At 45.6% G+C, this 60,948-nt stretch overlaps 3 protein-coding genes across 5 annotated transcripts in view; all 3 read left to right on the top strand.

Annotated features, from left to right (window-relative positions):
• The first annotated feature begins 8,370 nt into the window (after positions 1-8,370).
• Positions 8,371-23,876, top strand: LOC130121269 (tubulin alpha chain-like). Of its 2 annotated transcripts, XM_056290150.1 has the most exons (4): positions 8,371-8,590; positions 8,984-8,990; positions 9,450-9,591; positions 22,902-23,876. In XM_056290150.1, exons 1-4 carry the CDS (start codon positions 8,410-8,412, stop codon positions 23,874-23,876), a joined length of 1,305 nt encoding a protein of 434 aa, XP_056146125.1. In that variant the 5' UTR covers positions 8,371-8,409. The 2 variants fall into 2 exon arrangements, with proteins under 2 accessions (XP_056146125.1, XP_056146124.1); XM_056290149.1 differs by lacking the exon at positions 8,984-8,990 and having other exon boundaries at positions 9,404-9,591.
• Positions 23,877-25,993: 2,117 nt separating this feature from the next.
• On the top strand, positions 25,994-29,790 carry LOC130121268 (tubulin alpha chain). Its single transcript, XM_056290148.1, has 4 exons — positions 25,994-26,089; positions 27,473-27,695; positions 28,037-28,185; positions 28,645-29,790. The coding sequence occupies exons 1-4, from the start codon at positions 26,087-26,089 to the stop codon at positions 29,620-29,622; spliced, it is 1,353 nt and encodes a 450-aa protein (XP_056146123.1). The 5' UTR covers positions 25,994-26,086; the 3' UTR covers positions 29,623-29,790.
• A 28,242-nt stretch (positions 29,791-58,032) lies between these two features.
• The window catches only part of dnajb2 (DnaJ heat shock protein family (Hsp40) member B2), a 19,931-nt gene continuing 17,015 nt past the window's right edge, over positions 58,033-60,948 (top strand). For both annotated transcript variants that reach the window (XM_056289712.1, XM_056289711.1), the window contains exons 1-3: positions 58,033-58,309; positions 60,203-60,294; positions 60,908-60,948. The exon at positions 60,908-60,948 is cut by the window's right edge and continues 69 nt beyond it. In XM_056289712.1, the coding sequence (XP_056145687.1) occupies positions 60,230-60,294; positions 60,908-60,948 (106 nt within the window). In that variant the 5' untranslated portion in view covers positions 58,033-58,309; positions 60,203-60,229. The remainder of the gene's footprint in view (positions 58,310-60,202; positions 60,295-60,907) is intronic.

Here is a 60,948-nt window from a genome sequence, read left to right as displayed (position 1 = left end):
TGTACAAAAAGTACATGCATGAGCCTTCCAACTGCATCTGCGTCGCTTGCGTAGACTATGAAACAGCCCTAACAGTACAAAAAGCTGTTTCAGACATACGTTACATGTTGCTACCCTCTGTACTTCCATCGGACCACTAATTTGTAACTCTGTCACAACACAACAGTTCATTTAAACTTCACAACGAACTTGGCGAATTGATATGCAAGTGTAAAACGGTCAAAAAACATATAGTAACTAAACCATTTATGCTCCTGTACAGAACCTCAGTTAATGCTAAAATGGCACATCAACACCGCTGGTATTACTCATAAAACTAGTTTTTCAGTTTAACCTGATAAGAATATGGGGCAGGCCACAGAGTCCTCCACTCTTTGAGAGGCTTGCATGGACCTCAGCCTCTTCCTTATATTTCTCAGCCTCCGAGGAACCCAGTGGCTGGCCGGTGGTTTCGTCCCTTGGCAAACCATGTGTCCTGCAAACACAAACACCTTCATTAGTGTACTCATCATTAATTTAATGAATACAAAGTCATCTGTCATTGATGCCAGCGAATCAACCTTTTAAGGGGGTTGGGGAACAAAATAAGGCTGATCAAGTGAACCTGATATTGCTGATGCTACCTCCGTGTTTGAACTAACAAACTGACAGCTAAGGGAAAGTTGTGCATTCCATGTTAAAAACAAAAACGACCCAGCGGCTGGGTAAAAACAACCCAGCTGCAGGGTGAGCTAAGAAATCACAGTGGCTTAGCACATTTGAAATTACAAGGTGCTAGCTGTTAAAGCTAAACAAAGTTTAACAAAACAGTCATCACAAACAGCATTATTTACTAGTTGCATTTGATAATCAGAGCATTCACAATCACTCAAAATCAGCACGCGTAGAAACAGCTGTTTACGCCATCTCCTCCAGCACTCTCTCTCTCTGACTGGCCCTTACTTCCCTGTCGTTTTCCTAATGTGTGGATGGCTACAGTGGGGGTGGGGGGGGGGGACAGGGAATTCAGGCTGAAATGTTGTATTTAAAAACGAAAAGCAAGCAGTCTGAAACCGACGTGTTCTGTCTGTCTCAAGCTCCTCCGCTTCGTTTCGGTGCCATCACAGCGCCGCACCAACAAACAATGCAGCTGCCCTGCTGCTGCTATTATGGCCACTCTGTTGATCCGCCGAGACCAGTTTGTTTATTTCACTCCGTTTTCCGATGTATTTTGAAAACTACTGGGCAGTATGGTCGGAAGAATGACTATTTTTTAAGTTGTTCAGTTCAATGAAACAACTGAGTTAAAGTAACCCAGTCGCTGGGTAGATTACGCCACATTCAGTGGAGGAACAGAGCGACACTGTCTTCTGGGTTACTGAAAACAACCCAGAATGAGTTAAAATTACCCAAAATATGGTCAAGCAGCCTCAACCCAGCATTTGGGTTGAGAAAACAACCCAGCACCCAGTAAGGAAAGAAGGAAAGGAAACAAAGAAAGGAGCCAACATTGACGATTGGGAAATTAATTCTCAAAGATTTGCGCAAATATACGCTTATAAAAAACATGCTTGTACAAGCATACACAAATGTGCATGCGATGCGAGCAGTGAGAAAAAGTCCCATCAACATCCAACTACCACTATTAGGTTTAAATGACTCATAGGCGCCTTAATGCCTGGGCCCTGGGCTTCGACTGAGGACCAGGGGCCTCACAAGACATGTTTTCCCAGGCGTGATGGCAGAGCATGTTAATACGCTTGATGATACAGATTCATGCGTAAAAATTAATTGAACTGGGCTCGTTTACAAAGCGGGATATTGGAGCATGTTAACACGCTTGCTGATGCACTTTTACGCATAGAACAGGGATTTCTTTATGGTGGGGCGTCTAAAATGCCTGAGCCCCAGGGACTAAAGTAATGTTAAGGCGCCTGTGTTAAGGCGCCTCACTGCAATTGTAAGTAATTTAAACAGAATAGTTACGAGATGTATAATCTCGTAACTATATTCAACATCATGTAAAGAGACTGCGTTGGCAAACAGGTTCCAAAAGTCATTTTCTTTTTTGCAATATGGACGAAAATTCACAAGCTTGGTGCACTACCTTCTATTACCACTAGATGGTAGACTTACAGATCATACAGAGTACAGCGTTGCTTTGGAAGTCAGTGAGTGTTAAATTTCTTAAGGCACCCTAATGTTGCAAGTTGTGATGATAGCCTCTCTTAATAAAATGTAAAGCTACTGAAAAAAAGCTGAGGATGTACAGTGCACCAAGGAAGATTAGTTGTCTGTTTTCCATATGGTGTTTGATCATTGACTTTTCACACACACACACTCACAGCAGAATGCACTTTTGCAATTTATGTGGCCCTTTTAAAAGCAAGAGGTTGTAGGAGTTTTACAATGAGTCCGTTAGTGCACATGAAATACCAAACCAGTCCTTCAAAAAAGGGGGAGAAGGGATTGCATGTGACAACTCCAGCTGTATCTTACCATCAAAGTGGGACTTGCTATACATGTCACGCCATTGTTCTCTCCGTCTTTCTGTGTGTGTGTGTGTGTGTGTGTGTGTGTGTGTGTGTGTGTGTGTGTGTGTGTGTGTGTGTGTGTGTGTGTGTGTGTGACACCACAAATGTAGACTAACCTGAAATCTTTTTTACAACAATTGGTCCCATCTACAATATCTATTAACACAGTTTATAAATGCAATGTGTGACCTGTACACTCTGTACATGCATGTGTAGAGAGAGTTTCTCCGCAAATTTTTGCATATTCTCCCCTTGTTCACATGTTTCTTGGGGTACTATTTGCTTCCCTCCCATGATATGACCTTCTTTCGTCTTGTGTGTACTTTAGATGCTCTGGATTGCCCACAGGTATTACTGGTGTGTGAGCCCCATGATGGATTTGTGGCCCATCCAGCGTGTCTCCCTGCCTTCTGTCTGCTGAGACAGAATCCAGCCCAGCTTCACCCTGATTTGAGGTAAGTTGGTACAGTAACTTGAACAAATGAATGGATATTTGTATGTTCTTAAGGATCTGAAAAATCTCTCTTGCCCCTATTTCTCTATCTCCCTCACACACAGGTACCACTACAAACACCGTCATGTCCACCATTTGCATTATTATGACCTATTAGTAATTTAAAAACCATTAATTTAATAGCTTAGAGATCTGTGCTGTACTGTATAATGAAAGTGGGTCAAAGCTATGCATGTTTGAGGTTGAAGCATTCATGTCAAATTGCAGTACATACTTCAGCACATGTTAAAAGTAAGCAGGGCCTAAAGACTTGCACAGTGTGTATGAGTGACAGAATAACATGGGTGTATGCAGGTGCAGGTCCCTGCAGCTGGTCTGTTGTTACAGACCAGCTGAGGTTTGTGTTTTCACAGGACACACTGTTACTTGGGAGCTGCTTCTTTCAGCTACTATATAGAATATAGAATCATGATTTACCTCTAAGAACTCGGCAAGATTAGCTGAAAGTTTTTGCCTTTCACAAGAGCTGTCGTGTAGTAGTTTATGACTTCTTTCTAATTATTTTGGAAGGGGTCATGTCAGCAATGATTTGACTGAACTGTTCTTTTTGACTGGTGGCTTTATAAAAATATTTTATTTCATGCTACATAACTGATAACACGGAAAATTGTGTAGCCTAGCCCAATTTAATGTACACCGTTTTGTCCTAGCTTAAATCTACCATGTTTTCAGATTCAGAAAACTCCATTAATCCCACGGGAAACTGCCTACGTCACAGTTGCTCAAAATGCTCAGAAGTACATGAGTTAGGAAAGAAAAAACCATCACTAAACCAAGGGAGGAAAAATAAGACTAAAAAAAAAAACAGTAGATCAGCACTCAAAAGAATCAGGTACATAGCTATTAATGCTATCAAGATATTAAAGTGAAAACAACAACAGCATCACAAACAACAAGTTAAATTGCGTTGAACCTGAGGAAGATAATGCCCCAAACACTTTAATATTCTTGTAGCCCAACTCTACGTCTCATATAGCGGTATTAAAAAATGCCTAGTGTTATGTAGATCCACAAAGAATCTCTCAATACACATGCTAGTACTACATCTCTGTCACTTCCATAATGTATTGAATTGAACTGTACTGTTGTAGTACTTGTTGAAGCATTGTATTAATGACATTATGTCACTAATTTGTAATAACCTGCCCAGGGACTACGGATGAAAGTTAGCTCATTAGCTAATTCCAGCACATTTACATTGATGTGGAAACTGAAATGTTGATCACTGTGCACTGTTCCTGGTAAATAAGTAAATACAGGTGCCCCCTCCCACCTACAATGAGGCAATTTATAAATTACTTGAAGGCAACAAAAACTAAATACCATTATCTGCATGACTGTGCAGTATTGGGAGTATGTCTGTGCATGGAAGTCAAGGTCTATTATGTGTCATCGGGGAGTTTCACAGCCAGGGGACAGAAACAGTCTTTGACGTTAGCCGTGGTGTGATCAGAGCTGTGGTATCTTCTCCTCGAGGTCCCTAGCCAATACAAATATGTTTACAAGGAAAACATGTCAGTGTCATTGAAGATGATTTCCAGGATCATCACAAAGAAAAGCAAATCATAAAGAAAATAGCCTATAGTCAATAATAACCCCTTCAAAACAAAACGAGTCCTTCAACTGCATGTAGTAGATTCAAACAGCAGTTGTTTACATGATGAAGGAGCCTACAGTCTGAGTTACAGCATCTCATACTGCTCAGTTTGATCAATGAAAAGAAGCTGCAAATTATTCATTTGGAAGGCTTCATTGACAATTGCACCTTTTTCTCCTTTAGTAATTTTTTTTTAAGTGATCTCCCCTTACTCTACGAAAAAAAGGCTCCCATGTGATTTCCAAAATTCCTTTTGCTGACATCTCTGTATTTTGTATAACATCTTATATGAAATACATGCATTTACAAATATCTGTAGTATACATAGAAGCTTTGAGTCTGATGTGAAATGACTTAAAAGTCACTACATATACAGTCAGTACAGTATAGTCTAGAACAGTATATCACAGAATAGCACAATATAGAACAGCATAAAATGGTATATACAGAAGAGTATAGAATAGTATAGAGCAGTATAGCACAGAATAGAATATTGAACAGTATAGAAGTATAGAACAGTACACTTCATGTCTGCCAATCACTGTGGATGCACTTCAGAAACCTTGAGGGTGGGTTTCAGGTTGTGAAAGTGGCCCAACATGTTGTGAAAGTCATCCAGTTCACATTCTGCATTTGCAACCACACATTGCAAAGGTTTTAACAGGCATCAACTTCTTCCCATTCCCCTTGCTATCCGCTTACACCCCCTTTGGATCGAAACCAGTGTTTGTGAAGTACAATAAAATTTCAAGATTAACAATTTTCAACAAGGCTCAGGAATATGAATGTGGTTGATAAAAACCACTTTGACTGCTATAGCGATGCCTCTGGAGATCTCTGTGCCTTTTTATTAACACAACTTTTCTATCTGTGGTTCAAGTTTTTGTTTTTGTTTTTTAAACAATGTTTATAGGCAAATCATGGTTGCCATTGTATTTAGACCATTTCAGTCAGCTGACAACTGTTGAGGTGATACACCCGGATTCAGTTTTTGAATACTCTCTAAAGGGTTGAGGAGCCAATAGGAAAGCAGAAAAAGGTCCCATATACATTGAAGTGTTTTCTAAAGACTCTTCACTCATTTAACTTTAGGGAAAAGTGGGAAACAAGATATGTTTAATGGTCGGCAAACAATTTCCCCGTAATGGGAGCATTGGTTGGATTATATACTGCCGAGGGCGTCATTTTAAAACGAGTTAGAGACTCAGCACACCTGATACAGGTTTAGAAGATCCTAAAAAAAAATGTTTTTTAAAAACTCCGAGGCATTACCTTGTATTGTCTATCTCATCATTTCTGTGGATAAGCACATGCTTTTGACAGATGGGACTATCAACGACCTACATTTAATTCACCTGAAAATCTAAACGCAAGTCATTTTCATCTATTTACATATGTGCAAGTATGTGATAAAAACGTTCAGATATGCAATTAAAATTTACATTTCACTGTCACATACTGTTAGTTTGTCTTTCTCTTTTATTCTATAGAAAAAACATTCAAAATACAACACACATATACCAAACCAAAAGGGAAATAAAACATTTCCCAAACTCTACAGAATCAAAGACTACAACACAGGTAGACGAAACAGAAAATAGTGAGGTAGTAGACCTTGGCATGGCTTCCAGCCTACAGACCCCCCACCAAATCAAAGAAATCAACAAAAAATACACTTATACCACACACAGTATACTGTTTAACCAAAATCCAGCATTGCCCTCCCTCCTTCCCCAAACACAACAAAAGTGCTCCCCTCTACAAATCCACCAACAAACTCTTCTTCTCTAACATAATCATACAACATATTAACATCTCTTTCCATTATCCTCCTGAAAATATCCCACACCTCAGCTTTCCTCTTTTCATAATGGGCTATATTCCTCCTTAACTTGACAGCAAACCTTTTATGGCTGAAAACATAATTTAATAAATTAACATTACATCCGTTCACTTTGCCTGTCACCCCAAACAACCAAAATTATCTCCATTCCATTCTGTCAACAAACCCACCTCTCCAACATCTACTTATTCATTCCTTCATTTTCAACATGTATCCCTCCAGCTCACAACATTCAACTAACTCATGCATATGTTTCCACTCCCACACCACACATCATATTCTTTCTTCACATTCACATCAAACTTACTACTTATTAAGTTACTGAACATCCTATTGCGCCTTAATAACAAAAAAAAGAAAAAATTCTCACATTCAACACTTCCACTTCACTCTCAGATTTCTCCATATCCTCCCTACATCCTTCTCATTCATAGTCCTCTCCCACACTTCCTCCGCAGCCGATCTTCTCACTTCTTCCCCTCTTAAACATCTATACATCACTTTCGTTTTCACACTCCTCAGACTCACTCTCCTCTCTCCTTCTCCCACATACATTTCTGTCTCTCCTTCCTTATCCAACACAGCCTCTCTCTCTCTCTCTCTCTCTCTCTCTCTCTCTCAATCATACTGACCCATTCTCTCGGCACCCCCCCCTCCCCCGATCTTTCCAAATATCTTCTCCGCCGTTCCCAACCACATTCCATCACCCCTTCCCCTCACTTCATCTCTCTCCAAATCACCCTGTTGTAGATTGTGTTCCCCTCAAATGTGATTTTTGGATTTAAAAACACTGGTTGTTCCCACACCCGCCAAGGCCTCAGTCAAGGACTTTCGACGGTAAGAAGAAAACTAAGCCAGTAAAAGGATAGACTCCACTCTATTCCCCCCAGTCCCCACTCCCCCGAACAGCTGCCCCGACCGACCAGAGGAGGCACTAGTGCAGCGACCAGGACACATACCCACATCCAGCTTCCCACCCAAAGACAAAACCAATTGTGTCTGTAGGGACACCCGACCAAGCCGGAGGTAACACGGGGATTCAAACTGGTGATCCTTATGTTGGTAGACAATGGAGTAGACCGCCATGCCACCCGGACGCCGGATATTTCTATGTGAGCACAATACCGAGTCAGTTTGCAAACCTACTTGAACGTGAAACAGTTTGTGAGGTTTTTAATCCTCAGGTGATGAGCTTCTGGTGAGCAGACTAGATCATACAATCATGTCAAAACATTAAACTCTCCATGGCAGTAATACAATGTTGAGCCTTGTTCTCATCAAGGCCTTGAACCTTGCCCTTCTAAAACGTGAGATGTAAATGCACAGGGAACACGTCCACACACACACACACACACACACACACACACACACACACACACACACACACACACAATAAGCAAGGTGGTGACCTCTTTTCGCATTGTGTGTGGGTTTGTGAAGCGGATGCTGATGTTATCTTGGTGTTATTGATGGGTTCTCTGATTACAGCTCGGATCAGATTGCTTTTCACCCTGAGACTTTATAAAGGCTGAGTCAAACAGTTGTCTCCAACACTCTTCATACCGATACCTGGACGTCGGAAAAGAGAGATACTGGAACAATATGGTAAGCTGTGGATAGACTCAATCTGTGATTTTTGTCGGTATAATACCCCTAACAATTTCCCAAATGGACTGAAGTGGTTTACGACAACCAGTGACACCACATGCTTTTGCAACATTTTACGTCATGAGTAAAAAAAATAACTATTTCATAAATGTAAGTTCTGGCACCCAAATGGCAAACCAAATGCCATGTTTCTGTAGGCGAATGCAGATTAAAAACTAAAATCCGTACGGCCGAAATCTGAGAGGTACAAAAACAGATGTTGCAACGGATGCGTGTCGCTTCATCCCCACAGCGCGAGTGTATTTCCATCCATGTGGGCCAAGCCGGAGCCCAGATGGGCAATGCATGCTGGGAGCTGTACTGTCTGGAACATGGCATACAGCCTGATGGCCAGATGCCAAGTGACAAGGCTCAGGGAGGAGGAGACGATTCCTTCAACACCTTCTTCAGCGAGACGGCGGCTGGAAAACACGTCCCCAGAGCCATCTTTGTCGACCTGGAACCCACCGTCATTGGTCAGAGCACAATTTCATAGTTGAGCAAATATGATTCAGGAATATGTTGATTTATATTTCATCCATTTCTGTTAAATTCCAATATAATGGGGCATCCGGGTGGCGTGGTGGTCTATTCCGTTGCCTACCAACATGGGCACGGCCAGTTCGAATCCCCGTGTTACCTCCGGCTTGGCCCGGCGTCCCTACAGACACAATTGGCTGTGTCTGCGGGTGGGGAGCCAGATGTGGGTATGTGTCCTGGTCGCTGCACTAGCGCCTCCTCTGGTCAGTCGGGGCACCTGTTCAGGGGAGAGGGGGAATAACTTGATCCTTCCACGCGCTACGTCCCCCTGGTGAAACTCCTCACTGTCAGGTGAAAAGTAGCGGCTGGTGACTCCACGCGTATTAGAGAAGGCATGTGGTCGTCTGCAGCCCTCCCCGGATCGGCAGAGGGGGCGGAGCAGGGACCGGGATGGCTCGGAAGAGTGGGGTAATTTGGGAGAAAGGGGGGGGGGGGATTGTAATATATTTTCAAGGGAAAATTCTGGCAGAGAATAAGGGTTTAGTGGTGTGTTGTTTCTGTTCAGTTGTGATGTCCTTAAATCCCAAGATTTCTAATGTAAAAAGCACGCTTAGATATTGTCTAAGGGTATAACACAAGGATTAATTTCCTTGTAGCATGTGCATTTAAAGCTCTAAAAAAACTGGTTTGATAGCGCCATTATTTCCTTCTTTGTATTCCAATAATTTATTATTGTGCTGTAAACCCGAGAACAAATAATACAATGCTGTGGATAGTGATCGAAATTTTGGAAAATTCTTATACACCAGTTATTTATCTACCTGTGTGGAGTGTTGCTGACGTTTCTCTGGCCAGACGAGGTGGAACTTACCGGCAGCTTTTCCACCCTGAGCAGCTGATTACAGGAAAGGAGGATGCAGCCAACAACTATGCCCGTGGACACTACACCATTGGCAAAGAGATCATTGACCTTGTTCTGGACCGAACTCGCAAACTGGTGAGACTTTCAGAGGGTGATCGATGATCACCAATCCCATAATCCTTGTACTACACTTTTGCAGGGGTGGGCAGCCTTATCCAGAAAGGACTGGTCTGGGTGCAGGTTTTTGTTCTAACCAAGCAGTTACACACCTGATCCCACTAATCAACCAGTAGAGTCTTTGCTGAGGAACTTGATTAGGAGACACAGGTGTGCAACTGCTTGGCTGGAACAAATATCTGCACCCACACCGGCCCATTTCTGGATAACACTGCCCAAACCCTGCAAGCATTCACCCAGAATCCCAGTTCAGACAAGATAATGAGTAAACCCATGTCCTATGTCCTGGCCCAATTTACCAACTTTTCTATATCAGAAGACATGAGGCTATGCAGTCATGAATTTAGAGACCCATTTTACAGACAGCATCATTTCATAATCTGTGTAAACCAGCTGCTACAGGACTGACTTTGTGCTGGCATGTCATTAAGGATAGAAGTGTCTTAGTGATGTTTCCATGTTTCATGTTTCCATGACACCTAAAGACAACCAACATTCAAGAAGACCAGGAAACAGCCCTAAAAAACACACAAAAAAATAAAATAAAATAAAACCCGTTTGCGGCAAATTCAGTAAAGTTATGCTTGTGTTACCTAAGACATAAACGTAGTATACCTCAATCCAGTAGCCTGCACCTGTTCCTGCCTCCAGCCAATATGGCGTCAGATGGCTCTGAGTCTATATCAAAACAGGCAATCGTCCAAGGTGGCAAAACCAGGTCCAGAAAGAAAGTCAATATCATGTATTGATTCCACCCATATACTAAACCAGCTGATTCTAATCAACACCACTCTTCAGCTAGGTAGGGGAAGCTAGGCTACTGCATACGACCAACAAGGATGCAGTATGAAACTGTTAAATGGATTTAATTTGCAGTATGCAAGGCCAGGCATAGCTGGTTTCCAGGTTTGAAAAGGAAAAGTAAACAATGGCATAGCTAATGGCAAACCACCTCCACTGTGTAACATCCCCTTATGCTCTAACAAAAGAAAAGTTAGAAATGTGGGTTTTCATGATTTTCCCAAAGATTAACATTTACCTGAGAGATGGGTAATGCCTATCTGACGATTGGAAGGAACCAGGTTCACCAGCATTTTGTCGCATTACTTCATTTTGCTGCATTACATGTGCCATATTAACATGACAATATAAAATTAAGACCTACTATATAAACCTATATAAACCTATATAGCGGCACGGTGGCGCAGTGGTTAGTGGGGTCACCTCACAGCAAGAAGGTCCTGGGTTCAAACCCCGAGGTAGTCCAGCATTGGGAGCCGTCCTGTGTGTGGAGTTTGCATGTTCTCCCCGTGTCTGTGTGGGTTTCCTCCGAGTGCTCCGGTTTCCTCCACAGTCCAAAGACATGGTCAGGTGAACTGACCTACTAAATTGTCCCTAGGGCTGTGTGTGTGTGTGTGTGTGTGTGTGTGTGTGTGTGTGTGTGTGTGTGTGTGTGTGTGTGTGTGTGTGTGTGTGTGTGTGTGTGTGTGTGTGTGTGTTGGCCCTATGATGGACTGGTGGCCTGTACAGGGTGTTTCCCCACCTGCCGCCCAATGACTGCTGGGATAGGCTCAGGCATCCCAAGTACCTGACTGGATAAGCGGCTTGGCTAATGGAGGGATGGATAAACCTATATAAAAACCTGATCATCCCTCATGTAATTCGCTCAATGATTCCTCCCTCTCCACCCCAAGCTGAGGTATGCTGACAGTTCCGGCGCAAAATGGCTGCCCTGCATCAACCGGCAGGGTGTTACACATTGGTGGTGGTTGAGGTGAGTTTACCCCCTTCTCTGTGAAGTGCTTTGGGTGTCTAGGTAAGTCAAGTCAACTTTATTTGTAAAGCCCAATATCACAATACAAGATAAGACGCTTTATAAGTGAAATCCATTATAATTACTACTGTATGAACACAACCTCTCATTTAGGGGTAGGATTATGCAAATAGAGAAAGAGGGAAGCCAAAGAGGAGGTTTATGGATGTGGTGAGGGAGGACAAGCAGTTGATTGACGTGACAGAAGATGCAGAGGACAAGAAGCGACCCCCAACGGGAGCAGCCGAAAGTAGTAGACTATGCAACTGGAGTGCAGTTGTTTTTGTTTTTTTTAACAAATCTTTATTAATACGACAGATTTAGTATACTGAACGAACATACACAACAAAAGGAGCCAGGGGTCCTTTGTTTAGCCAAAAAACACCTCGGATTTGGGCCTCCAGTTAGCGTTTTTTACATGCCATTTGCTTGAGCACCTGTTAACACCCACCTCTCCTCAGGAAGGCTCCCAGCCGACTGAGGAAAACAGTGCACATTCACAGGAAGTAGTGTCACCAAAATGTCAAAGGTCACAACCAAAACATTGCACCATTAATAATAATTTTAAAAAAGCTCCCCAAAGGAAATATACAGAAACAAGTAGCCTATGTACATAACACATGAACAGATGAGAAAATGGATTGGTGAATTAGAAACCTAGTACATTAATACGCCGGTTACACATAGGAATGAAAAATGGATCAGTGTATGCAAGTCAGCATCAGTCACCATCAGCTCATTTGCTATAGTTATAGTTGGGCAACTGAGGATGTCAGAGGGCTAGGTAAGAGCTGGGCTGGTTAACGTGTGAGAATTTACTGAAATACACTTTCTTTGCATTCATCAACTGTCATGTAGCGGTGTTTGAACCAGCATCAGTCATGGGGTTTGCTTTAAATACATACATTTTAATATCTCTAACAGTTTTGCAAAAGTAGTAATTTGCAAAAATCCACTTTTATGAATTTGGGCCCCTGCACTTCATCCTCCTCTGCATGTCCCTGGCAAGAACAAACTTTTTTTTCAAGGTCCCCCCCCCCCCCAATTGTATCCGGCCAGTTACCCCACTTTTCCGAGCTGTCCCAGTCGCTGCTCCGCCCCCTCTAGCAATCCGGGGAGGGCTGCGGACTACCACATGACTCCGACAATACATGTGGAGTCGCCAGCCGCTTCTTTTCACCTGGCAATGAGGAGTTTCACCAGGGGAACGTAGCACATGGGAGGATCACGCTATCCCCGCCCCGAAGAGGCGGCCCGACCGACCAGAGGCGGCGCTAGTGCAGCGACCAGGAAACATAACCACATCCGGCTTCCCACCCCCAGTTGTGTTTGTAGAGACGCCCGACCAAGCCCGAGGCAACATGGGGATTCGAACAGGGATCTCCGTGTCGGTAGGCAACAACAGACCGCTGCACTACCCGGACACCATTTTTGAATGTTTTTTTTTTTTTTTAATCACCGTAACCGAGGGGTTCTTCGTTATACATTCATAACTGCTACCACCTGGCAGAGCTAATAAATGAGGTATATGCCACATTTGACCACCGATTATGTTTTTATCTACTCATTCACGATAAGAACTATAGATAATACCCTACCTTAGAAGTCATTGAAGCCTGTAAACAGTTTCTGTGGTGGCAATACTTGTTTTTTTTTAGTTGTATAACACCAGGGTGCAGTAATTGCTATGCTGGACTAGTTGGACCCGTTTTCTTGGTATGAGGAATAGTTTGCGTCAGCCTTAACTGCCACCTTGGTAATGACAAGCGTTATGTATGTTCACACAAAATCAATTTTTATGATGAGGCTCATTCACCCCCCATTTTAAAACAAAATGCACCAACCAGTAAAAAAAAAATACTGCCAGATTTTGTATGACTGTTATATTAATATTGTAACGTGCATGGATAAGTAGACACGTTGGCCTTTAGCTAACAGGTGAGACCCTTTAGTCGACTGGTTAACGTTGTCGCTTGCGGAGCGGGAGACACGGGTTCGCGTCCCGACTGTGGCGGTTCCCGCGGCTGCCCCCCGATTTCGCGACAATAAGCTTTCTGGGATAACATAATTGGGACACAACAGCCGTGTTAAGGCAACGGTCGGAGCGGAACCAAAAGAGGCAGCGGAATCTTTAGCCGCCGGGAGGGCGGATTTATTAACGAAATTATCCATCCATCATCCCAACCGTTTATCCTGCTGTCAGGGTCGCGGGGATGCTGCAGCCTATTCCCAGCAATCATTGGGCGGCAGGCGGGGAGACACCCTGAACAGGCCGCTAGGCCAGCACACACACACACACACACACAACTTAGTATGGCCGATTCACCTAACTTACACGTCTTTGGACTGTGGGAGGGAACCGGAGCCCCTGGAGGAAACCCACGCAGACACGGGGAGAACATGCAAACTCCACACAAAGCCGACCCGGGGATGGCCCACCAAGGTTGAACTACCCCGGGGCTCGAACCCAGGACCTTCTTAGTGTGAGGCGACCGCGCTAACCATTGCGCCACCATGTCGCCTTAACAAAATTAAACAAGGAAAACCCAAGAATAAAGTGTATGGTGCGTTGTTAGTCTTGTCTGTGGGATGTGTGATGACCAGCGGGTTGTGTGTCTATGTCATGTGTAAGTATTTACTCTACGTGTGGTGCGGTATGTAAATGGCGTGTCCAATGCATGAAATGTGCGCGCGGGCAAAGGCGTTTGTGATCCAAGAGAAGTCCGAGCATGGTTTTCGAGGGCCCGTAATCCGTGAGAAAGAGTGAGCCCTTTAGAGGTCCAAATCCAAAAGCCGGGAGTTCCAAGTGAGAGGTTAGGTAGGGTCCGTGAGAGAGGAGAGAGCTCGAGGGGTTCTTGAGGAGACCGGGCAAACAGGATTAATCAGGGGACCAGAAGACACGAAAGAAACACGAAGGAAAACTTGGGTTGACAATTTGACTAGAAGGCACTAGTGAACTAGGTAAAGATAGACAACGTTACCGACTGCCACTTACGCACGTTCTGGCGACGACGCTATGGGTTGGCTGGGGTCTTGTAGATTGGTGATGAGCTGATCACTCGCAGGTGTGGTGCTTGTAGATTGTAGACAGGTGCGTTGTTGTTGATTGTGTCGACGCGACGCTCTATGAGCGCGCACAGACGTGCCTGGTCTTTCAGAGACAGATGATGGAGGTGTGCTTCGTGACCTCACGGTGGAGCCAGAGGGCCGAGCAGGGGGCTGAACCACAACAAGCTGTCTAAATTATAAAAAAAGAAAAAAAAACTAGACGACGGTTATGTGACACTACCAGTGACACTAAAACAAACAAAATTATCACTGTAAATAAGAGTGCAGATACCAAAATTCAATTCAACTTTTTATTTTGGCCTGACTTATTGAAAATCTTTTCCACCAGTGAAATCAGATCTCTGCCTCCTCGCCCTCCCTTTCTACGTTTTCATTTTCTCTCCTCTCTAACCACTGTCCCCACTGTCTCTCCCTCTTGTCCTCTCTGTCCAGTCACTCCCTCTCCTTCCTCTCCTCTCTCTGCAGCTGCTACCTCTCCTTCTTCCCCTCTCCCTCCAGTGCCCCCCCCCTCAACAAATCTTCTCTCTCTTCACCCCTCTCTGTGACTTTTTTTAAGGATTTGGACACACTCTGGCTGCCTCTTTCTCTTTGAGGGGTTTTCAGCCTCAGCCTGGGGTTCCCTGGCTGAGGGAGGAGGGACCACCACCACATCCTGGTTGGTTGAGTCAATGATGGCAGGAGGCATAATGCTAGGCCTCTGGCCCAGTGCCTCATCCATTAATTTTTACCACTCCCTGACTAACTCTGTCAAAAAACAGCAATAAGAAGTCGTTATTGTCATGAAAATACAATGAACTCCCGAGATGTAATGTTATCATAGCACTTATCTCTACCTAGCAAGCAAGCTTAGGTAACTTTAAAAACCAAATTTACTCAAATCCCTTTTGGGCAAAATTTCACTGCCCACTGAAGAGGGCTTCATTGGCTGTGCTCCAGTGGATAAGGGCCTATGTGTCCTGCTCTGCCTCTAAAACGTAATGTTACATTTAAGTTATGTGTGTCGTGATGTTTTGTTTTCTTATTGGTAGCTCGCTAAGGTTAACGTTGCTGTATCCGTGATATCAGATATTGGCTTATCAAGTATAACTTAAACATTATGGCTTTGCTGTGGGTAATAGGACAAATGTAGCTATACATTCATTAAAGATATGCTGTAGTTTAGTCACAATTATGGATTGTTCTCCTTACACAAGATTAAATTAGAAAAAATGTTATAAGTGGTGCTTACATTTATATTCCTCTCTCTTCAGCACTGATAGGGGGTGTTGCGTTCCACTATTTCAAAAATGGCCAGTTGTCATGCCCGTTCCAGCGCTTTGCATTGTGGGATACAGTAGGCGAGGTACACTGATCAAATGCATACTGCAGATTTTTTTCCTAATCAGTATGACATCCTGGTATTTTTGGCATACTGCAAAGTTTGCTTTTGTTTCCATACTGTATACTACATGCTACATTCTGGCCAAATCAGTACATACTGCTAGTATAGTAAGTGCTTTCGAACGCAGCCATAGTTATTTAGTACATGGCTGAAGGAAATATAGGGTTTGGACTCCCCCCCCCCTTTTTCTCCCCGATTGTATCTGGCCAATTACCATACTCTTCTGAGCCATCCCGGTCGCTGCTCCACCCCCTCTGCCTATCCGGGGAGGGCTGCAGACTACCACATGTCTCCTCCATGACATGTGGAGTCGCCAGCCGCTTCTTTTCACCTGACAGTGAGGAGTTTCGCCAGGGGGACATAGCGTGTGGGGAGCCCATTCTCACTCCCAACTCGTCACATATACAGAGACGCTTGTTGAGGACAACCTCGAGCTGTAGGATCAGGCTATTCCCCCCCAGTTCCCCCTCCCCCCTGAACAGGCGCCCCGACTGACCAGAGGAGGCGCTAGTGCAGCCACCAGGACACACACCCACATCCGGCTTCCCACCCGCAGACACAGCCAATTGTGTCTGTAGAGACGCCCGACCAAGCCGGAGGTAACACGGGGATTCGAACCAGCGATCCCTGTAGCATTCCAGTGTAGCATTCCAGCCGGACTTTATTCAGACGATGCACTCCAATAACGACTGATGGGTCCATGGTGCGGTATCAGACCATTTATTGCAGCATTTTACTAGTCACACCGTAGACACACCATAGAACCACCGTAAGAGCTGTTCGCCTTCCAGCTAGGTGCTAAATAAATTATGATGATCAATGAACTATAAGTTGTGAATTCGTTCTGTGCATAGCGAACATGACCATCATCTCCAACTTTCAGTTTAGTTCTGCCGTTTTCTCGCAGCAGCGCACAGCATCATGGGAGACCAGAGTTTTTCAAAATAAAGGTCACATTGTAGAGCCGAAGGAACGGAGAAGACCGTAGGTTCACACTTTAGCCGTGTAGGCAACTTTCTTTAATCCACGGTAAATCAGAGAGACAACAAAACCCAACTCGACTGAGTGGAGGCGGCAACAAAAGGAAGTGTAATTCGCTGTTAATATATCAATCAGGACTGTACTTTAGGCACCAAATACAAATCAATAATGAGCACCATACAAATCAATAACAATAAAAATATTATGACAAAATTATATGGGTCATTTACACTCCCACCAAATCATTAATGTTTTGAATATAGAAAATCAAGCATAAGCAAAAACAAATGATTTCTCAGCTCAAAATGACCATAAACCATAAGTATCGTGGGAAAGGAGTGTCAAGTATTTTAAAACAAAATAAAAAACGCATCTCAAGAGATGCAAGGCATGTGTTAGTTAGTAACTAACTAGTCACTATCTAGTAACAAGACCAGTTTTTGAACTGGCCGTTCAAGTACTGTCTGCTTGGTGAGCTGTTCACCTTTTTTGCCTAGGTTTCTATCCCCTAGACAGATCTTCACCCTCCTAACCAGTCCATCTCTATCTACTACAGTCTCTAAAACTCTACCCAACCTCCATTCATTTCTGAGTCTAAGATATGAACACTGTCCGTAGCCAGTCGTGCTTGCATCGGAGAAGTGGTGTAACTCCTGTCTGGTGACCCTCCCAAAGTTTGCAGGTGCATAGCTCCGGGGAATGTCTATCTTCTCCATGTTGGTAAGGTCAGTTTTCCATCTCTCCCACCGTGGGCGAAGTTCATCAGTCAGAGGATCATCCCAACCCGTTCCATGTCTGCACATTTCCTGCAGTACTCCCTTTCCGATGAGCAAGAATGGGGCGACAAACCCTAGGGGGTCATACAAGGAGGCAACCGTAGACAGTATACCTCGGCGTGTTGCAGGTTGATCCTTGAGATTGACGTTGAACTTCAAGCAGTCTGACTCGATGTGCCATTGGATCCCCAACGCTCTTTCTGAAGGTAGGTCATCCAAGGTAAGGTTAAGATCTTTGATTTCTGATGCACGTTCAGATGACGGTATGCTTTCTATTACAGCTCTGTCGTTGGACACAAATTTGTGGAGTCTAAGGCCACCCAGGGCACAAAGCTCTCTGGCTTCTCGAGCGAGCTGAATAGCCTTCTCTGTACTGTCCATACTTGCGACACCGTCATCGACATAAAAGTCTCTCAGAATGAACTGTGAACCTAGGGGGTATAGGTCTCTGTTCTCAGTAGCCAGGTACTTCAAGCCGTAGTTTGCGCAACCAGGCGATGAGGCAGCACCGAAGATATGCACCCTCATTCAGTACTCTTGAGGTTGCGTGCTGAGATCTCCTTTCTTCCACCACAGGAAGCGCAGGTAATCCTGATCCGTCTCGCTCACGTGGAATTGGTGAAACATCTTTTCTATGTCGCACATCAACGCAGTAGAATGCAGTCGGAAGCGAAGGAGAACACAATTGAGATTGTTCATCAAGTCGGGTCCGGTGAGCAGATGATCGTTTAGACTAGTTCCCTTGTATTTGGCAGAGCAGTCGAATACCACGTGCAGTTTGTCTAGCTTCTTGGCGTGGTAGACATCATGATGAGGTATGTACCATTTTTCTCCTTCCTTCCCATCATCATGTACTTCCTCTGCGTCACTCTTTTCTATGACATCCTCCATGAACTTGATGTACTGTTCTTTGTATCTTTCATCCTTTGACAGCTTCCTCTTCAGATGGCTGAGACGAACGATGGCAAGCTGTTTGTTGTCAGGTAGGTTGGGTCTCTCCTTAAAAGGTAAGGGCATTTCGTAGTGACCTTGACTGTTCTTCTGGATGCCGTTTCTGAGTTTGTCCAGGAACAAGATATCTTCCTGGGACACCGTCTTTTCATCCTCCTTGGCATCTTTGAAGTCGGACTCCAGAATGCGAATAGCATCTGCAGGGGGTGACTGGCGGGAGCTCCTTCACAGCTATCCAGAAACACTGTCTCGCCACGCTTGGAGTGTCAAGGCATGGTGAAGAGCAACCCACGATGCTCCATCCAAGGTCGGTTCGGATTGCGTAAGGCTCTTCATTTCCTCCTGCTATTACGTCTCTTGGTGCCATTGCCCTCGCACAGTTGTATCCTATTAAAAGACCAATATCACAATCTTGCAGCGGTGGAATCTCGTCTATGACTGCGGAGAGATTATTCCATTGTCTGGCTGTTTCACTTGTAGGGATGTGGGCGCGGTTCACCGGTATACCGTCCTTAGCGTAGGCAGGAGGAAGGTCGATGTGGAGGGAAGATCTGTAACCGCGCACACGAAGCCCCGAGACTCGTTGGCTTTTCACGATGGTGTCACGCCCTATCATTGTCGTTAACTTCAGTTTCACTGGACAGGACTCTGCCTTTAGAGCGCTGCTCACTTCCTGGTCGACGAATGTGGTGTCACTCTGTGTATCCAGCAGGGCGTAGACAAGTTTTTCTGTTCCTGAGTTGTTCTTGGACGACACCCATACGGGCACAATCATCGATGTGTTGGTAGACTGTCCAGTCGTGACGGCATGTGACATTGCAGTCGCGGCAGCTTCTAATTCATTAGCATTGCTTGGGGGAGTGTTTTCCCGAGCTGCAGACGGTCCCCTTTTCATGTGGTTGTCATTGTGCAGACAGGCGGGGTGTTTGCCTTTGCAGGTGTTGCAAGTATGTCTATGTCGACAGTCCTTCGCGCTATGGCCGGGTTTGGTGCAGCCATAGCAGAGCTTGTTCTCTTTCACGAATTCTCTTCTCTCCTCCAGAGTCTTGGCGATGAACTTGGGACACGCATGTAGCCCATGTTGACTGTCTTGGCAGAACGCACGGGGGGGGGGGTTTCTTTCCGCTGGCTGGCTTTTGCTTGTCACTGTCCGTTTCAGTTTGCGTACTCAGAACACTCGCCTTGTTCCTCTTAGGGTCCCTGTTATTCGGTTTCGCTGTGCTAGACTCGGAGTTGCGTAAGGCATAAGGTGAGGTGATCGGATTGCATGCGATCGCTGCCTCCTTTGCCATGAAGGTGGTGAAGTCCTTGAAGCTGGGGAATTCTTGATTCCTGTCCAAGGCTTCCGTAGCCTTCCTGTTCCATCGAGATGCTGCCCAGTCTGGCAGTTTGTGGACCAGCTTCATGTTCTCTTCACAGTCGTTCAATATTTCGAGGCTCTTCACATGAGACATTGCGTCTTGGCAGGCGTTCAAGAAGTCGGAAAAGTCTCTAAGTCCCTCTGCATCCCTTGGTTGGATTTTTGGCCACTTTGTGAGCCTGTCTCTGAAGGCTCTCTGTATGACGAAGGCCTGTCCGTATCGGTGATTCAGTTTGCTCCATGCGTCCTTGTAAGACTCGCCGTCGTTTCTGTAGAAGGTCCCTTCCAGTGTCTTACGAGCCGGGCCGCCTACATATTTCCTCAAGTAGTAAAGCTTGTCTGCTGAGGAGATGGCCTTTGAGTCAATGAGTGACATGAATGAAGTTCTCCACTCAATGAACTGAATGGAGTCGCCATTAAATACCGATGGCTCTGGCACTGGAAGTCTATTCAGGGCTATACTATCTTGGAGGGCCCGGGCGAGGGACGACACGTCTACGTCAGGTGACGATGCCGTTATATTGAGGGTTTGGTTGCTGGTAGCTGGGGAGCCGTGAAGATTTCTTTCAGGATCATTAGAGTGGACACTGCCGCCCTGTGATGTTCCCTGGTTATAGACTTGAAGTCTGGCCCGTGCAGCCCTTAAGTCCTTTTCTGCCTGTAGACGTTCAAGAGCGCGTTTTTCAACTTCAAGCTGCCACCTTTGTTGCTCCTCTAGCGTCCTTCGTTGCTCCTCTAGTGTCCTTTGTTGCTCCTCCAAACGTTGTATCTTCTCCCTTTGCTTATCTTCTTCAAGCAACCCTTCGAACTCCGCTTCCTTTGCTGCAAGCTCTGCTGCCGCGTCCCCACGTTTGACTGTTAAAGTGCTGCCTTCGTGGTTGTGGACTGACTTTGACACTCTTGAGACAGTGGATCCATAGATTGAGCGCGCATAGCCGCCCTTGAGTAGCTCCTTGAGACGTCGTTGTGGTTGTTCTGTATCAAAATCTAAATCGATGTCTACAATCCTCTCGTAGGCGATTTTCTTAATCTCTGTTGTAGCTGCCTCACATGCATCAACACGGCTTCTCATTTCGGCTGAGGGTGTGAAGGGACCTCGTATGTCATTATAGGTGTTCAACACAGCCTCTTTATCCTTCTCCAAAGTATCAAGCAGAGATGCCAGCTCAGTTTCCTTGAGGTCTTTCTTTAGCTGCTCTCTTGACTCACGAGCTCGACTCTTCCATTTTTCGTACGCTGAGAGGAGCTTTCTCTCCTCTTCCTCACCTCCTCTTGTTGCAGTTCAAGCATTTTAGGAGTCGAGATCTTCACTCGAGTCGAGCGTCGGAGGCTATCCCCATTTTGTTCTTCAAGTTGACTTTGGAGGCTACTTAGTGTTTCTTCCTTAGTTTGAATTTCCTTCTCTAAGTGTTCTATCTTGGTAGTCTCTAGCGTTTCGTTGAGAGCCTGTTGTAGTTTACTAATTTTAAGCTGTAGTCTATTTATCTGATTCTCTAGCTCTGACTGTGGGGCAGGATTCTCTGTTTCGGTCATATTCAATTCTGTCATGATACATGTGATGTAATGAATTGTTTGCCTTTACTATAGCCCATAGACTACCCGAAGAGAGGAGCAGAGAACCTGGTATAGCTACAGACTGCTTAGAGGACTAGAGCCTATTACTGTAGGTTGACTGTTATATTACTGACTGCAAGGTAATAATACCAATCTCTCCACTGAATACAACATTCAGTTACCATTCAGACTGTATAAATCATGCATTAAACATTTTTTCCCCTTTTTTTTACAGTCAACAGGAAGGATGATCAGTAAATGGATAGTAATAATAATAACAGTCAATAAACAAAGTCACTTGATTCACTTGTTACTTTGTGTGAACTTATTTGTTCTATAAAGTCCCATCAGCTTCACATTGAGAAACATCAAATTCAATAAATGTCCATTGTTGTTGATGTCTTTTTCTTCTTAAACCTTTTCTTCTCAAACCATATGTTTATCAATGTTCTCAGTGAATATGAATTGTTCCTTATCAATCAATGAAATGTTCCATACCTTTAGAGTCTGACCGTCACACCAAACCTTCAAGCCAGCTGCCTGATGACCGTAAAGTCTCTGTCTAGAAGACCCACAGAATGGCGCCGAGTTGCTCGACGAAGTGTCCGTTGTCAGCAACACCAGACGTAGTAGCAACTTGGCCCCGTGATTCGTCGTCGTACACCTCTCGGTGCAGCGTGGCGGCAGGGTTGATGAAGAGGCTAGCTCTTACTGTAGCATTCCAGCCGGACTTTATTCAGACGATGCACTCCAATAACGACTGATGGGTCCATGGTGCGGTATCAGACCATTTATTGCAGCATTTTACTAGTCACACCGTAGACACACAATAGAACCACCGTAAGAGCTGTTCACCTTCCAGCTAGGTGCTAAATAAATTATGATGATCAATGAACTATAAGTTGTGAATTCGTTCTGTGCATAGCGAACATGACCATCATCTCCAACTTTCAGTTTAGTTCTGCCGTTTTCTCGCAGCAGCGCACAGCATCATGGGAGACCAGAGTTTTTCAAAATAAAGGTCACATAACAAAAGGAAGTGTAATTCTCTGTTAATATATCAATCAGGACTGTACTTTAGGCACCATACAAATCAATAATGAGCACCATACAAATCAATAACAATAAAAAATATTATGACAAAATTATATGGGTCATTTACAATCCCCGTGTTGGTAAGCAACGAAATAGACTGCTATGCTACCCGTATGCCCCTGGACTTTTATTTTCTGGACCTAGTTTTGTCACCAATGCCTGAATTAAAATGACAAATATGCATAAGTGCGTAACTGTTTACTTTAGTGCGATGAGACATTATACATTGATTCTAAGAAACGAAATAAAATTGAGTGACTTTACATTTTTGTTTATAACAATGCACAGGCTGACCAGTGCACTGGCCTCCAGGGGTTCCTCATCTTCCACTCTTTTGGTGGAGGTACTGGCTCTGGTTTCACCTCCCTGTTGATGGAACGTCTGTCTGTTGATTATGGCAAGAAGTCCAAGCTAGAGTTTGCCATCTATCCAGCCCCCCAGGTGTCCACAGCTGTGGTAGAGCCCTACAACTCCATCCTGACCACCCACACCACTCTCGAACACTCTGACTGTGCCTTCATGGTGGACAATGAGGCCATCTATGATATCTGCCGCAGAAACCTCAATATCGAAAGGCCAACCTACACCAACCTCAACAGACTCATTGGGCAAATTGTGTCTTCCATTACAGCCTCCCTTCGCTTTGATGGAGCCCTAAATGTTGACCTGACGGAGTTCCAGACCAACTTCGTGCCCTACCCACGTATCCATTTCCCTCTGGCCACCTACGCCCCCGTCATCTCTACCGAAAAGGCCTATCACGAGCAGTTGTCAGTGGCTGACATCACAAATGCCTGCTTTGAGCCAGCCAGTCAGATGGTGAAGTGTGATCCCCGTCATGGTAAATACATGGCCTGCTGCCTGCTTTATCGTGGCGACGTGGTCCCCAAAGACGTCAACTCTGCTATCGCCGCCGTCAAGACCAAACGCACCATTCAGTTTGTGGACTGGTGTCCCACAGGTTTCAAGGTGGGCATCAACTACCAGCCCCCCACGGTGGTTCCTGGAGGAGACCTGGCCAAGGTCCAGAGGGCTGTGTGCATGCTGAGCAACACCACAGCCATTGCTGAGGCCTGGGCTCGCCTCGACCACAAGTTTGACCTGATGTACACCAAGAGGGCCTTCGTCCACTGGTATGTAGGGGAGGGCATGGAGGAAGGAGAGTTTACTGAAGCCAGAGAAGATATGGCTGCCCTGGAGAAGGATTATGAAGAAGTGGGCACAGACAACATGGGAGAGGAAGATGAAGGAGATGAGTACTGACAATATAAGAGTCTTCATCAGCTCAACTGAAGTTCTTTTCTTTTCTGGCAGTTTTGAAATGTAACTGACACCTTTTGTTTTCTTTCCTTAGCTGTTCATTTTTGGATAAACAGAATGAAGAATAAACCAAGAAAATTACCCATTTAATTTTGTGGCGATTAAAAAATAAAACAAAAACACTAATTTAGATCCAATTATATACACCAAAAACGACATGAACACCACCAAACAACAACCTATAATCACATATAAACACTGTACACGGTCTATGTATGGAAGGAAACTGGAAATCATCTGTCAGTTCAGTCTGGGATTTTAAACCAGAATAAAGTAGTGTGTTCATCGCTGATGCCAGAAACAATAACCCCCCCCCCCTTAGAAAGTAAGTCAAACAGCCTGTCCAGAATAATTGCAGTAGCTTCCTCTTTCACACCACATCTATGGTCAGTTCAGCTCACACTCAGTCCCAAGGTTAATCCGCCGGTCAACCGAAACACACCAATATAGGTGATCAGAGTCAATGTATGCTGTCCTGTTTCGGGACCCACAGATGCCTAAATCCAATCAGTCATCTCGAAGCAAACAGAAAGGACGTCCTTCACTGAGCTCAACAGCGACGGGGCTATACATTATTAATGTATTCTCATTGTGTTAAAGAACTCTGTGTGTGTATAAGGCTTCAGAGAATAGGGTTAATATTTAACTGGATTTCGAATTGTATTGGGTTATAAATTATCTGACAATTTATACCAGACCCTTCAAAAAAAATCTGTCAAAGTGTGTACAGTTAAAAGAGTGGGCTTTGGGGTTTGGTTTCTAAGGCATTTTGGGTAACCCAACACCAAACTCCCTCTGTTGTTCCCTTCCCCCACCAGTCCTCTCCCGGCGGAATGTTGGTGTTATGAAAGGCTCCTGTGTCAGTTTCCATAAACCATTCAGCTGTTCGTGACTCTTAGCAAGAAAGACAGACAAGACAGAGAGAGAGAGAGAGAGAGAGAGAGAGAGAGAGAGAGAGAGAGAGAGAGAGAGAGAGAGAGAGAGAGAGAGAGAGAGAGAGAGAGAGAGAGAGAGAGAGAGAGAGAGAGAGAGAGAGAGAGAATACAGGCTGCCTTGACGACTTATGCGGTTCGTGTATCTCCTCAGACTCAGACGCTCGCCTGCAGCAGCAACAGGACCCCTCGTACGTATGACTCACAGTGCCGTGATCCAAAGGGGGTTGAAAACTGGCTCGGGCATTTCTCGGAAGTTTTGTCTATTTTGCGATTTCAATGCTATTTTCACTGCCAATGTAATAATGTATTTTCTAAAGAGAATTGGTCCTCATAATAAATGACTACATTAGGTCATTATTTCATTCGTTTTGTTTCCTATCTCCTTAATATGCCGCGAGAGCAATGATAACGTATCCAACTCTTTTTGTTTCAATACATGTTTGTTTTGCTTTCTGAAAAGAGGATCTTGAATAAAGAACGCCATATACTTTTGAGGTTGTCCTTTAACAGAGAACTGTCTGCTAAGAAGGAAGTCCTTCTTTAAGTGCTTTTCAAACGCACTCGGCTGACTGTGTGCGTTGACTTGTGTGGGTGCACTTGCGTGTGTGAAATAATCATTATGCCTCTACCAGCCCAGTCTTCCAAATGACCATTAAACCTCAGCGAGAAGTGTCTGCAAAGGCGTGAGTGCTGCGCACGCTGTCAACAAAATCCCCCAACTTAATCTGGTTTGTGACTTGTATACAATTAAACTGGTTAAGGATCTCTAAATTTAAGGTTCACTGAAAAGAATTGGGGAGAGAAATAAAGAGGTTCATGCATACATTTCCGTACAGATTTAACGCTTCTTTAAAATTCATGTTGAGCAAGAGTCACTACACGTAATGAGAGAAACTGAGACAAAAAGGATAAAGGCAGGCAGGGAGGGAGGGAGAGAGCGAGATAGACTTCTCTTTCTACACTGGATGAACGTTTTAAGCGCACACTGGAGAAGACAAACGTGTACTATGCAGACAGGCAAATAAACGGACAGACCCCGCTAAGGACCCCCCCCCTTTTTTTCAAACGGGTCTTCTCTCCCGCCAGCGGGTTGTGCAGCCGCTTGTTGAAGCGTTCGGTCCGCCCCCTCTGCCTATATAAACCCTGCCTCTCCCTACTCTCCTTATTTCTGCCTTCTCGCTGAATCCTCAACGTCAGTCGAAGGACAAAGCAGACAAAATGGTGAGTAATTCCTTGGCTGCTGACGTAGTCTCCCCTCAGAAAGCCTCGTTCTCTTGTGTTACAGCCTCCTTCTCTCACTTTAAATCTCAGTTTATTATTCGCGGAGCGATTATAGAGGGTGTGCCTCTTTATGCTATATACAGAGAGCCTCCCAGTAAAGGAGTTGAAAGAGTGCTGATATGAAAATCATTTTATGTCGTTACGTAATAGTGGTCATGAAGAAACGGTATATAATGAAAGTGTACCCATCTATTTGGGTTTCAGTGACTCGGATGTGGTGAGGTGGTTTTTAAAATCGAAAAATTACCTCAAAGTCATCTGCGGTCTATTAAATAAACTGGGTCAGACGACAGGCACCTCATGAACTAAAGCTGCATTGTCATTGTCTCACTTGGATGGCACAGCTAGTCAAAAGGCATGAACCAAATAGCTGCGGGGAAGGAAAAATTACTCCTGTTGAACTTTTCTCTGTCGAGGAATTAAACTGGTCTCGACAATTTAAAAAAAAAAAGAAAGAAAGAAAAGAAATAATTGACTGGTAATCGTGGCAGTTGGGGGATGGATCAGGGAGAACAGAGGGAAAAGGAGTGGTCTTGGGCTGGCCAGTATGGATTTGTCGGCAGCCATTTTGCAGCTGTTAGAGGTTTTCAATTTGAGCGAGAAAAATGGGAGAGCGAGAGAGACTTCTCTGACTGGTACACAGCACTGCAGCTGGACAGGATGGGGGAGGGGAGGGGGAGGAGAGGAAAGAAGGGTGGTGCAGGATGAAGAAAGAGGGGAAGGGCCTTCCAGTACTGCTGAGGCGAGGTCCTGTCCACTGCAACAGGCTGACTTCCCCCTCTTTCCATGGATGTAAAAAAAAAAATCAGTGCCTGGGGGAATAAACAGGAGGGATTTTCACCAGCTGCTTTTCATCTCTGGCCACCGTGTCAGCCCATTTGTGCTGCATTCCTCTGTGGCCAACAGTCCGATATAGCCAGGGGCTGTCTGTATAAACTACATTCCATGATAGTCTGTTTTGGCCCTTAATATGTGTGTGTATCCACTGCCATCCACTTTAGCTTAAACACTGTCTTTGCCATTGGCAAGCGTGCAAAACAGTCGACAGCCAAGCTATTTCTGTATTTGCGCAGTGTCTAACTTCCGGAAATGGTAGTCACGCAGTAAAACCAGTCCAAAGATGGGTATTTGGCATGCTGAAGTTAAATAGGAAGTGAAATTTCTTTAGTGTTTTGACAAATAAAGATTTCATTTGGGCAAAAAACATGGACCCTACAGGAGAGAACCTTACTTGTGACTGTCTTTAGGATTATATCTGTTGGGCTCAGATTTTGATGTCTTTGTAACATCCATGGCCCTCTAACTCTTTTCTCTCTGTTTTAGCGCGAGTGTATTTCTATGCACGTCGGCCAAGCCGGAGCCCAGATGGGCAATGCATGCTGGGAGCTGTACTGTCTGGAACATGGTATCCAGCCTGATGGCCAGATGCCAAGTGACAAGACTCTGGGAGGAGGAGACGATTCCTTCAACACTTTCTTCAGCGAGACGGGGGCTGGGAAACACGTCCCCAGAGCCATCTTTGTCGACCTGGAACCCACCGTCATTGGTCAGTAGTCTGACACTAAAATGTTAACGAGTTGGTGATACAACTGGCAACTCATTTCCATCTGGATATTTGGTTTTACAATAAAAATCTATTTAACAGAATGTAAGCAAATTGAACAGAAGACCACTTAACAAAGCGGTTAAAAAATTACTCTGCAATCATAGCCAACATAAAGTGCATATATGTAAATTACATAATTTTTCTTTGAGCCAAGTTTTAGTGTTATTGCGTTTGTAACTAAAGCATATTAAAATAATTCTGGCTTCAGCCATTTTAAATTTCTGACTATTTTGAATAAATAAATCTAATTTTAACTGTTGCCTTGAATGTTTTTTTTACAGACGAGGTGCGAACAGGAACTTACCGACAGCTTTTCCACCCTGAGCAGCTGATTACAGGAAAGGAGGATGCAGCTAACAACTACGCACGTGGACACTACACTATTGGAAAAGAGATCATTGACCTTGTTCTGGACAGGACTCGCAAACTGGTGAGTTTTGGTGGCTTATTTAGCTTTATTTATCTTGCCCAAACTTAATGAATGGATTTTATATTTTAAGATTCCCCTTCTTTGTTAAACAGGAGTTTTCAGCTTTTTCAAAAAGCATTTTGCCATTGCTATTTACAAGGATGTTAATGCAGAAAAGGTGGATCACATGTTTTGATAGGTTTTGCTCCCTCTAACCGAATCAGTATTGCCAACAAACGCTAGCAAAAACTCTGCTGCCATTTCACGGAAACTAAAATACCACAGCTGTCAAAACCATTTACATATAAGTTGTGTAGGATTGGTTAGTACTCCATTTAAAAAAAAAAAAAAAAAATCAATTTATTTTAAAATTCAGTCTTTTTGAGGACATATCTTTTGTTATTTTAATTGCTTATTAAAAACTAAGGAACAGATGCACAAAATGTGTTAACATTGTTTTGTTTTTTTTTTTTATTTCAGGCTGACCAGTGCACTGGCCTCCAGGGTTTCCTTATCTTCCACAGCTTTGGTGGAGGCACTGGCTCTGGTTTCACCTCTCTGCTGATGGAGAGACTCTCTGTCGATTATGGGAAGAAATCCAAACTTGAATTTGCTGTCTATCCAGCCCCCCAGGTGTCCACAGCTGTGGTGGAGCCCTACAACTCCATCTTGACCACCCATACCACCCTGGAACACTCTGACTGTGCCTTCATGGTGGACAATGAGGCCATCTATGATATCTGCCGCAGAAACCTCGATATCGAAAGGCCGACCTACACCAACCTCAACAGGCTCATTGGGCAAATTGTGTCTTCCATTACAGCCTCCCTTCGCTTTGATGGAGCCCTAAATGTTGACCTGACGGAGTTCCAGACCAACTTGGTGCCCTACCCACGTATCCATTTCCCTCTGGCCACCTACGCCCCAGTCATCTCTGCCGAAAAGGCCTATCACGAGCAGTTGTCAGTGGCTGACATCACAAATGCCTGCTTTGAGCCAGCCAATCAGATGGTGAAGTGTGATCCCCGTCATGGTAAATACATGGCCTGCTGCCTGCTTTATCGTGGCGACGTGGTCCCTAAAGACGTCAACTCTGCTATCGCCGCCATCAAGACCAAACGTACCATCCAGTTTGTGGACTGGTGTCCCACAGGCTTCAAGGTGGGTATCAACTACCAGCCCCCCACGGTGGTTCCTGGAGGAGACCTGGCCAAGGTCCAGAGGGCTGTGTGCATGCTGAGCAACACCACAGCCATTGCTGAGGCCTGGGCTCGCCTCGACCATAAGTTTGACCTAATGTATGCCAAGAGGGCCTTCGTCCACTGGTATGTAGGGGAGGGCATGGAGGAAGGAGAGTTCTCAGAGGCCAGAGAAGATATGGCTGCCCTGGAGAAGGATTATGAAGAGGTGGGCACAGACAGCATGGGTGAAGAAGATGAAGAAGGAGAAGAATATTAAAAGGGCTAGAAAATCATCCTGGCTTCGCCCCACATTCCAAACGTTATCATTATGGTAACACATTCCTTGCTACCATGTCGGCATAGTTCTGATAACCTTTGGTGATTTTATACAGTATTACCAATAAAGCTCCCATGAACCGCTTTAATGTCTGTGTGTGTTATCATTCTTGTGAAAACAAACATTTCATTGTGAAATTAATTCTGCCACAATGAAATGCCAGTATGGATATTAATCAAATGTGTCTCGTTTTTGCTGCAGCCCTAGTATTAAATAATCCCTGCAGGTGAGGTGACCTAAACTTAACTGAGCACATTGAACATATTTGTATATTATTTTTACAGTGATGTCAGTTCTACCTGTCACTCAGATAGGCGTAGCTGGTAATGCAGAATTTTCAAGGAGATACAATTAACTTATTCAAGATAAAGAAACATACCTAGTGTGTATTAATTTCATTCTAGTGACCGCAAGTGTTTATAAAAAGAATCATGCACTTCAATCAAATATTAAAGTAGACTGGAATCTGGCAGTTTCTGTTCCACTTATTCTTGTGAAGAAATGACGCATTTATATTTAAGATGTTTACTTTTGGCACTGAATTAACTTACTAAGGTATGTATGTGTATATAGATGAGAGCAGCTGCAATGAATTTGCCCCCCTAACTGTTTTGCTGTCTTTTTGCCGAGATGAACGTATAGTCCAAGTTAATTACATTCTCACCAGTGCATCATGATTCAGATGTTCCAGTGGACAGTGATCATGGAAGTCTTAAAAAAATATTTGAAAACTATTGTGTTGAAGGACTTTTTCCGGCATAGGTCAGATGAACAACAGGCCTTGTTTCCATGCCACAGGCTCTGTTCTGTAAAGTCAATGAGCATCCCCCTGACTGCACACACTTTTTTCCGGGTCAATCAAGTCCCTCAGCTGTCAGCAGGTGTCCTATGTAGGCTACAGCATCTCGTAGTTTCAATTTATCAAAGTTTAGTTTGATGTCTCGCTCTGCACCTGATCAGGAAGCGTCAGTTTCCCGTTGTGGTCTTTACTTGCTTCTTCCTGTGTCGTTCCTTCCCTGTGACCAACGCATCATCTGCTATGATATATATTCCCGGTAAGCTCTCAAGCGCTTGCATGGGCTTCCTTTGGAAGACTTCTGGTGCTGGGCTTATTCCCATCAGCATTCTCAGCCACTGGAACCAGCCAAATGGGGTGGCGAATGGGGTAAGGTAGCTTTACCCTTCCTCTAATTTGATGTACCAGAAGCTGCGCTTTACATCACAAACTGTGAATACTTTAGCTTTGACATCTCTGGGAGGATGCCATCAACTGTAGGGAGAGGAAAATTACTCCGTTTAAGTGCCCAATTCAGTGGTTTCGGATTTGCAGATCCTTGGTTTCCCATTTGTTTCTTTTCAATGAGACCATACTGCTTATCCAGTCTGTGCTACACCCCACTGGTGCAATGAGCCCTCTTCTCTCCAGATCCTTGAGTTCCTCTTTAAGAGGTGTCATCATAACAGCTGGCACTCTGTGCTTTGGTAGTTTCACTGGTAGTACTCTGTCATCTATTGCAATGCTATATTCACCCTCTAAACAGCCATCACCGGTGAACACATCTTCAAACTCTGTTTTGATTTTTTTTTTCCATTGTCATGTGTTCGTCACATCTTTCATCATTTTTCACAGGATCCAGTTCTTTTTTCACTATGTCATCAAAGGCCAGGATATTCTTGTACTGTACTTTCACTAACTTCATGGCTTTGCTGGCCTTCCTGACCAGTATAGGAATTCTGCCATTCTGGTCTACCAATTGAAACTCCAGTCTGTACAGTTTATTGTTTCTGGGGTTTCTGACTTTGACCTTACATTTACTCAGCGGACACAATCTGGTGTTATTATACATCACAAGCATTTTCTCTGTGTGTTCCAGCTGTTTCTCTGGGTTTAGGAGATGTATGGGGATGATGTTGCAGGTTGCTCCACAGTCTATCTGGAAGTTAACCAGTGTTTTGTCTATGATCATTCCTGCAAAGCATTGCTGGCCTCAACTGTGGCCCTCTTTCACTAGGTTTACCGTCTCATTGTCCCCATTTACTTCTGTTACAGTCATAATGGGGCGGCACAGTAGCTCAGTGGTTAGTGTAGTCGCCTCACAGCAAGGAGGTCCTGGGTTCGAGCCCCGGGGTTGTCCAACCTTGGGGGTCATCCTCTGTGTGGACTTTGCACGTTCTCCCCGTGTCTGCGTTGGTTTCCTCCAGGTGCTGTAGGTTCCTTCCACTGTCCAAAGACATGTAGTTCAGGTGAATCGGCCATACTAAACTGTCCCTAGGTATGAATGTGTGTCAACCCTGTGATGGCCTGGTGACCTGTCCAGGGTGTCTGCCCTTCTGCCGCCCAATGACTTCTGGGATAGGCTCCAGTATCCCTGCGAACCTGAGAGCAGGATAAGCGGATTGGATAATGGATGGATGGATGGATGGTCATAATGTCCTCATATGTTTCACTGTCCTGCTCTGAGACAACATGCACTGGCTTACATTTCCTGCCAGCCTCTGCTCTTGATTTGCATTTTATAGAGAAATTTATTTTCTTTCCCACACTTCTTGCACCTTTTTTTTTTTAAAGTTTTCCCCCTTTTTCTCCCCAGTTTTATGCGGCCAATTACCCCACTCTTCTGAGCCATCATTGCTCCACTCCCTCTGCCGGTCCGGGGAGGGCTGCAGACTACCACATGCCTCCTCCAATACATGTAGAGTTGCAGGCCGCTTCTTTTAATCCTGACACTACACTCAGTACGTTTACATGCACAGTTTAGTCGAGCTATGGTTATAGCTCGATTAGTTCATTAGTCCGACTACTGACTTTGGTCCCAGAATACATGCGCGGGAGGGAAATCGATTTACTGAGGGAGCCGTGTGGGCTCCGCTACGATAGGTGGCGATATGCACTCTTTCAGCTTGTTTGTATTGGGCCATAGACCACTGCACTTCCGCGTTCGAACGTTACAGCGGGGGGGAGCTAGAGGGGGATAGAAGCCGGCAAGTTTGAACACGGTTTAAATGGCTAACTATGTCGCTACGTTGGCTGCTGCGGACAAGAACCGATATTTGCGAAAAATTCGCAGTATCGGTGGCCAGTGTCCTTTCAAGGGACAGTAGTCCGGGTGCATGGGGTCCTTTGCATTACATCCTGAAATGATAAAAAGCAAAAATTAAATCACACATCATGACCTAGAGCAGCCATGGGGAAAAAACATAGGAACTAGGCTACATTTTCAACAAATGTTTGCATTTTATTCAATTATTACTTTTTACTGGATTACATATGACTGCATACAATGATGCATGATATACTACTCAATAAGGATGACAATAATAATGTGATAACAATGTTTGCATTTTAACTGGGTAAGGGAGACCGGGGTATCCCTTGTTTCTAGGAAAGATAAACAAAATTGAGCATGTGACCAAATATTCAGGGGGGAGGGACCATTTTATGATTTTTAATGGGTAAAAATACATATGGGTTTGAAGAATGTGATCCCATTAAGACAGGTTTAGCTAACTGTGGAATTCTATATAGCCACCGGCTCAACCTGCGCCAGACCAAACTGTTCCAGGGAGGGAGAGAGAGGCGAAGGGGAGGAGGTGAGGGAGGGGCCAGAGCGGGTCTTAGAAAATATGAGTGGAGGAGGGAAGGCAAGGGGAGGGGAAGAGGGAGATGAATCAACCTACCCCGCAACTGAGTTTCACATCTAGCTGCTACAGTGTAGCTGAAGGGAGTCTGGCAAGGGAGACTACAGTGTAGCTAACATTATGCGGGTTGTAGCCTAGCTAACTCGGCTACATCTCGTTCAATGTAAATAGCCTATTACACTGACTAAATTCGTTTTCCAATCTGGGCCCACTGATCTATTGGCATTCTAACTTGACATTTTGGTGATTATAAAATGTAGAATAGACGTAACCTATTATTAGCTAGTTAAACTAGCTAACATTACCAGTGATGAAGCGCAGACCGCAGACGTAAACATGTTTGCTGTCAGGATCCCAAAGTTGTTCATCCTTGTCTTTCCTTCTGATCGCCTGGAGCCATTTAAATCGTTTTTCTCCCTCCTTCTGCCTTTAGGCAATCCAAAAAAACGAATATTTTAGTTGTTTTTCTTGTTAACAGTACAGTCCACCACACAGCAACTTTTGGGCATCGTAGCTACGGCTAGGCTGCGTATCTGATACAGTGCGGCTTGGCGGGTTGGGTTTTCCATCCCCCTCTCCTGGCGTCCTGTTGTCAAGGTACCCGGAAGTGTTCCGGTGGTCTATTACCGGTTGACCTATTACGTCACACACGCAGAGCACAACAATCGTCGTAGTGAACTGGGAAGTTAGCAACCCCTCCGAAGAAGACGAAGAAGAAATGTTCAGCTCTTTCAACTGAGTAAGCATATACTCCGTCTCTTCATCCGTCCAAAAATGAGCTCTCGATGTTTTCGCCATGTTTGCAGTTACTGGCTTCCTCTTGTGTCCCCCTCTTCTTCTGTTTACGCTGTTCAACTTCCGGGTCAGACTTGGCGCGCGGAAAGTTAGCGCGTGCGCAGATCGCCTCGACCAGCTCCAGTCCGACTAAGGTGTGTACATGCAGAAGTTAAAAAAAAAAAAGAAGTAAATCGACTTCCAATCATATTATCTGGGTGTGTTAGTCCGACTATTACAACTTCGATTTCAGTCGAGCTAACATGTCTACATGCATTTTAGAAGTCCGGTTTTAGTCGGACTAACGCAATAATTCGATTTTTTTAAGTGTCATGTAAATGTACTGAGGAGTTTCGCCAGGGGGACGTAGCGCGTGGGACGATCACGCCCCCCCCACCCTGAACAGGCACCCCGACCGACCGACCGACCAGAGACACTAGTGAAGCAACCAGGACACATCCGGCTTCCCACCCGCAGACACGGCCAATTGTGTCTGTAGGGAAGCCCAACCAAGCCGGAGGTAACACGGAGATTCGAGCCGCCGACCCCCCTGTTGGTAGCCAACGGAATAGACCACCACGCCACCCGGACGCCCCACTTCTTGCACTTCTTACCAAAAGCTGGTCATTTGTTTGTCGTTTTTTTCCCTCTCTCTCTCTCCCTTATGTGTCTCACCACAAAACTTACATCAGATCATGTTTTCTTTGCTTTTCTTTGTGGTACTATGTTTTAGTACATGAACTTCCTCCACTTTCTGTTTTTGTAGTGTTTTGTTGTTCTCCCTAGACAACTCTGTTGCTCTACATATCTGCGGGCATTTGTCAAGTGCCAGATTTTCTTCCCTGAGTAATCTCTCCCTCATTGCAGAGCTATTTGTACCACACACAATTCGATTTCTTATCAGTGAGTCTCTAATGTCTCTAAAATTACAAATTACTGGCCAACACTCTGAAGTCCGGACCGTGACATATTTGTCAATGTTTTTATTTAATCCTTGGTTCTGCACAAAAAATCGGTACCTCTTTACAGTCCCCTTCACTTTTGGATTACAGTGTTCGACAAACAGTTTCAACATTGAACTCACTGTTCTCCGCGCTGACGTGCCGCCACTCGTCAGAGTCTCCAATAGCTCTCTGTCACTCTCTCCTATGAGATAGTAGAACAGTTTGACTCTTGTATTTTCTTCTGCCTCAGGCATGGTAAGGGTCCATGTACAGTGTGAACTCCTCCTTCCAACTCTTCCATGTCTTTCCTAAATTGTTGGAGTCCAAAACTGGCAGGTGTTTCGGTCCTTCCATCCCGACGTCAGCTATTTTCTCTTGGCCGTCTACGGTCCAAGCAACCGCGGCTTAAACCCCCTGCGCTCAAAGGACGGGCAGGAGCTGCTGAAGGACAATGAGACCATTAACGCCAGATGGAAGGAGCACTTCCAGGAACTCCTCAACTGCAACAGCACAGCTGAACCAGACATTGCCAGCCGCATTCCCCAGAGTCCCATCAGAGAAGACATTGGGGAACCTCCACCATGACAGAGGTTCAAGATGCCATCAGGAGCCTTAAGAGCAACAAGGCCGCCGGTGCCATTGGGATCCCAGCTGGGATCTTAAAGGAAGGTGGACTAGAGCTCCTGTATGACATCCACGTCCTCATCCTCAAGGTCTGGGAAAAAGAGGAACTTCCCTCAGAGCTCAGGGATGCTCCAATACTGGCTATATTCAAGAAAGGGGACAAGGCTAAATGTGGAAACTACAGGGACATCTCACTCCTGTCAATAACAGGCAAAGTCCTTGCTTGCGTCCTTGCAAACCAACCGCTACCACTAGCTGAGGAAATATTCCCAGAATCTCAGGGTGTCTGCCTATCTAGAGATACGGCAGACATGATATTTACAGCATACGAACCCAGGAAAAACGCTGTGAACAAAGGCAGCCTTTGTACAGTGGTGCTTTAAAGTTTGTGAAACCTTTAGAATTTTCTATATTTCTGCATAAATATGACCTAAAACATCATCAGATTGTCATGCAAGTCCTAAAAGTAGAGAAAGAACCCAATTAAACAAATGAGACAAAAATATGATACTTGGTCATTTATTCATTGAGGAAAACGATCCAATATTACATATCTGTGAGTGGCAAAATTATGTGACCACTAGGATTAGCAGTTAATTTGAAGATGAAATTAGAGTCAGGTGTTTTCAACCAATGGGATGACAATCAGATGTGAGTGGGTGCCCTGTTTTATTTAAAGAACAGGGTTCTATCAAAGTCTGATCTTCACAACACATTTGCGGAAGTGTATCATGGCAAGAACAAAGGAGATTTCTGAGGACCTCAGAAAAAGCCTTGTTGATGCTCATCAGGCTGGAAAAGGTTACAAAACATCTCTAAAGAGTTTGGACTCCACCAATCCACAGTCAGACAGATTGTGTACAAATGGAGGAAATTCAAGACCATTGTTACCCTCCCCAGGAGTTGTCAACCACCAAAGATCACTCCAAGAGCAAGGCATGTAATAGTCGGCCAGGTCACAAAGGAACCCAGGGTAACTTCTAAGCAACTAAAGGCTTCTCTCACATTGGCTAATGTTCATGTCCATGAGTCAACCATAAGGAGAGCACTGAACAACAATGGTGTGCATGGCAGGGTTGCAAGGAGAAAGCCACTGCTCTCCAAAAAGAACATTGCTGCCCATCTGTAGTTTGCTAAAGATCACGTGGACAAGCCAGAAGGCTATTGGAAAAATATTTTTTGGATGGGTGAGACCAAAATAGAACTTTTAGTTTTAAATGAGAAGCATTGTGTTTGGAGAAAGGAAAACACTGCATTCTAGCATAAGAACCTTATCCCATCTGTGAAACATGGTGGTGGTAGTATCATGGTTTGGGTCTGTTTTGCTGCATCTGGGCCAGGACGGCTTGCCATCACTGATGGAACAATGAATTCTGAATTATACCAGTGAATTCTTAAGGAAAATGTCTGGAAAAAATCTGTCCATGAACTGAATCTAAAGAGAATGTGGGTTATGCAGCAAGACAGCGACCCTAAGCACACAAGTCGTTCTACCAAAGAATGGTTAAAGAAGAATAAAGTTAATGTTTTGGAATGGCCAAATCAAAGTCCTGACCGTAATCTAATCGAAATGTTATGGAAGGACCTGAAGCGAGCAGTTCATGTGAGGAAACCCACCAACATCCCAGAGTTGAAGCCGTTCTGTACGGAGAAATGGGCTAAAATTCCTCCGAGCCGATGTGCAGGACTGATCAACAGTTACCAGAAACGCTTAGTTGCAGTTATTGCTGCACAAGGGGGGGGGGGGGTCACACCAGATACTGAAAGCAAAGGTTCACATACTTTTGCCACTCACAGATATGTTATATCGGATCATTTTCCTCAATAAATAAATAACCAAGTATAATATTTTTTGTCTCATTTGTTTAATTGGGTTCTCTATCTACTTTTAGGACTTGTGTGAAAATCTGAAGATGTTTAGGTCATATTCATGCAGAAATATAGAAAATTCTAAAGGGTTCACAAACTTTCAAGCACCACTGTACATGGCTTTCATAGACCTGACAAAGGCCTTTGACTCAGTAGACCACCAGGCTCTGTCAAGCATACTATCAAGATATGGCTGCTCTGACAAATACATCAGAATATTGAGGCTTCTACATGACAGCATGTCAGTCACAGTGCTCAGTAACAGCAGTTCTGAGTCAGAGCCCTTAACTGTGGAAATGTGTCAAACAGGTATGCATCATCGCACCCACCCTGTTTGCCATCTTTATTGCTGCCATACTCCACCTCATTGGTGAAGAGCTGCCATGGGGGATCCCAATCCTATATAGAACCTTAATAGGTTCAAGGCCAAGAGCAAAGTCTGCAACACCACCATCATAGAGCTTCAGTATGCAGACGACAATGCCATCGCAGCACACTCCACAGAAGACCTCCAGGACACTCTGAATGCCTTTGCCAAACCATACAGAGCCCTGGGTCTAGCACTGAACATCAACAAGACCCAGGTCCTATATCAACCTCCACCCAACCAGCCATCTACCCAACCCACCATAAAAGTGGACAACAAAATTCTTGAAAATACTGATCAGTTCCCCTACCTCATTAACCTTCTCTCCTCAAAAGCTGACATCGACTCTGAGGTCAACCATCGCCCAAGTTGTGCCAGTGGCGCTTACACCAGATTTAGGAAAAGAGTCTGAAGACCGAGACCTAAAGGTCCAAACAAAACCCCTGGTCTACAGAGGTGTTGTTTTCCCCATGCTGCTGTAATGCAGCACCAACTTCGATGGACAAGCCATGTCATCCGCATGTCCAACATGTCTCCCCAAACAGATCCTGTACTCCCAGCTAAAGGAAGGTCAGCGAGCTTCCGGCGGGCAAAATAAATGTTTCAAGGACAAAAATCAAGACCAGTCTGAAATGGAACTCCACTGTGCCGCAGAGAAAAAGTAACGGCATTGCAAGGAGAGAGAGAAAAAGGCTCAACCACCACCACTTTCCCCTGTCCACACTGCACCAAAGTATGTGGATCGCAGATTGGCCTCTACAGCCATCTGAAGACCCACAAGTAGACAAGACAGTCATACTCGCTTCGAGTGACGCCTATGATGAAGAAGAAGATGATTTTCTCTGCTCACCTGTTGTGATGACCGGTTAGCCAGTCGGCTCCTCAAAGCTTATCAACTTTATTAACTCAGACAGTCTTCATATTAAACTCAGCTCTAGCCAGCATTACTTGTGGTCTGTGTCACGCTCTAATAGTTCCCCGGTACAACACAAAGAAGGAACAACAATCCTTTTATTATCATAAGGACGTATTTATAGGTCATAAAAAACAGGATGGGTGACACAGGAGGGGAGCAGGCACCAACTAATCACAACAGCAAAATATAGTATATGGTTTTGTGTAAAATAGACAATATTCCTTTATTTTTCACTTCACCGTGCTAATGGATCATTAGACCTATCTGTTTAACTCAGTGGATAAAGATGGAGTTGCTCACCTCGAGGTTAGTAAGAATCTCTGGGTGACTCCGTTGAGATTGCAGTGCTTTCTCTCTGAGAGGATGCTCATTAATAATTTAAAGAACCAAGCTGTGTGTCTGGTTTGTGGTAGGCTAGGTGGGACATTTAATCTCTGGTACGTACTACTGATGAGTGTTGGGAGAACACTGACATGACAGAGTTATCTTGAAGTAATTTGCCAGCTACAACCGGTTTTATTTGGTGCAGATTTAAGTGAAGTTGGTTTAAAATGTAATAAATGTTGAAGGTGAGTTCAGAATTTGAAATTTATCCCAAATCATAATTTTGTGACAGGTTCTTGAATTCACACATGTATGCAAAGCACTATGGCACACAAAAAAGCAGGTAAATTTTTTTTTTAATCAGTTATTAAACCTATATTGGTTATGCCAGGAGTATGCCATAACTTTCACACAATTACTCAAACAGTTAATGAATGAGCAAATCCCAAGCAAGTCATTTACTTCATCTTTAAATGGCTTCCTCTTTAACCTGCCGTAACTGATCAAACTATCGCCACAAGACCATGACACGGTTCACAGTTATGTAATCTGTTCTGGTATGAGTGAGCGGTTTGCTTTATGCTGAAAAAAAAAACAACTTTACAGATAACTGTTATCATCAAATTTGAAAGCACTCACCGATAATTGCACAAGTGATCATAGATTACATTTACAAGCAATATAATTCGACTTCACCGATTTGTCACACAGGCCTGGTCTGTTTTTTAGAGCAGGCTAAGTGGAGGGGAGGGGGGGGGGTCCAACCTTATTTCAGACATGCCGCTCCCATTGAGTTGCCAAGGAAATTCATTCTTTTTCCTCGCCTTCCTCTAATTTCCTGCTTTTATGTGTTCTGAGAATCCCTTTCAAGCTTCACTCCAGCTCAAGATACTCCAGTTTGGCCACTAGGTGGGAGCAATGGCCGCTGAGACTGTTGAACAAGATTGTCCCATCAATGATGTGTCAAAAATAAATCAAGAAACATTTAGTTCACCACCATTTTGCGTCATTATGACAGCAGCTCCGTCCGCCTTTTAAGGGAACTGAGAAAAAAAAAATCACGATTGATCTTTTGAAAAAACTAAGATTTCAGAGGCTCGAGGCTCACATACCTCAGAGTGGGCACACACACGCGCGCAAGCACGCACGCACGCAAACACGCACGCACGCACACGTTGTTATACTGGTTGAAATGTAAAATGTTCAAAATATTTAGCCCCTGCACTTGCTCATTTTATCCTAGAAAACAAAACAGGGAGATAGCAAACATCTTCACCGTCTCAAACATATACGTTCCACAGCATGCGAGCATCCTGCGCCAACAGCTTTCATAGACGCCTCAGGATTTGAATTTGGACTTTTACCGCCCCAATTTCAGAATTATTCTATTTAAATTTATTTTATTTTTTATTATGGAATTGCTACATTCATTTTCTATTCTATTGTTAGATTCACCTTTATTATATTGTATTTATCTAATTGTTAGCTTTGTTCTGGAACTATAGGCACCTACGAATTTCACTATACGTTATACTGTGGGTGATTGTGTATGTGACAATAAAACATTATTTGATTTGAATATTTTTGAGGGTTTAGAGTTCACCCAACAGTTTCAGAAATTCACTCACCATTCGTTGTGAAACTAAGTATTGCTAACAATAAACCTAACAACTGAAGATAAACTGTATGCCAACTAACACCAAAAATCTGCAGTAAAATTGAGGTGAATGCAGGCCAGCTGACATCTGGTAGCTAGTGAAGTGTTGCTTACTTTAACTAACTGCATTTGCGCTCCCCCCTTTTAAGAGTTGACCACGCGAAGCCGTTTATTTACGTAGACGTGTGGTGGTTTGATTTGTACTGAAAAAGCTTTGCAAGCACAATTGTTCTTTCTCCTCTATTCATTTTTCTCTGCTGAACCCTAAAGAACATATGTCTGTAAGTAATCAGTGATATTTGATTTGAATTCTTACGTTTTTGTGACACTCACCTGTGACAGTTATTTGGAACAGTTCTTAGTTCGTGTGAAAAACTTTAACCATGGCGATGCTAATCGCGATAGTTTGGCTGTCGGATTTTTAATGTTAGGTAAGCGTTCATGCGAATCGCTTGCTGATTGTAATAGCTAATTAATGATGATTTAGTGTTGTGTGAGAGCAAGAGGGAAACATTATAACTGCGAATTTGTATTTTTATTTCTGTATTTCAGTTTCACAGTGCTGGGCGGCACGGTGCTGCAGTGGTTAACACGGTTGCCTCACAGCAAGAAGTTCCTGGGTTCGAGCCCCGGGGTAGTCCAACCATGGTGGGTCATCCCGGGTCGTCCCCTGTGTGGAGTTTGCATGTTCTCCCCATGTCTGCGTGGGTTTCCTCCGGGGGCTTCGGTTTCCTCCCGCAGTCCAAAGAAATGTAAATTGGCCATAGTAAATTGTCCCTAAGTATGAATGAGTGTGTGTGTGTGTGTGTGTGTGTGCATGTGTGTGTGTGTGTGTGTGTGTGTGTGTGTGTCGGCGCTGTGATGGCCTGGCGGCCTGTCCAGGGTGTCTTCCCGCCTGCCGCCCAATGACTGCTGGAATAGGCTGCAGAATCCCCACGACCCTGAGAGCAGGATAAGCGGTTCAGATAATGGATGGATGGAGTTTCACAGTGCTTCTGACAGTCTACTACTACCTTTGGCTGCTCCCGTTAGGGGTCGCCACAGCGGATCATCTGTTTCCATTTCTTATAGTGCTTCTGACAGTAAATATCCTTAACTTACCTGCTGTCTCCTGGATGTTTATTACAGCACCTGTTTAGCTATCTGCCAAGTTAGCAATCACATCTACATTCTAGTAAGGGCAGAATAGTGAAAAGACAGACGACTAACAAATTATCTACAGAAAACTGGATCTTGGTGGAAATACACAGCATTCTTCTGCCATTACAGCTGCAGTCAGCAGGATGGCTAATCATTATGAAATGCTTGAAACATGATCACAATCTTCCAACACCTCACGTCAGTTGTCCTCAGCCAGTGCCATTGCAGCTAGAGTAAATGCAAAAGCAGAAGCAACGTGTGAAAGCATAATTTGCGCAAAGAGAAGCAGGCATGATTAAGGCGCAACCATATATTGAAGAGAAACAACAAAAAGCTGCACCAGAGGCTGCTGGACAGAAAGCAGAGCTTCAAGCCAGCCTGCACACACTGCAGCTATAGTCGCGCTCGCAGCTGCCATCGCTGAAGCTGTGGATGCAGCTGCTGAGAACGAATTTGGGGATCTAGATCATGCAAGCCTAAAGAGTGAATATGCTGAGCATAAGTACATAGGGAATTTCTGCTTTCGGTGTGGGAAGATGTTGGGGCAAATTCCTGTTTGCAGCGGCCTCACCCAGTACTGTCCACGCAGTGTTTTTGTCCACGTCTGCGTCTAAATTTGTGTCTTCATTTGATGGCTGGGAGAGCTGGTGCTGGACCGGCTGGGAGAGCTTGGTCTGCTGCATCCTGTGGGCCCAAGGACCATGGCCCTGCCCGGAGCTTCGCCTGAGGAGGTAACACCGAGGATGGTCTGACAGGACATGGGAAGTGGGCAGGCTAAGCTAACTGCTAGTCCATGTAGACCGGCAGTTCCGATAACACCAAGGGCGGTCTGGTAGTGGCCTCGCCTAGTGTAGACTGTGTTTTTAGTGTTGTGGTGTGGAGTGCAGGAAGGTGTGTCGAAGGTGTCTGGCTGGGAGAGCTAGCATTGGATCGGCTGAGGTAGCTTCGTCTGCTGCGTCCAGTGGGCCCAAGGACCACGGCCCTGTCAAGAGCTGCGCCCAAAGAGGAAATACCGAGGGCAGTCTGACAGGATGTGGAAGTGGGGCAGGCTAACCTAACTGCTAGCCCATGCAGACTGGCAGTTCTGACAGTCATCAGCTGGCATTTGTTCTCCTGGACAGTGATTTATCTATTTTTAGCTTGGATATACGTACGTGTTCTTGTAGTTTTCGGATATGTGTTTTTGTCTTTGTGTTGCACTGCTGTGGGCTGAGGCAAATGATTTAATTTTAGTTCATGTATGCAAGTACATGAAATGAAATGACAAATAAAGTGTTACTGATTCCCGATTCCTGAATTCAGTACCTGACACTCACCAAGACTCAAAGCTACTAGAACCCACATCCACATCAATGCGCCAGCTAGCAATTGACGACAGCGAGGCAGCTAACAGCTACATGGGGAAAAGTCATTTGCAGTCAAGTGAGATCAGTGACCATGAATATCAGGAACTACCTGTTCAGTACGTGTTCAGACAGAAGGTTGATGCCCCTCCAAATTATCTTCATACTCAAAGTCCATCCTGGAACACCCACCTCGAGTTAGAGTGTCAGTGCAGTCAAAGTCTGTACAAAGACACCTACAGCCACTGAGACCGGTCACATAATACAAGACAATTCAGCAGTGGTTACCAGTCTCCTCAGCCACATCCCGGTGTTGCACCCAGAGCTAATGAGTCCAGTTTGTCAGTTACAACAGATTTTGACGACCAATCAGAAAATTATTGGGTCTGGAAAGCATCTTCCCACAGCTCTATGGAGGGCTTAAACCTGACATCAAGTGAAGAGCTTGATCTTCTGTGTAAATAGCTTGGGCCAAAATCATCTGAGCACACAAAGAGAATACAAGCAGTCCACGTCCACAGTGCATCAACAGTTGTAAGCATGGTATGGCAAAGGTTGGAATATTGCTATGGATCCCTGGAAGCGATAGAAAATGCACTCAAGAAAGTCGACGATTTTCCAAAAATCACAAACAGAGAAAATCAAAGGTTAAGAGAGCTGGGAGACATTCTTTTGGAGCTTGAAGCTACCAGAGCAGATGGCTCTTTACCTGGTCATAACTACCTGGACATATCTTGTGGCATCACTCCAATGTCCCAAAAGCCGCCATACCACCTGCATGACAAGTGGGTCTCTCTGGCATCTCATTACAAAGAAAATCACCTAATATCTTACCCACCATTTTCTTTCTTTGCAAAATTTGTTTGTGACCAAGCCAAGACACTCAATGATCCAAGCTTAGCCCTACTCACTGGTGGTTTGAGTTTAACTGAGACTGAGAAACTTTTAATTAAAACACATGAAAATGCCAGTTTCTGTCAAAAGGATGGCTGTCTCAATAGACTCTGATGGCAGCCATGACAACCCCTCAGAAAAAGGGGTGGCCAACCCAGATAAGCAATGCCCACTTACTTCCCCGGGCACTGCAGCTGCTCCTATACAATAGGATGGATTAAATGCAGAAGACAAATTCGTTGTAAGAATACAATTTGTTGTAACAATACAATGACGAAATAAAGTGGCTTTCTTTTTTCTTCTTCTTTCTTCAAAACAAACCACATCCCGTTAGGAAATGTCGTGGTTTTAGGAGTAAATCCGTGGATGACAGGAAAGCCTACCTTAAAGATAAGAACATTTGCTGTAAGTGCTGTGCATCAATCAGTCACCTAGCCAAAAACTGTGACACAAATGTTCAGTGTAGCGAGTGTAACAGTGAGAGCCAACCTACTGGACTACATCCAGGGCTGGCTCCATGGATAACTGGGGCCTCTGTAACCACAAGAGATCAAGGCGGGGAGCAAAAAGATGGCACCCCTCTAGCCATCACATCAAAATACACTGACATCTGTGGGACTGCAGTCAGGTCAAGGTCACGCTCCAAAATATGTCCCATCAGAGCTTATCCAGAAGGCCACAGAGAGAGAGCTGTTAAAACCTATGCTGTCCTTGATGAGCAGAGCAACAAGTCCCTGGCAAGAACGGCGTTTTTTGTGCTCTTTGGTATTAAGGAGGGCACAGCACCCTACACCCTGAAGACACGCCAAGGAGTCATTGAAACTATAGGTCTGCAAGCTACCAATTTCATTATGGAGTCACTGGATAGCAAAACTCATGTTCCACTCCCCACTCTGATCAAATGTGATATGCTCCCAGATGACAAATCTGAAATCTCCACGCCTGAGATCACCAGACACTATACACACCTCAAGCAGGTAGTGGGCAAGATCCCAACTCTAGATTCCGCTGCAGCCATCTTTATCCTGCTTGGCCAAAAAATACCATGAATGCACAAAGTTCGAGAACAATGTAATGGACCCCACGACGCACCCTATGCTCAGCCTCTCGACCTGGGCTGGGTGATTATAGGAGAAGTCTATCTTAGAACAGCCCACAAGCCAGACTGTGTCAGTGTCTACCGGACACTGACACAACACCTTATCTTCCACAGATGGAAGCGTTTCCGCCTGAGGAACATGCTCAAGTGCTGAAAGACCTAGAGCTAGGTGTAGATCCCTTACCCCTGCAGAGAAGATTGGGGCTCAAATGGAACCTTCAAACTGACAGCTTCACCTTCCTTGTCTCTAGAGAGGAGAAGCCGTTCACTTGTAGGGGTAGTCTCTAAACAGTCAATAGCCTATTCGACCCACTGGGTTTTTGTGGCTCCAATAACAGTACAAGGCAAGGCTCTAGTCAGAGAGCTTTCCACTGGGCACAATAAATGGGATGCCCCATTACCTGCTGAGAAAGAGACAAATTGGAAGGCTTGGAAAGACTCACTCATGGCACTTGAGCATCTTCAGATTCCAGGTCATACTTATCTGTTGCCTTGATCTCCACACAGCACAGGGAACTATGCATGTTTTCTGATGCGTCCACCATGGCCATCTCCGCAGTGGTCTACCTCAGAAGAGTCGATGACAAGGGACATATTCATGTTGGATTCTGCATGGGGAAATCCAAATTAGAACCACATCACTCCCATACTGTGCCCCGTCTGGAGCTTTGTGCAGCACATGTTAGTGGATGAGCTAGATATCAAAATTCACCCAGTGAAGTTCTACACTGACAGTAGACTTGTGTTGGGCTTTATTTACAACACCAACCAGAGGTTCTTTGCGTACATCACTAACAGAGCCACATGCATCCGGAAGTCAACAGTGGAACTTCATCAGCACGGAACACAATCCTGCAGACCATGGTACATGGCCTGTACCAGCTACACTTTTGGGAGATACAAAATTGGTTTTCAGGACCCTCCTTTCTGAAAAAGGATGACGTGGAGCTACATCTTCTCAGCAAAAGTTCTTTGAGCTAGTTGAACCAGACTTTGATGCAGATGTGCATCTGCTAATTACAACTTTTGCGATACAAGCTTCGGAAACCTTGCTTGGTTCATACGGATTTGAGTGTTTTTCTAGCTAGAAGCTACTTATCCAAGAATTAGCCAAACTCATGCAGAAAGCCAGATCCTGTTCTAGAGCTCTAGGGGGAGATATGCCAAAAGCAGATGAGCTTATGCCGGCAAGAACAGTAATCATCTGGAGGGTTCAGCATGAGGCCTTCAAAGAAGAAATCAAGAGCCTGTTCCAATGAGAGATTTTCTCAAAACGCAGCCCTCTCAATCCTATTTCATTATTCAATCCAGGCCACCACATAGTATGAGCTCTGGATGTTGCCTTCATTCTCGAGATTCCTGGGTGTGGTTCATGAAGCTCTTCCAGCAGGGTTTCACGAGCCTGTGGTAGCACCACAACACGGAGCCCCCAGAGTAGAATGCCATCTTCTACACAGAGCTCAGCCTGTCTTCTGAAGAACGGACATAAAACCTCAGTTGGGCAGGTGGCAGGCCATCCCTCTTTGATGAAGCGACACACTTTAGCAAGCAAAGAATCCCTACAAGTCCACTGCTTCAGCTGGTGATTGGTAATAGGAGCAGTGTGAAGCTGTTTCAATAAGCATGTCAGCTTGGTTAGCCTGTGTGTGTCCTTGGGCATTGTGGGAGGGGAAGCCTGCTGACTGAGGCCATCAGCGTTTGCAATGGAGGGTCCTGGCCTGTATCTGAGGACGTACTGATATTGAGCCAGTGGTAGTGCCCAGCATTGAAGGCGCGGTGATGCATCTGGCTGAATGTTTTTAAGCTCACCTAGTAGACCCAGTAGGGGCTTGTGGTCAGTTTGGATGGTGCAGTTACAGCCATACACATATTGGTGGAACTTCTTCACAGCGAAGATTACAGCTAGCACTTCTCTCTTCAGCTGAGAGTAGTTCTTTTCTATTGGCGACAAAGAGCGGGAAACAAAGCAGATGGGCCTCTCAGAGTTGTCCTTCATCCTATGTGACAAAACTGCTCCAACTCCGTATGGGGAGCCGTCACATGTTATGGTCAGGGGCAACTGTGGGTCCTAATGTGCCAGCAATGTCGATGCTGACAGTAAGTCCTTGGACCTCTGGAATGCCACATGCTGTTGAGACCCCCACACCCATTTTACACCTGTCTTGAGGAGATAATGAAGTGGGCTAAGACTGATGACAATGAGTCCTGCTTCCTTTAGTCATGTTAAGACCAGGTCAAGAGTTCGAAGGTGATCTTCCTCTGTTGCTCATGGGATGAGCATGTCATCCAGGTATACCGTGCTGTGTGTGGGATCCCGGCCAGTAAGTTCTCCATTGTCCCCTGAAAAATTGCATAGGCTGATGAAACCCCAAAAGGGAGATGTGAGTGCTGGCATAACCCCTTGAGTGTTAATCGTCACCCACTTGTGTGAGTCTTCCGTTAACACCAACTACTGTTTGGAGTAGCGTCTGCTTCCTGCCAGTTTGGCAAAAAGCTCCTCGATTCGTGGCAAGGGATATTGCTCCAGTCTTGAAGCTGAGTTTGCAGTCAGCTTATAGTCTTCGCAAATTCTGACTGTATTGTCTGGCTTCAGTACAGGCATGATCGGTGCAGCCTAGTCTGAGTGTGTCACAGGTATGATGACCCCTGTTGCTTGTAGTTGGTCTAGCTCTGCTTCAACCTCTGATCTTTTGGCAAATGGCATGGGTCTGGCCTTACAATAGCGAGAGTTTACAGTCTGATCAATATGGAAACACACTTCCATCCCTTTTAATGTCCTAAGTTCATCTTTAAAGATATCATCATGTTTGAAGAGAACATGTTGCAGCTCTGCAGCACGGTGGTGCAGTGGTTAGCACGGCCGCCTCTCAGCAAGAAGGTTCTGGGTTCGAGCCCCGGGGTAGTCCAACCTTGGGAGTCATTCCGAGGTCATCCTCTGTATGGAGTTTGCATGTTCTCCCCGTGTCTGCATGGGTTTCCTCCGGGTGCTCTGGTTTCCTCCCACAGTCCAAAGACATGTAGGTCAGGTGAATTGGCAATGCTAAATTGCCCCTAGGTATGAATGTGTGTGTGTGTGTGCGTGTGCGTGTGCGTGTGTGTGTGTGATAGCCTAGCAGACTGCTGGGGCAGGCTCCAGCATTCCCGCGACTCTGAGAGCAGGATAAGCGGTTCAGATAATGGATGGATGGATGTTGCAGCTTGGTGTCTGCGACCCTGAAAATTGGCTTGAAAAGCTCTTTCCAGTCAAGCCACAACACACCCATCCAGTCCCGTCCCAGCAGATTCGGACCTCGGCTGCGGACTACCAGCACATTCAGCTGTGCTGTCTGGCCCTTATAGTGCACATCAACTTAGTTTTGCCTTGGACATCGACCTTCTCCCCCGTGAAAGACCTCAGCACGAAACTGTGAAAGGTTGCAACTCCAACCCTGGGACTGTGGCTTGTAGTCTGGTAAAACACTCCTCGCCTATGACCATACGAGACGCTCCCGTTTCCACTTCAAAATGCATTGGGCAGCTGTTCAGCTCCACTGTTATCACTAGTGGACCATGTGGTCTCTCTTTCAGCACCAAAAGGTAATCAGCCTGTTCCTCCCCTTCCTCTACAGCTGACAGCGGAGAACACTCTGACATGAGATGAGCTTTCCTTGAGTCAGCATCCGAGTCTGCTTGCCTTTGTCCTTTATGTGCTGCCTACACATAAGGGCGATATGGCCCTGTTTTTTACAGTAATGGCACTCTACGGCTTTAAACCTGCAGTTGTCAGCTGTATGTGGATCCCCACAGCGGTAGCATGCTGTTGACTTTGTCCCTCGTCCTGCATGTGTAACTGACACTGGGTTTGCTACCTGATTAACTTGGGGCATAGGCTACAGGGTTTGTGCACCTTTATCTGCTGCTTCCAGTGCTATCTATGGCTGTATCATGTGCACACTTCCATGTCAAATCAGAGATTGCCAGTAGGCGACGCTGCATCTGTTCACAGCCTATGCCCCAAACGAACTGATCTCACAGTCGCTCCTCTAATGTATTACCGTTTGATGTTTTAATCAAACCACACACGATAAAACGGCTTCACCTGTTCCTGTTGTACAAGACTGACATTTAAATCGCTCCACAATTTCATGTGGCTTGGCCTTGGGATCGAAATGCTCACCTACACGTTTAACTAGGACCACAAACGTTACCTCAGTAGGTTTCAGTGGCACAATCAGATCCATTATTAGCCCGTACAGTGTACTGCCGCATGCAGGAAGAATGACCCGTTTTGTCTTTTCTTCCGTTGCCTCATTTACCTCGAAATAAAACTCCAGCCTGTCCACGTATGTCCTCCAGCTTTCCGAAGTTGGATCAAATGCAGCCACTATTCCAAAGGCCGACATCGTTCGTATGGTTTTGTCGCCGACGCTTCACTTGCTTTCACTCTCACTAGCTACGCCGCTTACTCACGCGTGATGTAACTTTGCCTTCGCGTCGGTCACATAGTTCACGATATGGTAAGTTATTTCTTAGTGTTGCCTTTACCTCGTCGCCAATGTTATTTATCCACATATTATACAGCAAAAACGACACGTCTGCTCAGTAACCGTCCACAACTGCGCTGTTTAGATTCCTCTGTACTTTTTTTTACATGTCTTTTTCTTACTCTCCCCTCTACTGCCCCCATAGTGGGCGGCGGATTAACTACAGGATATAAACAAATACCTTGCAACACTACAGCCAATAGGAAATGACAAGCAGATTACTCTAATCTGCGAATTGGAGATGTTGTCCTCCTGAAGGTCATGCATGCCAAAAGGAATGAATTGTCTACAGGACTTGTAGTAAATGAATACCTTTCCTGGTCAAGACAACAAGGTCCGTAAAGTGGAGGTAAGGGTGGTTAAAGGGGACTCCCAGGGTGTATATATGACCCGCCTCAGAGGCTGTGCTATTCCTTAAAGGGACATAGATGTATAGCACATTATACCAGGCGGGGGTGTGCTGCCCCTTTAACAGAGTTGGCAGTGTTGACTGCGCGAACTTGTTTATCGATGTAGACTTGCCGTATTTTGATTTGTACTGAAAAAGCTTTGCAAGCACAGCTGTTGTTGTTTTTCTTTCTTCCCAACAGAGGAGGAATCTCTCTCCCAAGACGGACAACGTGCAATGGATGTTGTGTTTACACAATTTACAGAATACAACACTGAAAGAGGATAACAAAATTATAATGGAATTATAAAATGTATGAAGAATATGATGCGCTGCATCATGCGCAGGATGCCAATCAGCGTCCAGACGCCACTGGAACAGCCCAGGACCCAAGCCACGCGACCACCACCACCATGTAGACCAAAAAAAAGTCACACATCTAAGTGAGAGAAAGATATAATATTGAAACAGGATAACAAAATTATAAGATATATAAAAAGAAAATAACATTTGTCTGTAAATAATAAGCGATATTTGATTTAAATACTTAAGTTTTTGTGACACTCACCTGTGAGTTATTTACAACAGTTGTTAGTTCGTGTGAAAAACCTTAACCATTGCAATGCAAATCGCGCTAGCTTGTCTGTGGGATTTTAAAAGTTAGGTTAGCATTCAGGCTAATCGCTAGTTGATTTTAATAGCCAATTAATGATTATTTACTGTTTATGGCGACAGGTCTACTGGGACGGCATCCAGCGCTTTACCTGTGCCCCCGTCCATAGGGTTAGTGGTTGTGTCAGGAAGGGCATCCGACGTAAAATTTTGCAAAATCAGTATACGGATTGACAATTAATTGCCCATTAACAACAGCTAGAATTGGTGCTATGCCCTCACATGGTCCTGATGGAAACTGTAAAATCTGCTGTGGCGACCCTTGAAAAACGGAGAGCTGAAAGAATAAGTTATTATTTACTGTTTGTTGATGTGAGAGCAAGAGGCAAACACATTATAACTGCGAATTTGTATTTTTATTTCTGTATTTCACTTTCACAGTGCTTCTGACAGCAAACATCCTAAACTTACTTGCTGTCTCCTGGATGTTTATTAAGGAACCTGTTTAGCGATCTGCCAAGCTAGCAATCATGTCTAAGTTCCAGTAAGGGCTGAATAGCATTTAAGTCAAGTCAATTTTACTTTTATAGCCCATTAACATAAATTAAAAAATTTTAAATTTCCGGGTTGGGGATGAGTTGTTGCCTCAAGTGAAGGAGTTCAAGTATCTCGGGGTCTTGTTCACGAGTGAGGGTAGGATGGAGCGGGAGATTGATAGGCGGATTGGTGCAGCATCAGCAGTAATGCGGACATTGTACCGGACCGTTGTGGTGAAGAAGGAGCTGAGCCGGGAGGCAAAGCTCTCAATTTACCAGTCAATCTTCGTTCCAACCCTCACCTATGGTGATGAGCTTTGGGTAGTGACCGAAGGGTGAGATCGCGGATACAAGCGGCTGAAATGAGTTTCCTCTGTAGGATGTCTGGGCTCAGCCTTAGAGACAGGGTGAGGAGCTCGGACATCCGGAGGGAGCTTGGAGTAGAGTCGCTGCTCTTTCGCGTCGAAAGGAGCCAGCTGAGATGGTTCGGGCATCTGATTAGGATGCCTCCTGGGCGCCTTCCTTTGGAGGTTTATCGGGCACGGCCAACTGGGAGGAGACCCCGGGGTAGATCCAGAACTCGCTGGAGGGACTACATGTCCAATCTGGCCTGGGAACGCCTTGGGATCCCCCAGGAGGAGCTGGAGGGCGTTGCTGCGGAGAGGGATGTCTGGAGTGCCCTACTTAGCTTGCTTAGCGACCCGACCCCGGAGAAGCGGCTGATGATGAATGAATGAATGAATGAACGAATTAATGAACATCCAGTCATTAGACCCTCGCATTTGATAAGGAACAACTCCCTAAGGGGAAAAAAACCTTTAACAGGGAGAAAAAGGAATAAACCTCAGGGTTTCTTCCTAATTTTCTTCCCAACAGAGGAGGAATCTCTCTCCCAAGATGGACAACGTGCAATGGATGTTGTGTTTACACAATTTACAGAATACAACACTGAAAGAGTATAACAGAATTATAATGGAATTATAAAATTTATGAAGAATATGATGCGCAGCAGCGTCCAGACGCCACCGGAACAGCCCAGGACCCAAGCCACACGACCACCACCACCATGTAGACCAAAAAAAAGAGAAAAAAAGTCACACATCTAAGTGAGAGAAAGATATAATATTGAAACAGGATAAAAAAATTATACGGATTCATAAGATATATAAAAAGAAAATATGACGAGGAGGATGCCAAGCAGTGTCCAGGTGGCCCATGGAGACCCGGGAGGACAGACTGCACGTGTACACAAGGGAGACTCACACCATTCACACACATAGAAGAGAAAGGAGAAGACATCATTCAGAGAGAGAAAAGACACGCGAGAGAAAACGGTTTGCGATTGTCAATAATCTATACGCTATAATCTTGACAGCAGAACAGTGCTTGGTAAATCCATTGAGACAGAAACCGATCCGCCATGCAGTACAGGTTGTGAAGCACTGAACTTAAAGCCAACTAATTGTAGGCTAAGGCAAAAAGATGAGTTTTAAAATTGGATTTAAAGGACTCGACAGACTGATTGTCTGACGGCAGCAGGCAGGTTATTCCACAAGAACAAGGCCCAATAGGAAAAAGCCCTGCCACCAGCTGACTTCTTCTTAACTTTGGGTACACACAGGAGCCCTGTAATTTGGGAGTGAAGAGCTCGAGATGGAATGTATGGTTTAAGGAGCTCAAACAGGTAAGATGGACAAAGCCCATTTAGGATTTTATAAGTCAGCAGAAGCACCTTGAAGTCTGATCTAACATGGATAGACAGCCAATGAAGGGAGGCAAGAATTGATGTAATATGGTCAAATTTTCTAGTTCTAGTTAGGATTCTAGCAGCAGCATTCTGAACCATCTGATGACTTTTAGCACTAGCATCTGGCAGACCTGAAAACAGAACATTACAGTAATCAAGTCTAGATGAAACAAATGCATGTATTAGTCTTTGCGTCAGGAAAAGACAGGAAAGAGCGAATTTTAGCTATGTTAGATAAGTGAAAAAAGGCAGTCTTGGTAAGTTATTTAAAGTGAAATTGTAGAGGAGCTCAAGCAGGAGTCGTGTCAACTTTCTCTTTCGGCTACACAACGTGCACCATTTATTCCTTCACCCATAACAACAACACAAAAACCCGCGCAGCGGAAGTGTATCACAGTAAACCCGAACCGAGAAAACAGCAGCTGTAAACCAACGTTCCTACTAGCTCAATAAGGGGAATTATGTATCCCAATAACCACTACACACGTCCCTCCAGAACTCGCCTTAATACGAAAAGTCAGTGTGGCAAGGGGGGCGGATCTCTCTGCCCCAACGGCTCCGCTGAACAGGAGCTGGGGGTTGGTTAACCGCAGGCAAAGCAGCAGAGTCCTCACAGCTGGACCGGGGAAAGGGAGGGGCTGGGGAAGCAGGAGGCGGCTCGCCGGGGGAGGGGGGCAGGGCCGGGGGGCGCCCCCGCCGTGGGGGCAGGACCAGACCAACAGGGCGGTCTAAGTCCAGGTGAGCAGGCTTGAGGCGGTCCACAGAAACCCGCTCCAGCCTGCTGCCAACCTCCACCACAAAGTGCTTATCTCCAGTGTCCCGTACCCGAAATGGGCCGTCGTAGGGTGGCTGCAGGGGACCACGGTGCGCATCGTGACGGATGAAAACATACTCCGCCGACCGCAGCTCCGTGGGGACATAGGACTGAGAGCCGCCATGCTGAGAAGTGGGGACCGGTGCAAAAGCCCTGGCTTCCTCCTGCAGCGCAGTCCGTTGGCAGCTGGCGGACCAGGGAGCTGTGGCGGTGGGAAGGAAATCCCCCGGGACCCGAAGTGGCTGTCCGTAGACCAGTTCGGCGGATGAGGACTGGAGGTCCTCCTTGGGGGCCGTCCTGAGCCCAAGCATGACCCAAGGCAGTTTGTCGACCCAGCGGTCGTCCTTGAGGGTAGCCCGCAATGCGGCCTTCATCGAGCGATGGAACCTCTCGACCAATCCATTAGCTTGAGGGTGATACGCTGTGGTGCGATGGAGCCTCACCCCTAAACCCGCGGCGAATTGCGGCCCTCTGTCCGAGGAGAGGTCAGATGGGGTGCCAAAGCGGGTCACCCAGGTTCCGATGAACGCTCGGGCAACCTCAGGCGCTGTCGTGGACGACAGCGGGACGGCCTCTGGCCATCGCGTGGTCCTGTCGATCACGGTAAGCAGGTATGTGAAACCACGGGAGGGGGGTAGGGGGCCTACCAGGTCCACATTCACGTGGTCGAACCTCTTCTCAGGTACCGTGAAAGGTATTAGGGGTGCTTTGACGTGCCGGAGCACTTTGGAGCGTTGGCACTCCACACAGGTGTAAGCCCAGTCCCTCACATCCTTTTTGAGTCCATGCCAGACAAACTTTGCCGCCACCAACCTCTGTGAAGTCTTTCTGCCAGGGTGAGACAGCCCATGGACTGCGTCGAAGACCCGCCGCCTCCAAGCAGTCGGAACGACGGGTCGGGGCTGACCCGTAGAGACGTCGCACAGGAGCGTGGCGCCGGCGTCGTCGAAAGCCACATCCTCCAACTGCAGTCCTGCATGCCTGCACTCCTGGGTCGGTGGCCTGGTCAGCCGCCATCTGGCTGTAGTCGAGTCTCAAATGGGCGGCACCAGCGATGGCCCGGGAGAGACAGTCGGCGACCGGGTTGGACTTCCCAGCGACATGCCTCACGTTGGTGGTAAACTCTGAGATGTAGGCCTACTGGCGGGCTGACCACGGCTCTGCCACCTTGGCCATCGCGAACAACAGCGGTTTGTGATCGACGAAAGCCGTGAACTGATGGCCCTCCAGTAGGAAACGAAAGTGCCTAACAGCAGGAAAAGGCCAAGCAGCTCACGATCAAAGGTGCTGTATTTGCGCTCTCGCAGGTTCAACTGCCGACCGATGAAGGCAAGCGGCTGCCATGCGCCGCTCACCCACTGCTCGTAAACCGCGCCGACAGCGTAGTCCGAAGCATCCGTCGTGATGGCGATGGGCGCTCCAGACACGGTGTGCCAGCATCGCCGCGTCAGCCAGGGCAGCCTTCACATCCTTAAAAGCCTTGTCCCTCTCTGCAGACCAGTCCACGGCGTGTTTGGGGGCTGTGCCCTTCAGAGCCTCATATGGGGGGCGGAGGAGATCGGCAGCCCGGGGATGAACCGGTGGTAGAAGGACACCATGCCAATGAACTCCCGGAGGGACTGGGCCGTGTGTGGGCGTGGAAAGTCTGCGACGGGCTCCACCTTAGATGGAAGGGGGCCGCCCCGTCCTTGGTGACCCGGTGGCCCAGGAAGTCGATGGTACCAAGACCAAACTGGCATTTGGCCGGGTTAACTATCAAGCCATGCAGGCTGAGCCTCTCGAAAAGGGCTCTGAGGTGGGACAAGTGATCGGACACGGAGGCGCTAGAGACCAGGATGTTATCCAGGTACACAAAGAGGAAAGGCAGGTCCCGCAACACTGAGTCCATGAGGCGTTGGAAGGACTGCGCGGCGTTCTTGAGCCCAAACGGCACGCGCAGGAACTCGAACAGTCCGAACAGAGTTGTCACAGCCGTTTTGGGGACATCAGCGGGATGGACGGGCACCTGGTGGTATCCACGGACGAGGTCCACCTTGGAAAAGATCACTTTCCCAGCCAGGTGGGCGGAGAAATCTTGGATGTGAGGGACCGGGTAGCGGTCTTGTGTTGTTGCGTCATTGAGCCGACGGTAGTCACCACATGGACGCCACCCACCGCCAGGCTTAGGCACTATGTGGAGGGGTGAAGCCCACGGGCTGCTGGAGCGACGGATAATGCCGGGGCGCTCCATGTTCTCAAACTCCGCCTTGGCGACAGAGAGCTTGGTCGGGTCGAGGCGCCGAGCTCGGGCGTGCACCGGCGGGCCAGTGGTGACGATGTGGTGCTCAACCCCATGTTTGGTCGTAGATGACGAGAATGTGGGCTGAGTGAGGTCAGGGAACTCGGAGAGAAGATGGAGTAACACGTCCTCGTTGGAAAGCATGCTGGACAGCCTGACGGAGCCTGTATCGCTGAGTGCACACGCGTGTGAAGCGAAGGGGACGGCGTCAATCAGGCGTCGATTCCTGACGTCCACCAGCAGCCCATGAGCACAAAGGAAATCTGCACCGAGGAGGGGAAATGCCACGTCGGTGGTGAGAAAATCCCAGCTGAACCGCTGTCCGTTAAAACACATGTCAATGTGCCTTGTGCCGTACGTACGGATAGAGCTGCCGTTAGCAGCTTCCATGGGAGGGCCGTGAGCGCCCGACAGGGCGTCCACACTCGATGCAGGTACGACACTCCTCTGCGCCCCAGTGTCGCATAGGAAACGCCGCCCCGAGATGGAGTCTTGCAGGAAAAGTAGCCTGATGTCCTCCACGCCGACGCCCATGGCCACTAGTGAGCGCCGGCCTTGGCGTTTCCCGACGAGCTGAAATTGCACGGGGAGTTGCACTTTTTCGCCTTGGCCCCGAACTTTGCATGGTAAAAGCACAGGCCGGGCTCCTGTCGCCGGCCGGGGGTTGCCGCGGCGACCACCATTGAGTCACCAGGTGTTGGCGTGTGGGGGTGGGCAGGGGTGAGCGCGGACGCGCAGTGCTGCTGTTGGCTGGCCAGGAAGAACTTGTAAGCTTCTTCAGCTAGCTTGCGGCAATCGGTAATGCTGGTGTTAGCCAAAGCGGTCCGCACCTGAGCAGGCAGTTGTCGCAGAAACAGTTGGACAAAGAGGAAATCAGGTGTGTGCGACGGTCCCAGCAGATTCAGCATTTTGTCCATGAGCTCGGATGGCTTGCTGTCACCCAAGCCTTGCAGAGAAAGGAGACGGTGGGCCCTCTCGGCGTCGGAAAGTTCAAAAATCTTCAAGAGGTGATCTTTGAGCCCCTTGTATTTGTCTGCCGCCGGAGGATTTGTAAGGAGACTCACCACTCTAGTTGCAGTCGAACACCCGAGCGCCGATACCACGTAGTAGTATTTAGTAGCGTCATCCGTTATTTTGCGGATAGCAAACTGCGCTTCCGCCTAGGCGAACCATGTCGTTGCCGATGACTCCCAGAACTCTGGCAATTTGAGAGAAACCGCGTTGATTTCGTCAGCCATGTTCGTTTGAAAGATTGTCTCTGATACTACCAAGAGACAAACGTCGGGGTCACCAGAGTAGAGGAGCTCAAGCAGGAGTCGTGACAACTTTCTCCTTCGGCTACGCAACGTGCACCATTTATTCCTTCAACCATAACAACAACAACACAAAAACCCGCGCAGCGGAAGTGTGTCACTGTAAACCCGAACCGAGAAAACAACAGCTGTAAACCAACGTTACTACTAGCTCAATAAGGGGAATTATGTATCCCAATAACCACTACAAAATGGTGATTTCATTTAGAATTTAACGCGCTGTTATATGATAAACATTAACTAAAGCTGGCTACATAAAATGCCGCCTTTTACCAAATTCATGAGAGGTCCGCTAATCAGTTAAAATGAAAAAAAATACAGTCATTTCATCAAATTGCCAGTGAGCGTACTTGGGAACCGCTGGAAATGAATGGGGTTAAACGCTGTTTGGTCGCCCCACGACACCAGTTACTTCCGCATTCTCCAATTACAACAGACGTCTATGGGAGTGTCGCAGCTCTCTGGCATGTTCTAGACGTGCCCCCCCCCCCACGGCGCGTCCTCAGCTGATGATGACGTCATACCTAAGCCGCAAGAAGGGCGAAGGGGAGAGAGGCGAAAAGGGGGCTGGCTTGTGGAGTTATGGTCCCGGCAGAATAAACCCGTTTTAGCATTTGTAGTTTTAGTATTCCTCGGTCGGTGGAAAGCGAGACTAAGGCCCACCACGGGAAAGAGGTCTATTTATATTTGCAAGCCGTGCTACTCTCAATAAGGGACGAGAAGCCCATTCCGGAGGTGCTACTTTAATTTTTATTCTTTTTTCTTTTCTTTTTTGCTTTAAACTCTCGGAACGGACGTCAGAAGTGCGTACTGATTCCAGCAAAAGGTAAAAACAAAGCGGCAGGTCTGAACGAGGCATAACACAGTAATGTGAAATGGTTCATGGGGAGCCTACGCCGCTATACGCTGTACGAATGACAGTTTGTTTTCGAGCGCGGCGGCTTCGTTATGGATGAAACGTTTTGGCATCCTATAACAAAATCTCAATGAGCCTTGAATGAAACGTTTTATTTAATAGTAATGAGTAAGTCGCGCACGCGCGCGCGTGCTTTTGTGAAAAAACCGTGTGTCACAACAGCAGCTGTCAGATGCCATGATAGTGTTCAAGCTGGAAATAACACAGTAATACCGCGTTTTTACCCCCCCCCCCCCCGCCGCACACACCCACACACACTCGGTTCAACACAACGTGAGTCAGAAAGCATGGCTGCTCCAGAGGGGGGGATACCGGGCTGGTCCGAGTCCGGTTTAGTTTAGTTCAGCTCAGCTCGGAATGCATTTTAGCCCTCGATACTGGATCTGTCCTGTAATGAGTAATTGGGGTGGGGTGGGGGTATAATGCTGACACCGAGTTTGCTGGAACAATCGGGGACCCGTTCACTGAAATTGTTCTCCGATTGAAATAGTTTGGCCGAAATATGTTTACGCATTCCCCCTGGTAATCATTTAGTTTCAGTAGCCTAATCACGACAACCGGCGTAAAACGACTGCAATTGACGTGAAAAAATAATGAAGATGAAATAATGTTAAACAGATAAAAAGTACTCATTCTTCATTAACTTTTGCTTTTTTTGTTTTGTTGTAACAATGGATTGCCAGTTTGTCACACATGCCAGACAAATATCCACCAAGCCGCCACAACAGCAACTTACCCAAACAGTTCTGTTTTTTTCTTATTTTGAGAAAGAAATGCCTCAGCCCCCATACATAACTATTTTGATTCAATGCCCAAATAAGGAAATGTAGCCCAGGCTTCACTCTTGGCTTTATTTGCAAGCCAGAATGAAAAAGCAATAATGTTTTGGTAACACACTTTCTCACAAATCTCTTGATGCCGTGTAACCAAAACCGAGCTGTTGGTCTGCAAATAGAGTAAATGTTGACAAGAAGCTGTTTCTTTTCCCTTTTCAGGTTTGGGCATACAGTTGTGTAAACACCAGATTTTCAAAACCTTTTCATACAAGTGACCTTCCAATACATACTTGGACCGGCTGATGTTATTCTGCCGTGAACCCTTATCTTGAACAGAAATGCATGCTTGACCACCGGTTAGCAAGCAGGGTACAGTAGATAAAGTCAAAGCTGGAAAAAAAACATCCTTGCCATGTAATTTTGCTGCTAAAGTTTGGCCAATGAAGCAGGCCTGAGGGGAGTCTCAGGGGGTCCTTGGGTGCCAAATTGGGAATCCCTGATATAGTTTACAGGAGGCGTGACTTCACCCTGCTCAGATTCTCTTTATAAAAGACTCAGGAAAACCCCTTACATGTAATCATATTCTCACTGATAATATATTGGTTGGTTTTGATTACATCAGTCCTCGTTGAAACAGAGCAATTATGAGTCATTCGTGTTTGTTGCCACCCTGCTTCTAACGAGTGGAGTTGATATCGAATACCAGCTTTTGTCTTAAAATACCAACCACTGTAATTCACGATTTCAGTGTTCATACATTTGGACCAAATGGAATATCCCCCCCGCCCCTCTTGGCCTCTCCTTATGGAGTAGTCTGTTGAGCTGTACATCTGTACATCAGACATCACAGAATATGAGGTGGACGGTCTTAAGAGTTTTCTTGCACTGACCAATTGTGGGTATTGGAATTGAGCATTTCTTGGGATATTTCCTTTAAAGATACAAAACAAAACCAAAACAAAATTTAAAAAACGCACTGATGTTTTCTTTTTTGTTGTTGTTTTATTTTTGGTGTCGTTCGTTGCAGTTGCGTCGAAGAGCCAGAGGAGGCGACATGGTGGATTACTATCAAATCCTCGGAGTGTCCAAAACAGCCTCTCAGGAAGACATCAAGAAAGCGTGAGTATACATGGCTCTAATGGGCTGGCCCACTATTTGCACCAGGCCACACTCTTTTGGATCTTAAAACTATATTCTGTCATAAAATGCAGCTTCAGTCAATCAATCAAGTTGTATTTTTATAGCGCTTTTCTAGCTGCAACAGCCATTCCAAAGGCACCTACTACTTCGATATCAAGAGAAGCTGTAATTTGTAGTCCATTATTGTAAAACAAATGCCCTCTCACATTGTGAATCAGTAGAAAATTTGATACCTTTTTGTGTTTTTCCATGTCTGTGGACTGTGTATTTATGTGTGCGTCTATGTGTGCATCTGTATTAATCTGTTTGTATGTGTGATATGCATGTCTGCATTGGTGTCTGTGCATATGTCTCTAAATGTCTGTTTATGTGTCTGGTGTCTGTGTTTGTCTGTGTGTATATCTTGTGTGTATATGCGTGTATGTGTAATTGTCTGTGTTTTTGTTTGTGTGTTTTTGTTTGTCTTTTATGTCTGTGTTTGTCTTGTGTGTATGTGTGTGTGTGTGTGTGTGTGAGGTCTGTGTTTGTGTGTTTGCCTGTGTGTGTCTGCCTGTGTATATGTCCATGTGTGTCTACGTGTCTATGTGTTCAGGTATAGAAAGCAGGCGCTGAGATGGCATCCAGACAAGAACC

The sequence above is a fragment of the Lampris incognitus genome, chromosome 11 (genome assembly GCF_029633865.1).
Source record: "Lampris incognitus isolate fLamInc1 chromosome 11, fLamInc1.hap2, whole genome shotgun sequence".
Lineage (NCBI taxonomy): Eukaryota > Metazoa > Chordata > Actinopteri > Lampriformes > Lampridae > Lampris > Lampris incognitus.
Note: the sequence above shows the minus strand (reverse complement) of the source record. Positions and strands in the feature narration are given on the sequence as shown.

Bases quoted from the DNA above. Each gene is read 5' to 3' on its own strand.
- LOC130121269 (XM_056290149.1), top strand. From the start codon at position 8,410: ATGGGCAATGCATGCTGGGAGCTGTACTGTCTGGAACATGGCATACAG. The intron at 8,591-9,403 runs GTCAGAGCACAA...CTTATACACCAG, and splicing joins CCTGGAACCCACCGTCATTG to TTATTTATCTACCTGTGTGG. The intron at 9,592-22,901 runs GTGAGACTTTCA...AACAATGCACAG, and splicing joins TGGACCGAACTCGCAAACTG to GCTGACCAGTGCACTGGCCT.
- LOC130121268 (XM_056290148.1), top strand. The intron at 27,696-28,036 runs GTCAGTAGTCTG...TTTTTTTTACAG, and splicing joins CCTGGAACCCACCGTCATTG to ACGAGGTGCGAACAGGAACT. The intron at 28,186-28,644 runs GTGAGTTTTGGT...TTTTTATTTCAG, and splicing joins TGGACAGGACTCGCAAACTG to GCTGACCAGTGCACTGGCCT.